Raw genomic sequence first — 68,608 nt, forward strand, 5'->3', positions numbered from 1 at the left:
CAATGATTTGTGGAAAAAAAAAAAACAGTAAAACAGTGTGACAGCAACCAACCAGATGGCAAGAGCTCCCAGGCAGGGAGCTCTGCTGGGCACAGCTTTATTTCTCCTTCAAGGAGAGCGCATTTCCCTCTTCTCTGGGACTGACAACCAGATCAAGGCAATACCTTGCCTACATGGCTGGCAGCTTCTCCCACACAAACACCACTGCAGCATGACACAGAGGGGAGAGACTCAGCGGCCCAATTCCCAGGCTATTGCAGACCTCCCTCCTGGGCAGAAGTGGTCAGGACCCAGAATATCAAAGATTACTTACGCCAGTGAGAGAAAAATCAGGGCTGAACACAAGAAAGCCAGGGGCTCCCATGTCAGCACTGGGAGAACTCGGTTCTTGATCTTGTAGTGTCTTTTCCTAAGCAGAGGAATGGCAGTAACAGCAACAGTGCAAACTCCCTCCATCCTCTCCTGCTTCTGGCGAAAAGGCAGAAGGCAATAGCATCTGCTTTTTGGTTGCTTAATTGTTACTGCAGACACAAGTCTATGGGATGCCTTACCCTACAGACATCTTAATATGCAGCAAACATCTACAAGCAGGGGAGCATGCGGGTGGTGAAGGGGCACCTGGCACATCCCTTGGCTAACCTGAGCTCTGGGCACACCACCAGATGCCAGTTGCATCAGTGTTGTAGAAGAAGCTCCCAAGTCTTTGCTGAGCCTGTTAACATCAACAAGCATCGTGGCAACACAAGGTTTTATGTTCCAACACCTGTCTCACAGCGGAGGAGGCTGCCTGCTCACCCATCACAGAGCAGCCTACAGGCAAATAGTTTCACCTTTTCCCAGACTACAGCATACCTCAGCTAAGAAGCCAGGTGGCCATCAAGTCACCCAGCCCTTCTCCTTGAAACACGCACAGGCAACACGGCCTCTCGGGGACCACGAGCTCTGTTTGGGGCTCCCCTGTCAACACTTGTATTACTGCCTGTTTCGACAGTGGCCAATTGCCTCTGGAAAGCAAGCAAACAAACAAACAACAACAACAAGCAGTAGGGCGATGGGGAGGATGTTGGACACAGGAGCTGGCAACCAGTCTGTGAGAACAGAGGACTTCCACACCCCTGTATCTCTGTGGAAATGTCCTTCCTTTGCAGTGGAAGTGCAGGAGTCCACGACTGGTGAGATGTGACAGAGAGCACAGAACCGGCTTCCAGGCTGGGTGCTGGGCAATCTCCTACCCCCTCCAGCACAGCCTCACCAATGTGTGCTCCAGAAATGGGATACTCACTGCCGGCAGCTAGGAGGGTGTGAGGTGGCTAAAGCACAAAGGTGAACTCTGCTCCTCTCTGCCCTGAGCCAGAAAGCACCTCTTGGAGAATGGCTTGTGCTCAGAGGTGAATCACAGTCTCTGGAAAGCTATTTACTGTGCGTGCCCCATGCTGTGAGTGCTGGTGTAGTGAGGAGATGCTCTCTGTGATCACGTGGAGACTGCAAATTCCATTTGTCAGAGCTTTACACTGAAGTTGCTGCCGCGCTTTCTGGAGGAGTTTCAAAGGGCAGAGCTCTGGTCTGAACTTCAGCAAAAGTGGGTAAAGAGAGTGGGTCTTAATCTGCCCCTCCTTCATCCTTTTGCCTAAAAAGTTGGTCTTGGGGCTTATTAGGGGAAGGAGTTATGGCATTTCTTGCACTTGTTGTAAATATTTTTCCACCTCAGCAAACAAACACATCCATACATAAGAGACCTCAGGAACATTTGCGAGAGGCAAAGGCATTTGAGCACGCAGGAGGTGTGTTTTGTATGCTGGCGCCAGCCCGTGCAGGCGGAGCAGAGATGCAAAGCAAGGCACTGCAGTCAACTCGAGCCACGATGGCATTTTTAGTCCCCTTTCTCAGGAGACAGACTGAAGGATGGGGGATGGCATCCTCCTTGCCAGCTCGTACTTAACAGTACTTAACTTACTGCATGCGTGCTAACCAGGAGCACATAGGCAAGATTTCTGCCCAGTCTAGTTTAGAAAATAACCAGTATAAGATCTTTGCCATGTTTCAGCTGACCCTGATACAGAAAGCCTGGAATTAGCCCTATGAAGATGTTATGACTATGGCTCTGGGGCTAGTGGGGCAGTAGCATTCTGATTTGGATTGGTGCAGCACTTGGTTCGTTTGAGATCAGGCTCTGTTTCATGCACGGTGACCTCTTCCCTGAGCTTGTCCAGCCAGAGCGGGAGGGATGCACAGACACTCTGTCATCAGGCTGCCCCAGGGACGAGCTTATAGCTGAGAGATGTCAGGAGTTTTGGAAACCCAGTCTGCCATCCTTCTATCTATAATTCTGTATTTGTAGAAAAGAAGGACTGCAAACAAGCCCACCCAGCTTTTCTTTGCTTTGTCTCCTTCCAGAGGGAAGCTTTGGCGCTGGGACCAATCTCGGCACTTCACTCTGGATTCCTGCCAAGCTGGACCTTATGCCACTACATTTCAGGTGAGAGCTGGCAGTTAAACAAGACCTTGTGCTGGATGGCTGCATCAAAAATCTTCTTCCCTGGTCAGTTCAAAGATAAAGGCAGAAATGTAGTGCAGAATACAAGATGGACTTTTCTTTAAGCGATGGCTGCATAATAGGCTGTAACAGGAGATTGGAGACTTTCGAGGTTGCAGCATCCCTCCCTCTTCACTGTGAAAGGATAAATATATCTAGGCCAGCTTTTATGGCTCCTTGTTCAACCTGTTCTTCTGCCTCCTGCAGATAATAGGCTCCGCAAAGCCTTTTGTAGCTGAGATACAGAAGCTATTTCAAGCCTGCAGTAGTGCCCAAGGGTTATAAGCTGGGTGCTGCATGCCTGGAGCTGGATGCACATGGGCACATCCCTCTGCAATCCCCATAATTTAGCACCAACAGGTAGCGTGGTGCTGACAGGCTGAGGCAAATTGCTCTTGCATATGGGATCCCTGCTTTTCAGGGCTCCAAAACAGGGCCTGCAGCAAGACGAAGGCAAGCAGCTAGTGGATCATTTATCCAGACATAGTCAGGTATGGTGTCAGAGAGAAGATTTGCTTACTGCCTGTCTCCCAAAGGCCCTGCTCTTTCTGCATGCACTAAGTTAGTTCTAAAACCACCATGCTTTAAGAGGAGCTGTGGCAGTTGCTGAGCAACAAGCACCTGAACGCGCTGCAACAGCTGATGGTCCTCGCACGGAGCTGTGCAGTTTATTGTCCTTCCATGCCCTGGTCCCGCCCAATTCCTCCCTGTGCTCCTCTGCTTGTGGCGAGAACAAATCCCCTTTACTGCATCCCATACAGACTTGGAAGCAGCACACACTGAAGCCACTGCAGTGTGCTGCACCTTGGTTTATTTTGTTTGTATATGCCTCTTAGTATTATAGATTTGGCCTTTGTTATTTGTGTTTCCGACTCTTCTCCTACAGAGCACATTAGTTACTATGGAAACAATTATTTCATTGCTATGAGTAATCTTCATGACAACCACAAAAGCAGCAAAAAGTCAGTTCATATACTGCACCTTCTACTTAATTCAGTCAGCTGCTAATTAGATATTCCCTTGAAAGTGATCAAAAACTCTTCCACCTATAATCTGCAGGGAAAAAAAGGGAAAAAATATTTTTGCCTTTTTTTGAGTCACTGCTTTGATCATTTTGTGCTAACTTGGCATGAACCAGGAAAAAAAAAAGGCAGATGCTGGAGCTCTCACTTCCTTATACAGGGAGGAGCAGAGGACATTCAGTTGGATGTAGGAAGCACCGTCAGACTTGCAGCATCAGAGCCTGAACTGCTGAGCAATTGAAAACCTTCCGATGTGCCAAAGTACTAGATGTTCCTTTCATGAGAGAACCAGAGGCAAAAGGGGCATCAGTCATCATCTACCTGCTGGGTACCACATCTGGCTCAGCTGCTGCCTGCAAAAATTATATGAATGAGATATGATGAAATTGCCAAATCAGTTCAGGTTTAGATGCAAGTACGTCCTCACGTCTTTGCCTGGCAGGAAGTGGCAGATCTGAGGAGGCTCCCAGCTGGCAAATTCACTGTTTTTTCAAGTTCTGCTAAATGTGAGATGTCAGACAGGCACTGCTAGGTCCCTGGTAAGAGCTGATCACACAAAGCCAGGCTAGGGTTAGCAACCATATGAGCTCTTTGGTATGGAAAAGGGCAGGGGCAAAAAGCAGACAAAAAAAAAATCCTCTCATTTTCCAGTGATCTGTCAGGGAAAAATAAACCCAGGGAATTCCCTGGATTGTGATAGTCACCCCTCCTGGATGTTGTCTCTAAGCATGTGGAGGATAACAGGGTGATCAGGAGTGGTCAGCATGGTTTCACCTAAGGGAAATCATGCTGAATCAATCTGACAGCCTTCTGTGATGGAATGACTGGCTGGATAAATGAGGAGAGAGCAGTGGCTGTTGTCTACCTGGACTCCAGTGAGGCTTTGACACCATCTCCTATTGTCATGGGCAAGCTCAGGAAATGTGGGCTAGATGAGCGGACAGTGAGGTGGATTGAGAACCGGCTGCATGGCAGAGCTCAGGGGCTGTCATCACTGATGCAGTCTAGATGAAGGCTTGTAGCTAGTGGTGTCCCCTAGGGGACAGTACTGAGTCCAATCCTGATCCGTTTATTTATTAATGACCTGGATGAAGGCACAGAGTGCCCCCTCAGCACATTTGCTGATGGTACCAAGCTGGAGGAGTGGCCGATACCCCAGGGGGCTGCACTGCCATTCAGAGGGACCTGGCGAGGCTGGGGAGCTGGGCAGAGAGGAACCTCATGGAGCTCAACAAGGGCAAGTGCAGGGCCCTGCACCTGGGGAGGAAGAACCCCCGGCACCCGGACAGGCTGGGGACTGACCTGCTGGAGAGCAGCTCTGCAGAGAAGGTCCTGAGGTCCTGGTGGACAAGTTGGTCTTGAGCCAGGAGTGTGTCCTTGTGGCCAAGAAGGCCAGTGGTACCTGGGCTGCATTAGGAAGAGTGTTGCCAGCAGGTTGACGGAGGTGATGATCATCCTGCTCTCCTCAGTCCTGCTGAAGCCGTATTTGAAGCCTTGTGTCCAGTTCTAGGCTCTCCAATACAAGCGGGACATGGAGGTACTGGAAGGAGTGCAGTGCAGGGCTACTAAGGTGGTCAGGAGACTTGAGCCTCTCTGAGATGTGGAGATGCTGAGAGAGCTTGGCCTGTTTAGTCTAAAGAAGAGAAGGCTGAGAGGGGATCTTATCAGTGTGAGCAAATATCTCAAGAGAGAGTGTCAACAGGATGGGGCCAGACTCTCTTCAGTGGTGGCCACCAGTAGGAGAAGAGGCAGCGGCCACAATCTGAAACACAGGAAGTTCCACCTGAATTTGAGGGAAAAACTCTTGACTGGGAGGGTGACACTGGGGCACTGCCAGAGAGGCTGTGGAGCCTCCTTCTCTGGAGATATTCAAATCCTGCCTGGACACAATTCTGTGCAATGGGTGACCCTGCTTGTATGTGGGGGTGGACTGGATGATCTCCAAAGGGCCCTTAGTCATTCTGTCACTCTGTGATTGGATTTATCTACATTCCAGCAAGTCCTGGGAGCCTCTCTCTCTTTCCCCACATTTGAAGGTCTCTGGCTGCCAGCTGGCATGGGGAAGTGTGCTGGGAGCATGCCAAGGACCTTGGTCAATGAACTAGGACTGGAGCCACTTGGGAGAGCAGGAAGGCTTCCTTCCCCTCTGCGGGGGAGCTGCTCCTAAACCAGCCCCAGGAGCGGTGACTGCCCCTGCAAACGACTCCGCACAAGGCATTAGAGTGCAGGGACACGTCCCCCGCTCTCTGCCAAGCTTTAAGCCCCATCCCAAGGGTTTCCTCCTGGGGAGGTTGGGGTACACCCTGGACAACAAGGGCTCTCTGGCCACTTCTGCAGAGCAGCAAGAGCGCTAATGTGCACATGCAGGAGCCAGGCTGCCCATGGTGCCAAGGATCTTGGGTGACCTCTCTGCTCCTGTGGGCAGGCCTCATGAACAAGCTTGTTGGCAAGAAGTATGAAAGGGGGTAAAATAAAGCAGTAATGAAAATCGTTTCCTTTTTTTTTTCCTTTGAAAATCTGGAATGCTATCAAAATGAAAAAACAAACAAACAAACAAACGAAGGAAACACCCACTCAGTAAATCAGTGGAAAGGCATATTAATGAACTATTCCTCAAAAAGCCTTTCTTAAAAACTCGGAAATGTTATCATTCACAAACATGCTGCTGTCCTATTTTACGTTATTGAAAAGACACCAAAATATTCTCTTTCCGGTAGCACCTGCCAGTTCCAGCTCTATAAGCTCAGCACAAAAGAATGTCCAATCCTGAAGCAGTTACCTGCACCAGAGTCCTTCTCCTGCTTAGTTGTGTGTGGCGTTAAATCCCTCTCTCTCTCACAATGCACAGCCCAGGGATGTTTTCCTAGATTTGCCAGGTTAATTTTGAAGTCAGATCACATAAAGCTGTGGCAGAGAAAAATAAACTCAAGATATCTTAATTCAAAGCCCAAAGATATAACCATAAGATCCTTGGTGGAAAGTAGTCTGCACTGCTGAAAATAAATCTCTATTTCTGCTTGCGTTTAACATCTAAGAATATATACATATATATTTTATAATAATTATCCTTGCAACAAGTGTGAAAGTCTTATATCTTTCGTGAGATGTTTAGATTTTAGGAGAAGCAGGTATTATGGATGAGCACTGCCTGCTAGCCTCCAGGCTTGATAGAAATGTTAAGAGATCTTGTTGGGCAAACAATTTACTCTTGCACTCCTTAGACAGAACAGAGCTCTTGTCCAGAGTCACCCCTGAGCCCAGCTGACACTGGCTGTCCTGTGCTGGGCACCTCTGACCACCCGCCGGCCCTGTCCCCGTGGGGTACATGACATGATCCACCTGGCATCCACCTCTTTTCCCACTCTGGAGACTGGGGATTTTTCCATGCTTTCCATGCTTTTCCATGCATGTCAAGCTTCTAAAAGGGCCTCGCTTTGCTACATGGCCTTTTAACAACGCTCCAGCTGGAAGACCTGCCCGCATCCCAAGAAAAGGCTCCCATCAGCGCGGCCGCAGCTCAGCCCAGCCCAAAGCAGTGGCAGAGCAAAGAGCACGTGTCCCACACGAGCTGCACCAATAGTTCAGGTCAGGCAAAAACGTGTGAGATCTTTCCCTTCCTCTTCCTTCCAGAAACATTTCAATTCATCCCTACCTGCCTGCCAACTCAGTTCCTTCCCTGTGCTTTTTACAAGACCTCTGGCAGGTTGCTCCTCCTAGGGAGATGGTCTCTGAATTTCCAGCCCAGAAGGGTTTAGATTTTGTTAATACCATATGGAGTGGACTTTTTTAAAGCTAGATTAGTTTTAGCCTGAGCCAAGGAGGCCCAGTATCATGAGCAGCATAGAGAAGGATTCAGAGGAAGGATTCACAGAAGTTAAGGAGACTTAAAAGGAAAAGAGCTGTGATTAATCTCCTTAATGCAAAGAGCATTTTCTGTGACGTCAGTTTAATGAGTCAACACTTCTTCCACAGCGCTGCAAAGTCCTCTGCATGCTCCAGCTCCTGCGGTCTTGAGAATTTCTGCCTTTTATTCAGAATAAAAGGTGCCGAACCCCCTGGGGCAAGGAGAACAGCTGGAAAATAGAAGTCTCCCAGGAGTGGCCAGGAAAGCATGCAGCTCAGTGGTCTTAAACCAGGCGTGTGGTTTGGGAGTCTGGTGTCTGCCTCCAAGCAGGCTGCCACTGCCACCAGGACCCACCTACCCTTCACCCCAAAACCCCGCAGCGCCAGAGACCGGGACTCTTATCTCTGCTGCGCACACGAGTTGCTGAGGCAGTGGGATAAAGGCAGCGCTGTGCTGCCCGCACTGCAATACCGGCTGCGGGGACACAGAGGGCCTGCATGGAAGCTGCCTGCGGGGACAAGCAGGGTTGGGGCAGCCAGTCCAGCTCAACACAAGCCACCACTTGGTATGAAGGTGGCAGGTGGTAGCGATGCTGTTGCGGGCACTGGGGCGGTTGGAGCATTTATTGGGGCATCCCAATGGGCTGCCTTCACCTGCGTCTCCAAAGAGCCATCCCTTGGTAGCACATTTTAGCCAGCGTAGACGGGAACAGAGAGCAGATGGGCTGAGGCTGCAAAGCAGACAGAGGAAAGGAAATTTGGACATAATGGGAAGGCCCCTAAGTGTCTCGTTAGGAAAACACACACGACAGGCAGCTGTCTGAAAGGTGGACCAGCCTACATTCAAGCACAAAGCCAGGAAGGAAAGGATGCAAGAGGAGGACAAAGCACAGCTGCCATTCACGGGCAGATCATCAAAACAACCCAAAACACCTGGCCGCTGCAAAGAGAGCCCGAGCTCCTAAGAGAGACCCATGAACTCAGGGCCTCATGTTTGCTGACCGCACTGTTGTGGATGGAGACCTCCATCCCAGACCTCTCGTCAGCCCTTGGAGATAATCAGACAATAATAGATAATCCTTAGGAAAGAGCTGGGCCTTACCCTGGGGTGTACCCAGGCGGGAAAGGCAGGGACAGCTTGTTCTTCTACCCATCACTTGGTACCTGTCATCTCCCCCAGCTCTTGCTGGGACAGCAGGCCCAGCCCCTGCACAATGGCCAAGCCAAAACACTCGGAGAGGTCCTGCGTGGTCCTCATGCATCCCGGGAAATGACTTGGGAAGCTGCCTGCCAAAGGGGGCAGGGCGGGTGGAAACGGGGAAGTGGGACCGTGTTTGCTGGCTGTGTCTTGGTTTCTGCACCCCTCTGCTGGACAGTCAGTAAAATTGCTAAAAACAAAGCAAAACATGGAGAAGGATAGACGTGATGATAATGACCTGGCAGGAAAAAAAAGGAAAATAAAGATAACATTTTTCATGAAAATGCCAGTGAAAGAGAAAACATGTCACCAGAATTTCAAAATGTGTGGAATATCTCCAACGTCTCATGGCTAGCCAGGTTGGAATCAACATTAAAAGAAAGAAACATAAGTCAAGAATTCTTGACATACTCTTGTAGCAGTATCAATACTGAATGGGAAGAATTTACAAAAAAAAAAAATCACTCCTAATGCACTGAGCACTCACCTTTTAAAAACATAAGGTAGCACAGATCTGTGACCTGGGCTTGAAGACATCCCCAATTTGGGTGTTTTTGATCAAAGTTCAGCCAAAAGTTATTACCTCTATGTGTTGCATGCACATTGTGACATGTTAAAACAGCACTATTAAAACAGCACTGTGGCAGCTACACACGAACTCCATATAGAGAGGCAGAAAGATAGATGTGTCTTATACCTCCATATACACACATATGACATACATACTATATATATAACGCATATTTAAGCCCTTAAATATGTTTCCCACATCAAATAATAGAGGAAATTTGGCCTCAGAGTCTGATTAGTGCTTTATTTGGACACAGACAGGATGACATTCCTCCTGTGACCCTCATTAGGGGGGAGAGCCTTTATATAAATTGGAGGGGAGATTTTTGCTCGAGTCTATGATCACGTACAAGATGATGACAGCCATCACATTGAGCAGTGCAGCTGGGGAGAAGAAAGAACACGTTAACAGTCCCGGAACATCCATCTCTGTCTGCATGTGTAATTCCAAGCTGCATCAACACCTATTAAGACCCTTACTGGGTTCCTCTGCTTAGACAGAAGGTCCATGGCGGGATGAAAGCTGTATGCAGAGGAAGGAGCAAGAGACTGAAATGAGTTTGCAACCACACTTGGCTGCTTTTCTGAGTCGGGCACTTTGAAGGCTGCACCCCAGGGGTGCTCACAAGACACTCAGGGATACTCACACACATCTTGCAAAAAGGTAGCAGAAAAGGCCGTACTCCAGCAAGCAACGCACAAAATCCACCTCATCAGTAACTTCGCTCATGTATGTGAGGAGGTCAAGCTCTGGCTCGAAGCCCAGGCTGACACTTTTCAGTCAGTAGCTGGTCCAACATACCATGATTTCAGGCTTTCAGGCTTTTCAGGATGCTGAGGCACAACAGATGAACGAGTTGCTTCAACAGCAGCCCCCTAGGAGCTGTTATCATCTCTTGTGCTTCAGCTCTTTCAGAGACATTGTTTAGTTTGTGCTGTGACTCAGTGATGGTGGCTTTTGGAGCTCTTATGTTTTAACACGCTGATGCAGCTGCTGAACTAAAAAACAGCTGGCAATCGTCCATTTAAAGCATGCTGACTTGTAATGACCTGTTTCTAAAACAGTATTTTGTCAGTTTGCTTGCTTCCCCACCCGCATCCTGAGGAAGTAAACTTTATCCCTTGCTATCCTTGCCTCTGGAGCTGTGTGAAAGAAGATGGTCTCATTGATAGGGCCCTTGGCAGCTCGAGGCTTCATCTCTAGGGCTGCCAAGCTCCCCCTGAAAGACCTCGTGTCTTCTTTGTCTCCCAAAGACTCAGGTGTCCATGTACAAAATGAAAATGCTGGTACATCTACAGGGAAATACTTTATCGATGATGAGGTATTTGGCCTCAGCAACCACAGTACCTGGACACAGTCGCCAATGGCCTCAACCGAATTTACCCCTATTTTGCCTATAAATTCAAACGTGACCTCCAGTACCAGTGATCGTGAGATTCACTCAAAGACTGGCTGTGAAAACCTGACAAGAGAGCCAGCCCAGACAGGTGGACACCACAGTCAACCACCTGCGCTGCATCCTGGATCCAGGACCGGGTTCTCTGTCAGACAGCAGCACGACAGTTGATGGGAGAGGGAGGTGTAACGGAAACACTGTCAGACCCTTAACAGCAGCGTCCTCAAGGGTCAGTCTTGCAACGAACAGCTGGTGCATAATAAATGCACAATATGCATATTTTATACTGTTTTCATGAGACACTCACATATGGCTGAACCTGCTCCTGGAAACATTGGAGAAAGATCATCCATTTCACACTGAGGGCTCCTTTGACAACAGATTGTAAGAAATGATCACTAGCCAAATATCAGTACTCAGCAAGACAGACAAATCTCATATGTTTTTTTTTATTTGAACTAACAATAAAGGACCCTTAAAAGGTTACCAGAGCTCTGCTTTGCATCTCAGAGGTCATGATTAAATACAAATTTTGAGCCTTCGTACCAAGAGATTAGAGCTTCCTACCTTTAGTGTAATTTCCTCTTATGACTCCCCTCTCAACTTTTACTGTGGAAGTAGCAGGAAAAAAATATGTAACATTTATCTTTCTCCATTTCCCTGCCTCCTGCTTTCTCTTGAATACCCAGCAAAAATCATGAAAGGTTTGAACTTCCAACTTGCAATTTATAATTTTGCAGGCATGAAACACCAGCCAGCCAGCTCTGGTGTATCAATATCCTATAGAATAGGGGACTTCATATGTTCCCAGAACTACAGAAGGGCTGAGGTTGGAAGGGACCTCTAGGGATCATCCAGTCCAACCCTCTGCTCCAGCAGGGACACTCAGAGCACAGGGCACAGGGTGGCATCCAGGTGGGTTTGAAGATCTCCGGAGAAGGAGCCTCCACAGCCTCTCTGGGTAGCCTGTGCCAGGGCTCTAGCACCCACCCAGCAAAGAAGTTTTTCCTCACATGGAGATGGAACTTCTTGTGTTTCAACTTGTACCCATTACCCTTTGTCCTGTCACTGGCCACCACTGAGAAGAGTTTGGCCCCATCCTCCCTACATCCTCTCCTCAGGTGCTTGTACATGTTGATCAGATCCCTCTCACTCTTCTCTTCTCCAGACTAAACAGGCCCCGCTCGCTCAGTCTTTCCTCACACAATGGCTGCTCCAGGCCCTTCATCACCTTCATGGTTCTGCGCTGGCCCCTCTCTAGCAGCTCCACGTCCCTCTTGTGCTGGGGAGCCCAGAACTGCCCCCAGTGCTCCAGGTGCCTCCCCAGAGCTGAGCAGAGGGGCAGGATCCCTCCCTCACCCACTGGCAACGCTCCTCCTGGTGCAGCCAGGAGCCCATTGGCCTTCTTGGCCACCAGGGCACATTGCTGCCTCATGGGTCACTTGGTGTCAACCAGGACTCCCAGATCCCAGGTTGCCTCTTCTTTATTCTTAGAATAAGTATCAGCAGTGACACTTCTCTGGAGAAACGGTGCCTGTGCCTGTGGAAATAACTGTGCAACTGCACTGCTGTTTGCAGTCACCCACCACACATATGAGCTGTTCTGCACGAAGGCCTCAGTGTTACCAAACTGCAGACGTGTCAGTGCCCTGGCTTTGGGCACCTCTGTTCTCATCAGCAAGGCGCATTTCAAGCAATGATCCAGAACAACTGCAGATGTGTTTAGGCAATTGCTTCTCTTTTCCCTTCTTACACAGTCCCTTGACTTAGTAAACGTATCCCTAGGGCTACTCTGCTCCTTTCCTCACTCCTCTCCCTTCTTCGTTTCTTTGCTGCTTGTTCATTTGGGCATTTTTCCAATTTGCTGTTGCTTTTTGGAGATGAGGTTGTTTGACCAGGCAGTCTCATTGCAGGAAGACTGACTTTTACTGCTTTGCTGTTGTTTGCTACCGTTTGTCATTAACATGCTCAAGGTAGGGAGGTCACAAGGGCAATTCTTTACACACATTAAAAAACAAAACAAAACAAAAGGCTGTAAAGTGGTGGGGCTGCCTCCATCACTCATGTTACATACAGTCTGTTTTTTTTGCCATTTCTAGAGCATTCTCTGGGGACATTCCCACCCCAATATCTATACGCCATGAAACGAATACCGATGGAGATGACAGAGCGCACGGGACACAAGGGCACGGCCGATGTCATGAAGAATTTATTTTCCTGTCAGAGGGGCAAAGGAAATTCTCCACACCAAGCAACGATACAAGGGCAGAGATGTTGAAATAAGAGCCATCAGCTACCAAAAAGCAGCTCCACTGGCTGTGAGGAAGGCAAAGAACTGCCGGCCTGTCAGGAGAGGCAGTTCTTGAAGGTTCTGATCCTGCAGAGCATCTGCTTATAGGGAAGCCCTTAAGGACAGGCTTGGCCTCCTTCTCATCCTGGAACTATAGCGCAGGCTTACACGTTATCTTGAACCACGCACAGGAAATTTTAGCAAAAGCTATCTAATTGGGTTGTTTCTGCTGAATCTTACATAACTCTTCTATTCTGTGGGTGCCAGCACAATTTCAGAGGAATGCTCTTACTCAAGGTTTTTTTTCTTTTTCTCTTTTTTTTTTTTTTAGTGGGTCAGAGAATCATTTTCTTACAAGAACAGCTAGTGGAAAATAATGGACTACAGCTATGCAGGGAAGAACATCTTCATGATTGGACACTATAACCTGCAGCTATCACAGAGAAGACAAAAATGACATGTAAGAATGGATTTTTTTTTTAATTGTAAGTTTTTGGGGGAGTCATTCTTAAGTTCTTGGCAGGAGAAGCCATTCCTCAGTTCTATGTATGCAACACTCAGCACAACGGCATTGCTGTCCACGGAAGAGATTTGTGGATGTTACCACATTTTAGCAATAAAGAGCTGTAACACTTTTCTCACTTACCTTATTCTGAGCAAATGCTGGTGCTTCAGAGCTTTTTCTCCAGAAGAGAAGATGAAGACTAATATTGTGGAACCTCATGTCCTCTCGGAGGGTGTGAACTGCCTGCTGGAGATAAACCTGTGATCGCAGTAAGGAGTGAACTTGAGTTACAGGACCAGGTTGGACTGAAGCCCTTGCTATCATTATAGTTGTTTTTGATTCGATGGTATCAGAAACTCCACAGATGCTTCCAGAGTTCAATGCTAAGCAGGGCTTCATGTTTAGCTAAACTCCAGGGCAAATGCTGTTTGTTATCAGCAATCCCATGCAGGCAGTATCCCAACTCTGGGTTTGTTTGCGTCAACTCTGTTTCCCCTGTTAAAGACTCCATTATTACCAAAGAGTCGTATCTGCTCCTGTGCTGTGTAATGGGGGTTAGAAAGATGCGTGACCATCTCCCTCCTCACTCACGTACTGCTGAGCTCGGGGTTCCTTCCTGAGCCATCAGTACAACCTGACCGGGCATCTTCCTTATCTCCATCTAACTCCATAAAAAGAGCAGGGTATTAGACAAGGAGCCCAGCCTGCAGATCCAGGAACTTTGTGGCATCTCCACTTCAGAAACGTGCCAGGCAAACGCTGGTGGCTGCTTTAGTTCACCACCCTCTGGAAAATGGTCCCACTATTCCCGTTAGAGGGAAATTGATGCCCACAGTTCGGAATTTCCTTGGTAATCAGTCCTCCCCTTGGTGCCTGCCCTTCCCTTCAGTCCTTCCCCTTTAAAAGCCATGACAGATCTAGACTAACTAGCAGTTCATGAGGTCTTTCTTTTGCCTGCTGGCACAATTCCAAAGCTGTGCTGCACGGAAACTTACCCTGGTTATCAGGAGACATTTCACAACAGAAAAATTATGGAGGACTCTCCAGAAAGGGTGAATTTCGGCACTTTTTTTCTGATGACCATGATAGTCTGGGCTACTAGCTAAACTAGCCTTCAAGTCAGAATTTTTCCTGGTGATAATACATGAAAAAAATACAGCAGACCTGTAAATGAGTGAATAATCTCCATCAGTCTTTCAGAAACAGACAGAAACCATTCAGGGTGTTCATGAAATCTGCTGTGCAATGTTCACTATGGTGGTGGAGAAAGCGGTCACTGTTCTCTCACCTGCTAGGAATGAAGCTTTTAACGAATGAGAAAAGGTGAAACTCAGAAATTTCCACTTCTTTATCATGAGCTCGGCACCTGCTTTGCTCCAGACAGAGGGAGGGACCGCAGGAGCAACATGAAAACCTCAAAGCAACTTGGTGTCTTTGCTAGTGCTGTGCGTTGACAGTGATGCTTCCAGGAGACCCCTGCAGAACTGCTAGGGAGACACAAGCTGGCTTGTATTTGTGTCATTTGTAAGATTTATATTATTCAATAGTACAGTATACAAGCTTTTTAATACAATTGTAATATTTTATGCATATTTCTGTATTAGCATATTATAATGTATTATGTTATGCTGTATTACGTAAAATACAGAAATATACACTATGAGCAACGCTGCTGCATAAAGCTTTGTACACTAAAATAGATTTATTAGCATCCAAGGAGAAATATCTTTTGTTACTTAGGGCAGATACAGGAAGGAAGGCAGTATCTGGGGCACGGGTCTGTATCTGCAAGGCCTCCAGGAAGGTGGATACGCTGGGGCGTCCCAGCCTGCAGGATCCACGACGGATCCGACAAAAGTGACACAATCACAGCAGGGTTGAGGCTGGAAGGGAGCTCTAGGGATCATCGAACTCAACCCCCTGCTCAAGCGGGGACACACGGGACAGAGACTCCCGGACACCCCGGGATTGCGGCCGCCGCCGCCTTCCGGCCACGCTGCCCTCACACAGGGCGAGCACCGCCCCCGCCCCCGCCCCCGCCCCCGCCCCCGCGCGGCCGCGCCCCGCCCCGCGCGCATGCGCAGCAGCCCAGCGCCAACGCGCCAACGCTCCCCGCGCGCGCGCACCGCCCTCGAGCGCGGCGCATGCGCTGCCTCCCCTCCCCCGCCCGCTACGGGGAGCGTGATGACGCGCGGGCCCGCGTCGCCCGGCCCCCGGCCCCCCGCCCCTTCGCCTTGACGTCTTCGCCCTGGGCCCGCCCCCGCTATAAAAGGCGGCGCGGGCGGCGGGCGCCATTGTGCTGCGGAGCAGGCCGCGGCTCGCACCCTCTGTGGCTCTTGCGGTACCGGCCTCTGCGCCCCTCCGCCTCTCTCTTCCTCCTTCTCTTCCTCCTCTCTCTCCCCTTCTCCTCCTCTCTCTTTCTCTTCCTTTCCCTCCTCTCTCCCTTCCCCCCCTTCCCTCTTCGGACATGCCGCGCGTCTACATCGGCCGCCTGAGCTACCACGTCCGGGAGAAGGACATCCAGCGCTTCTTCAGCGGCTATGGCCGCCTGCTCGAAGTCGACCTCAAAAACGGGTGAGCGCCCGCGTGGGGCCCGCGCGCGCAGCGCCGCGGCCGTCCCGTCCCTCCCCTCCCCCCGCACCCCCATGTTGTCGGCGGCTCCTGCCGCGTGGCGGCCGCTCAAAATGGCGGCGGCGCGGAGGGAGCGGGGGCGCTGCGGCGGGGCCGGCCCTATTGTCCCGGCGCGGGCGGCGCTGCCCGCTCCTGCCCCCGGGGAGCGGGAGGAGCCGCGCGGGGCCGCCGTCCCCGTCCTGCGGCGGCGCCTCAGCGGCCCCCTCGCCTCGCAGTTACGGCTTCGTGGAGTTCGAGGACTCCCGAGACGCCGATGATGCCGTTTACGAGCTGAACGGCAAGGATCTCTGTGGGGAGCGGGTGATCGTGGAGCACGCCCGCGGCCCGCGCCGCGACAGGGACGGCTACAGCTACAGTAGTCGCAGTGAGTACGGCTCCGTCCTCCTGCTTGGCTACAGGGCTGCTTCGGGGCGGAGGGGCGAGGGGAGGCGGCTCGGCTGTGCTGGCAGGGCAGGGTGATGGAGCGCAAGGGGTCGAGTCCTGCGGAGCTGTGGGGCGGGAGCGCTGTCTCGGCTAGCGAGGGCTTAGAGGATACCTAGCGCACCGTTGGGAGCAGCTGGTCTGCCGAGTTGGCCTTACAGACGCTTTCCAGGCACCAACGGTGCACCCAGGTATCCTCTAAGAAATCTGAGTGCGAAAATGAAGCAATTCTAGCTGCAAAACTGGGGCCTTGCTCGAGAAGGGTTTTTCTTGTCAATTAGAAGATGCTCTACTATGTTTAATGACTTCAGAGTTCTTAAGAGCATTTGGATGAAACAGTGGTGTTGCATCACTAAAGCTAATTAATAGCTACAAATACATAATTGGGGTAAAAGCACTCAGTTGTGAAATTACATATGAAAGATTATTTCAGGTGAATATACAGAATTAGGCAGTGGGTGGGGGAGGACTTCAAGCAGGAGTCTGTACTAAGTGGGGGATATTGTAAGCATTACTGTGTATTCAGTTTATTTGCATAGTTACTGGAGGAGCTGAGCTATGTAGAACTTAACTGACCTAGTACTGTAGCTTAAGTACTAAGGTTTGTCTTTGAGTAATCTTTAGAATCTTGGTTGTGGGTGGCGGGGGGGATTTTTTTTTTTTTCATCAAATGTATGTTGTTTAAAATTGTTGCATGTTCAATTCCAACTTTTTAACAAGTCCTTGATGTTTCAATTTAAAAGTGACCAGTGGGGCTGAGGCTGTGTCCACTGAGGCTAAGATGACTGCCTTTCCTGATTGGCCATGGCTTTTCCATACATTGTGTGACCCTTGCCCTATGACCCTTTGGCTGACCTTACCGGAAGCCATGACGACAGCAGCCTTTTGCCATTAGACGCAGGGTGATGGTGAGGATTCCAAGGGTTAGACAAAACTGTTTAAACTGAACTAGGTGACTGTTACCTTGCGTGTTTTGTGGCCAAACCACCACCAAAAACCTCATACTGTGATGTAAGTACTTAGTGTAACTAGTAAACGTTTTTGTAAAATGTAGAAATGCATGTAATCAGTTAAGTTTTATATTTTACAATGTTCTGTAAAATAAAACTTAGCAAGGTGAATCTAATAAGGAGCAGTCACTCTCTAACAGATCTTAGGAGCACAGACTTGTAGGATATTAGTCTGTATAACTTGCCATTAATATAGATTATGGCAAAATTGCAAGTTTATTGGAGGCTTAGAGAAATAAAGTCCTACTCCAGTAAATATAACTGTTTAACTAACTTTTTCAGAACATTTGATTTCCTTCTTGCTAGGAGACAATCTAACTTTATTTCTTTGTACAATAAAGGTGGGGGTGGTGGCGGATATAGCAGTCGGCGACAATCTGGAAGAGATAAATATGGACCACCTGTTCGTACAGAGTACAGACTGATTGTTGAAAACCTTTCCAGTCGCTGTAGTTGGCAGGATTTAAAAGTATGTATTGATGTTCTATGGTGGAGCCTGTTGTGACTAGCAAAGAAAAATACCTATTCTGTTTTAGGTAGAAATGTTGGAAATATATTTGCATGTGACTTTATGCAGCTTGTTTCTTACCTTTGTTCAAACTTGTCTTAATCTTACAGGCATAAATGTGAGATAACTATGTAACTCTTCATGTACTCTCTCTAAAGGATTTCATGAGACAAGCTGGTGAGGTAACCTATGCAGACGCTCACAAAGAGCGTACAAATGAAGGAGTAATTGAGTTCCGCTCCTACTCGGACATGAAGCGGGCCCTGGACAAGCTGGATGGCACAGAGATAAATGGAAGAAAGATCAGGCTGGTTGAAGACAAACCAAGGTCAAGCCATCGGCGATCTTACTCTGGCAGCAGGTCCAGGTAACTCCTCTTGGGATGTTACTCTACTCATCAAGACATCTTACAGTGAGAGGAGTACTTAATACTTTAAAGTTACCATTAGTGACTGTCTGGTGAATAGGGTGGTCTCTGAGAATGTGGAAGGAATTACTTTATGTAATACTGTAAACATGTCTAACTTTCTGAAATGTCAGATTCCATTTACTGAGACACTGCATTGAGTTCAAGTGAATCAATGGTGTCTTGATGTAGCTATTACACCTGTTCCTGCAGTTTACGAACACCTTCTCTGATGGAAGGTCTAGCAGGTTATACGAGAAAAGGGGCTAAATCCATTTGAAATATTTCTAGGTCTCGATCTAGAAGGCGCTCCAGAAGCAGAAGTCGTAGGAGTCGGAGCAGCCGTAGCAGGTCCCGTAGTGTTTCCAAAAGCCGTTCACGGTGAGTGGTGATTGTTTCCTGATGGTGCAGGAATTCCTGCTTATTAATAGCTATTTACAGCTACTGCAAGTATACTTCAGTTCATGCAGAATTAAACACTATTTTTTTTTTCTTGAAAGTTCTAAATCCAGGTCACGAAGTAAAGACCGCTCACGTTCCAGATCTAAAAGCAGAAAGTCTAGATCAAAGAGCAAGTCAAAGCCCAAGTCTGACAGGGGTTCACGCTCCCACAGCAGATCCAAGGAGAAATCTGAGAAGTCTCGGTCCAGATCCAGGTCCAGGTCTCGCTCTCCCAAAGAAAATGGTAAAGGAGATGCTAAATCTAAATCCAGGTCAAGGAGCAGGTCTCGTTCCAATTCTCCGCAGCAGCAGCCATCTGCCAAGGCTCGTTCAGAGTCGCCACCCAAAAGAGCTGCATCGAGGTCCCGCTCCAGATCTCGTTCAAAATCTCGCTCACGATCAAGATCTAGTTCAAGAGATTAAGACTAGAACTCTCCTCTTACGTTGCACACTATTATGGAACATTTTCCTACTTGTCAGGCCATTAGTGTTATGTTAGTACTTCAGAAGTTGGTTTCTTCTCTTGCAGGAGTGAATGGCCTAAGAACTAAGTGATGAGGCATAAAGGTTTGATTTGTATCCCAAATTCGAACAGGTTAGGTTGTATGGAAATGGTGGTACAAAGCAGGAAAAGCCCCTTTTGTAGAAATACAGCCAAGTTTGATTTTATAGCATTTCAGCAGGAGTAACTTACCTACTCTTCAGTGCAAAGTGGTTTTTATATTAAAAATAAACAATATAGGAGGCTTAAATCTGGGCTTTTTGGAAGTATCATTTTTCCTATTTTTTCATGGTTTTAGAACTATGGGTATTGTTACCTTAGTAGGTTTCAGCTTGCTACCAAAGGCAGAATTGCCTTGCTGGACAGGTCATGTACTTTTCTCGTTTATCTTAATTTGTGATAGCAGGTGACAAACTATATAAATGTGTAACAAAACTAGGCAAATTTTAGACCAGCAATAAACTCCAGTTGGAGCACTTGTGCTGTATCTTAACTCAACTTGCCAAAAGAACATTTCCCCGTACTGTGACTGTATTAAAGGTAATAAAGGTACTCTGTAGGCTGGGTCAAGCAGTATTGTTGAAAATCATAGGTTTCAAAGTTGAAAGAATGAAAGCTTTGTAACATTTTTGCTTGAGTATCAAGTGACACTCTGTCAGGCACTAATGTGTCTCTTGAATGTGCTCCAAGTCACTAGTATCTTATATGGTTTGTCAGCCTCTAAATATCTATTGGATATGAAAACTAAGTAAAACTCTCTTCCCTCCTTAAATCATTTATGTTAACATCATTTTGCTTCAGAATAGGAGAATTACAGTCCTATTGTGTGTGAATCTGAACTTTATTGGAAATGTAATCTATTGGAGCTAGAGTTCTAGTCTTAACAAAGGCTTTGCTAAACCACAATTGCCAATTCACTTAAATTGTGGAATAGTTCATCCCCAGAATTCCCCTTTATAGCTAAATTGATTTTTGTAACATGCAATAGCAAACAGTAGAACTGCCTTGTACTCTTTATACAATGTGTAGTTGGACTTGTATAAAATTAAATCAGTGACTCGAACTCTTGTGTTTATTGCAGTGTAATGAAATTTCCTTTGCCTCATGCTGGGGATTCACAGTTGGTTCATGAGTTAAAACACCTAGAAAAGAGGATCTTCCTTTCTCTTAACCATCTCTTGATCACATTCAGAAAACTATAGATTTTGGCCATTTTATCCTAGGAACCATGCTTCTATAGGAATCAATATAAAGATAGTATTTATTTTGCCAAACTTGCAAGCATTTTTGATGAAAAATGAAAATGAATGATTTTGACTTGATACGTTGGCAAAGAGATAAGATATTGTACATTCTCCATGTTGTATTTATCCTCCAAAATGAAAAATTTGAATTGAAAAACTTTCACTATATTTGAGCTGCTCAGTTTTAAGTTCCATGTGACTATTCCTAGAGCCATAGTCTGCTGCATTATCCTAGCGTCATGAATTCCACACTTTGGCAAGTGCATTTAGTACTGAAGTTAGGTTCTGCATATAGGATGACAGGCGACTCATCTCTTCAGTTAATTTGTGATAAACTAATGTTAAAAAGACTGAAGCTTTGTCTTTCAAGTTAAGGTATATTTTAACATAAAACTGTTAAATGCTATGTTTCTGATCCCTCTAGGTAATATTTTTGGTGCAAAGGACATCAAAAATGGAGTATGGGGGCATTTGACAGGAGTAAGATTGTGCAAGGAGAATTGTTTAATGCATATGTCAGTTAACTAACACAGGGAAGTGTTAAACCTATACACATTAAAATATTTTTACTTCCCTTTGAACTTTGGACCCTAAGCCATTGTTACCTTTTTATCTTTAACATATGGGGTGTGCTCGGGGATATTCCCATAGCTAATGGGGAACTGCTTTTTGTTTATCCACTGTAGTTTTCACTAAAATGTGTTGTGCTCTTGAAAACAAGAGTTGTAATCTTGGAACTCAGTATTTTAAGAGGTGTATATGCACCTACATTTTTATTTGCTGCATGTTCTGCCTTGGTGATAATAAAACAAAATATTAACAATTATTTTTACATGCCTGTAGGTAGTAATAATTTGTCTCTACAGCTGGTTTTCAGTGCCAGTCTTGGCATTGTCATGGAATTTAGAATTCTAACATCAATTAGCTATGCATGTGTTAAGGCTTTTAATACGTTCTTAAACATTTTTGTAACACTCTAATTTCAGAAAGCTATGTTTGAAATCATCTTTGTTCACAAATATTTATAGACAAATATTTATAGGGTCTGTAGTTTTAGCGGTACTTAACCAAAGTGTTATAGGATGCACAAAATTGCTCCCAATTGGAGTGACTTGAATATGGATTTAACCATCTTGCTTGTAGCTGTCGTAAATAGTGAAGACTTCTTTTCTTGTCAAGGAACCATGGATGATACTTTCCTTAAGCACACACAGCCCACTGTGTAGCCATCTTTTAAAGGATGTGGTTTTGTAATAAACATTCTGACTTTTGTTTTTTTTGTTTTCAATGTTGGCCAGTGACAGAAGAGGTAATGGATATAAATTGAAACACAGGAGGTTTCATCTGCATACGAGGAACTTCTTTCCTCTTAGGGTGACAGTGCATTGGAACAGGCTTGGGGAGGTTGTGGAGTCTCCCTTGGAAATACTCAAAATGCCACCTGGATTGGGGTCCTGTGCAACATGCTCTAAGTGTCCCTAGACCTAGAGGTCCCTTTCAACCTTAACCATTCTGTGATTATGTGAAAAGAATCAATATATATTTTTAAGGCATTCTTGTAGAATGTGGAGTGCTGCAGGATTGGTTTAGAGTGCTGGTAAGTTTTGAAAGGGAAATAAACATAGTACTTAAAATTATAATCTGGCAACATTCGAAGCCTGTATCTAGTCTTCATGGGCTTGGGAATCTAACTGTTTTTGTGTTTTAACAATAATGCAAATTCAGTGCTTGAGTCATTAGCAATTTGTGATGTAAATTGGCAGCTTCAGAGTTCGGTGGTGAAAATCTCCCTGCTTTGCGTATCTCACTTATCATAGGAAAATGTTTCTGCTTCATGTAGGTGGTGAAAAACAGAACTAGTAAAGCCATTTGAGCTCAGGAATTGAATTGAAACCTTGCTATGTAGCAACTGCACACTGAGTTTGCTGGGAGTTGTTTTACTCGATACCAAGTCAGTGGGTGGTTTGGTTGGTTTTGTTTGCTTGCTTTTTTGAGATAAAGCACAGCAGCAAGTAGATTAGCCCAAGTAGTGACAAGTTTCCCAGATCTTCTGGGTGGACCTACAAATAGGGAAACCTGTTACTGAGCAAGACTCAAGAGTTTGTTGGGAAACTTGATTGGAATTGGCTGCCTATATCAGTGTGTCCTAGAAGTGTGTGTTTTCATTTTTATTTATTTTTCCCCCCACCTCAGTGTGCCTTGCTCTCAACATGCTTTAATAAGCAGGCAGCCCTGAGTCGTGGTTGTTTTCCAGAGTAAGTTTTTTGCCTCTAGATCGGGGGCTGTGGTATGGTACAGGTTTTTGTAAGGCATTACTTACAAGAAAAAAAAATCTTTTGAATGATTTTTTTGATTTGGTATACATCAAAATGCATAATTAATCTAGCAATATGAATATGCTTTGAGAGGCGTGGCACTTCCTGCTGTTTAATTTCTACCTCTTAAGTTTTGTATTTTTAATTTGTTTGACAAGGGGCCGGTGGTGATGTTCCAAGCAATATTCTAGCTGTGTTAGCATGAGGAATGGGGAGTAGCATTTAATAAATACTTTCTGAAATTATTATTTTGCAGATGGAATAACTTGAAATTTTGGCAGTTCCTTTCCAAATCTCCCTGTGGTGGGTTGTAGGGAAGGTTTTGGTAAAATGATAATATACTGAAGTCAGCGAAAGCAGGAAAAGTGGGAATTGGACTCAGGAACCTAGAAATACCAAAAATGTAGCTGAGCAGACATTCAGTGTGTCTTTCAGAAATGGTGCAGAAAGTTTAGTTTGAGAGGTGCTAACTGGAGTCTTGTTCAGCAGGAGCTGAAGTCCCACACACAGCAAATTTTATTGCATTATGTCTAATATGAGTAGGAAACCATTGTCTTATGCAGGTAAGAAGCACAAATAATATTAGTACTGCTTTCTGTAGGGGCAGATGTTAACAGTCTAAGAATTCTAACTTTGGGGGATCCTAATGGTCTCCAGTACATTGTTCCAACAGTTTTCCCCTGTGTTTTCTGGTTAGGTGAGTTGGCTCTCAACTCTCACGCCCTTTTCACACATTGGTTTTGCTAAGTATGTATGGAGATGTTGGGAAGTTTTGGTGAGTTTGTTTTGCATGATTTAGTGGGATTTGAACTTAATCCAATAAAAATCTGAAATAAAAAACCTGTTCTTAAGCTTCAGCCCTTTTAGCAATGTTTGTCAGTGACACGTTACTGGTTATATGTTCATTAGATTCTTAGGTGTGCTGGCAAAACAAAAAATCACAGCAATGGGTATGATGTCCACTCCTTAAAAAGGAGTAGCAAGAAGCTGTCTACATCTAAACTCTGCTTTTGGATGTACTTCACAAACGTTTATTAACACTTAGTATTTGGATATACGTTTCTACATGATTTTCTGACTTGAGAGATACATTCTCTTCCTCTTGTTCACAGAAAGTGGGTGTTTCGGGCATGTTTAGTTAAATGTAAAATACCTCAAATGCTTATTCAAAACTAATGTGGGGAAAGTGTTTTCTCTGTGCGCAGGAACTGAGTAATTTCAGTTCTAAATATATACCAGTAAGGAGGAGAAATCTCTGCAGTTGAAGCCAGGTAGGTTTATTAATGTTGTGGGCAGCTCTTGGAACAAGATTATCCTGTATATATGAATAATACATACTAGCACCATTAGGTATGAAAGACTCATCGACTTCACATACCGCATAATGCACAATTACACCTGATGCATCTGCTACTCAAAGAGTAATGTTGCCCTTGGAAATGGCTGTTTAAAAGTACAAAAAGCTTTACCCTTTGTAGCATTGGTTCTTGGTTGTCAGCGTCATTGCTCAACACCAAAAAGAGGAAAATAGCGCAGCAAAGGCTCTCATTGTGTGGGTATGGCAGTGAAATTGTGCCATTAACACAAGGGGGAGTGACGGGATGGAGGGCAATGTGCAGCAGCCGCCCTGTGCTCACAACTTCTCTTTTGCTGGACTTCCCTGCTGTGGCTCATGCCACTGGCTGTGGAGAACAGTGGCAGGAACTCAGAAGAAGGGGGAAAGCTCTTGAAGCAGCCTCTTAAGCCATCTCATCTGGGTCTGTTTGCTGCTCATTAAAAACTGCAGTAAATTGGAATTATAGTCTACCATGTGCTGTAATTTGGGTGGCTGATAATCATAAGTCATTTCTGTACCTTTCTGTGTGTAAAAGCCACTTAGAGACAGGGAAACCAAGGAAAAGCATTGATGTGCCTTGCACAGTGAATGAGTTGCAGGAATAAAACAAAGACATTTTGGTTTGCATTGCAGTGGCTTCCTGCTTTGCAAGGTCTTCATCAGACTATTGGGTCAAACAAGTGTAAGTTAGGAATGTAGGTGAGTGTAACGCTGGTAGGGACAATGGCACACAGAGCATCGCTGTCAAGAAAATAGCAGAACATATTGGAATTAATAGTGGCCTAGTATATGCCAGGGTAGTGCTTGTTAAGCAGAGCTCTACTGCAGCCAGCACCACTTAGGTGTAATGGCGTAAGTGGCACTGTGGAGTCTGCTAAGTCCATTACTAAGACATAAGGTTTAATCAATAAAAGTGAAGTTGCTATGCAACACGAGACAGAAATGAAAAGTAAGGCATGTGAGGGTGAAATGGTCTTGTTCTACGTCAGCCAGGGAGCCCATGGTGAAATCAGGAATACCCTCCTTTTTTTCTTTTTTTTTTTTTTTCTTTCTTTTTTTTTTTTCTTCCCCTAAAGTAGTTGTTTTGTAGGAATTCAATACTCTGAAGTCATGAGTTTTTATGATAAGGAAATGAAAGCCTGTTACATACTCAGGTCAGAGCCAAAGAGTTTGAACCTTGAAGTGAGCAAGAATATTAATTGCCACCCAATTCAGCATGGCAGGACTTTGCCTGCAGTGTGAGAGTTTCCTTTCCCTGCCCTATCAAGATTATGCATTACTCTCTCCAGTTTATGGCCTTTTGTGTGCTTTGGTCCTTGTGTTCTTGGTTTCTTCCAAATGCAACTCCTGTTCCTAAGTAGGACAAACATTGTGTAAGTGTGTAAAAGGCATTTTTGTGTGGTGAGTAGCCAGCCACTGAGGGCTGGAGGATGGGCATTCTGGAGCACAGTCTGCCAGCCATCTACCATGAGACTTCTACCCAGAAGTCAGCAAGGGCAAGAGCAAGACCTACAATTTCTCCACAGAGTTAGTTACAGCAATCCTTTCTGCTTTCTAGTGACCTTGGGGGGACTTTATCTTAATGCTTTACGGCTTTTTGTGTCTGTCTGCGTGTTTGCAGTGTGAGTGCTAAACAGGCAATCCTTACCCTTCTGCACCGGGAAAGCAGGTGCCTCTTATCTGTCCCCTTCAGCTGAGACCTGGTACCATCAGGCATAGATTTTGGCTGCTCCCCAAGAGGATTAGGTGATTAGATTAATACTAGTGTCTTGGAGAGGAAGCAGCTTCCATCTTTCCCCACATAAACCACCTTGGAGCCTACATTTTAAGCTGGAGAAACATTGGAAGATTGTGTTTGAGCCATCCCAAGGCCTTTGTGCACGAAAAGGATGCAAGATGCAGGGATACCAGCCCTCAGCATCTACTTCAATTCCCCAGACCTTGCTGTAGAGTGGGCAGAACAGCTTCAGTCCTCTGCTTCAGCATGGCCTTTCCCACGGGGGGAAGCTGTGGGTGAAAGATGAGGTGCTGCAGCCAGATCTACTCTTCCTGCCCCAGTTAAGCACATCACAAGGATGAACGGCTCAGAACACACTGCCAAATGGGGCTGTTGCCTCCAAGGGTTGCCAAAGCTTCCCTGGTTTGGCCATCCTGGCTCTCTGGGGCTTGGGCCGATGCTGGCGGCACCGGAGGGCTCTGTGAGGGCTGAGCAGCCCTGCCGCTTGCCCGGCCAGACACCGGGACACTCGGCAGCTGCAGTGGGGTGGGAAGCAGGTCCCAGCGGCCCAGCGCTTGGGTCGAGGCTGCCCCAACCTCCGCGGGACGATGCGGGGGCGCCTCCCGGCAGGGTCCCGCGCAGGCCGGGCCGGGCGAGCCGTCGCCATGGCGACAGGGCTGCCAGCGCCGGGCAGCTCCCCTCCAAAATCCTGCGGCGGGATTAAAAATCGACACTGCAGCGTGGCGGAAAACGCGCGTTTCCATGGCGACGGCGCTCGTTAAGGACACGCATCCCGAGGCCGCTCCCCCTCCCCGCGCACGGCGCGCCCGCACCCGCCACGGCCGGCCCTGCCGGTGCGGCCGCCCCGGCGCGGGGCTCCTCCGCCCGCCCGCGGGCCCCGCACGTGCGCAGCGCGAGCCCGGGCCGCCCCGCGCCCGCAGCGGCCCGCGGCCGCCGCCCGGCACCCGCCGCGCAGCTCTAGGTAAGGCCCGCGGCCGACAGGCGCTCCCGGCGGCGCGGGGGGAACGGCAGCGAGCCGGCGGCGCGGCCTCTTCCCTTTTGTTTTATTTTTGCTTTATATATCCACATATACGTAAAAGCAGAGGGCGGCAATAAAGCAGTTTTGCACTTTGGCCTTCTGAAGGGGGAGGTGAGAGTGCGCGGGGCGTCTCTGGGGGCTGCGCCCGGCGGCGGCCCCCGCTGTCCCCTCTACCCCGGGGCGGCAGGCAGGGTTGGTCCGGGAAACTTTCTGCTCCGCGCAGCGAACACGCACACACACACACGCATACCCGTTCTCGCGTACAGCAGGGTCTTATTTATTTATTTTTAAGAAAGCGGGAAAAAACACGCCGCCATTTTGACGCTTATTTAAAAGCCGCCGCTCGGGGGGCGGCCGCTCCGCGCCCCTCTGCGGAGCCGCCGCCGGGAGCTGCCGCCGCTCTCCGCGAGCGCCCCAGGGGCCTCGCGCCGTCGCGCTAGGGGACAGAGGTGTCGCTGCTCCCCCTCCTCTCCAGGGTAATTTTTGCGGCTCGTTCGGAGCAAGTTCTGCCCCCCCCCCCCCCCCGGGCTGCCCCGCGGCCTTTGCCCCTTCCCTGCCCACGTTCATTGCGCACTGGCTCGGTGGTGGGAGCAGCGTCTGCGGCCAGCGGTGCCCCCGCCGGCTCCTCAGTGTCATGGGGAGCTTTGCCTGCCCTGTGCAGGGGCTCCTCCCAGGGTGGAGGCTTTTACTGTTTCCCGAATGCCACGTGGAAATGTCCCAGGGCTTCAGGATGGCAGCCACTGAAATCCATAGGCTGGAGGACATTAGTCCGGCTTTGCGTTCCCGGGGACAGGCCGAACAGCCCAGGCCAGCTGAAGGCGATGCGTGTTCTAGGACAGGCTCTGTGTTTATTTGCCTACTAGTTAAGGCAAAAAGATGGTTCCCAAAATATTTAAAATGTCCAACCTTTAAATTTCCTTTGAATACTTCTGCCTACTACTAAGTGTAACTTGTGTGCAAAAAAAAAATTACCCTGCGTTATACCCTATATCCATGCCGGGCTCGATCCCACATCCAGCTTGGCACAGACCAGGTGGGCAGTGGCCTTTGGCACGCGACGTGTACGGTGGTACCAGGCAGCCCTGGTGCTCATCCCCCTGCAGCGGCCCAGGGCCCGCATCTACGCAGAGCTCCATGGGCTTCGGGGCTCTTGCTGGCCTCAGCCGCAGCCCGGATAGCGTCACCTGGAACCATTTGGGGAGGGTTTTGGTGCTTTGGGGACGCTTGAAGTTTGCTCGGAGGTGAGTTCCACATGTCTCTGCTCATTAGCTGTGTCACAACCTGAAGCTAGGGTAGCTTGTTGCTTTCTTGCTCTTCTCCTGCCCATCTCTGTGCTCACCACATCTATCTGTATCTTAAAATTGCCCAGTGCAAACAGCCTCTCGGTGCACTAAGGGGCATTTCCCTCTCTTTTGCAATGTTGATAAATATCATGGCCGAGAGAACAGCAAAAAAAGTGAACGGCTTCAGTCCACTCTAAACCTCAGCCCTCACTGGGCAAAACTATGCAAGAAGAAAAAGGGGTTTTGCTATTACAGAAATCTCTGTTAGTGACCTGTATCTCATTGTCAAAACTGCATAAAGTAGGTGGGCAGGTACAGAACTGGCTGCAGATGGATGGCTGTAGACATGTACGTACTTGCACGCTGAGGAAGGGCTTGCAAAACCTGCTTTTCTGGAGGCAACGTGGGGGAAAAAAAAAAAGCATTTCCCAATTAAAGGAGTTTGAGAAATTCCTCCTTCCAGACTGCATGTTGTGGGGTCTCTGGAGAGACCACAGCTCATTCCCATCTATGGGCTTTCCTAGGATGGTTTGCGGCTTTCTTAGGATGTTTTTTTCTGCTTTCTTGCTCCTCGGTTGGACTCCAGAGCAGTGTTGCAGGATTCTTTGCTGTCCTCCAGCAACAGTGAGGGAGAGGGAGTGGGTGTACGGAGTTTTAGCTATCTGTAAAATAATCCCAGGAAAGACTAAATTGCATTTATTGGAGAGTCAAGTCTGGGTATGCTCTCCGCAAGACATAAAGCATTAGGGTTAATACCATGAAAAATGGAGAACTCGGCAGCCTGCTAACATGTCAAAAATAGTTTACACCTCTAAAATTGAGTGATATTTTTAATTCTGGGTGGTGGGATTTTTGAAAAGTGATAAACATTGGCCTAACCCCGATCCTGTCAAGGGCCAGACTTCACTGGGCACATGCAGGCCGACAGCTTTTGAAGACCTCAACTAAATAAAAAAGTTGGAAAATAAACATGTTTCTGGTTCATCATCTAGCAGTGGTTGAGGTTAGAACCGTTGTTTTGAAAACGGTCATGTCAGTCTTTATATCCTCAAGGTACTTGGCCCCCTGAGCTGGGAGACACCTATGGAGAGTAGAAGAAGCCCCCCGTAATCCAGGAGGAAACAGTCAGGGACCTGCTACTCCACTTGGACACCCACAAGTCCATGGGGCCACGTGGGATCCCCCCGAGGGTTCTGAAGGAGCTGGCAGAAGTGCTCGCCAAGCCGCTCTCCGTCATCCATCAATGGCCTTGGTCATTAGGGGAGGTCCCAGGGGACTGGGGAGTGGCCAGTGTGACCCCTCATCTACAAGAAGGGCTGGATGGAGGATCCGAGGAACTACAGGGCTGTCAGCCTGACATTGGTATCAGAGAAAGTTCTGGAGCGGATAGATCGTCTTGAGGGCGATCACACAGCATGCGTGTAACAACCAGGGGTTCATGAACACGGGTTCATGAAATGCAGGTCCTGCCTCACAATCCTGATGTCCTTCTATGACCAGGTGACCGGTCTAGTGAATGAGGGAAAGGCCATGGATACAGTCCCCTCTGCCTTCTGGAGAAGCCAGCAGCTCCTGGCTTTGACAGGTGCCCTTTTCAATGGGTGAAGAACCATCTGGATGGCCGAGCCCTGAGAGAGGTTGTGAATGGAGCTAAATCCAGTTGCCGGTCACAAGCGTTGTTCCCCAGGGATCAGTGTTGGGGCCGGGCCTCTTTAATGTCTTTATCAATGGTCTGGATGAGGGGATTGAGGGCACCCACAGCAAATTTGCAGATGACACCAAGCTGGGAGGAAGAGTCGACCTGCTTGAGGGTAGGAAGGCTCTGCAGAGGGGTCTGGACAGGCTGGATCCATGGGCTGAGACCAACTGTGTGAGGTGACACAAGGCCAAGTGGCAGGTCCCGCACTTGGATCACAACAGCCCCAAGCAGCGCTACAGGCTGGGGCAGAGCAGCTGGAGAGCGGAGGGCAGAGGAGGACCTGGGAGTGCTGGTCGAGAGCGGCTGAGCAGGAGCCAGCAGTGAGCCCAGGTGGCCAAGAAGGCCAGCGGCCTCCTGTTGGTGTCAGGAACAGGGCAGCCAGCAGGAGCAGGACAGGGATTGCCCCCTGTGTTCGGTGCTGCTGAGGCCGCTCCTTGAACTCTGTGTTCAGGTTGGGGTCCCTCACTGCAAGAAGGACATGGAGGCCCTGGAGCATGTCCAGAGAAGGGTAGTGAAGCTGGTGCCGGGCTGGAGCACAGAGCTGACCAGGAGCGGCTGAGGGAGATGGGTTATTCCGTGTGGAGAAGAGGAGGCTCCAGGGAGACCCTATCACTCCCTACAACTACCCAAAAGGAGGCTGTAGTGAGGGGGAGATCGATCTCTTCTCCAGAATAACTACCCATAGGACAAGAGGAAATGGCCTCAAGTTGCGCCAGGTTAGATAGTAGGTTCAGGTTAGATAGTAGGAAAAAATTATCCACAGAAAGAGTAGTCAAGCACTGGAACAGGCTGCCGAAGGATGTGGTGGAGTCGCTGTCTCTGGTCGTTTTCAAGAAAGGAGTAGATGAGGCACTTAGGGACATAGTTTAACAGGCGTGGTGTTGAGGGGCTTATGGTTAGACTCAGTGATCTTGAAGGTCTTTTCCAACCATAATGGTTCTATGATTCTATTTTATGATCTACAAACACCGTCTCCAACTGAAATTCTCGCCCCTACCACATGGGGAAGGAGCTGTCCTTCGGTGTTCTTTGCCAATCTCTGCTTGGCAAGTGCAGCTACTGAGGCTTGCAGCATCGTGGTCCAGGGTGATCCACTGGGATTTGAGATGGTTTGTGCTGAGGAAATCTAAGAAATCCTGAATTACAGGCTTCGTTCAACACTGGGAACATCGATGGTGAATTGTCCTCCAGCACCACAGCAGGCAGTGAGGAGAGCTGGGGGTCACTGAGTTTCAGCCATGGCAGCCATGTACTTCCATGTTCGCCCCAATGGTGTCCTCATTACTTGTATTTGGCTGGACAACCATGTGGCAGCAAAGGATCTGGGGGTGCTGGTCCACAGCTGGATGAACAGGAGCCAGCAGTGAGCCCAGGTGGCCACAAAAGCCAGCAGCCTTGCAATAGTGTTGGGCTCATCTCACCCTCTTGATCTTAAAAAGAGAAAAATGTGGCTTGAAATGTGTGTAACCTCAAGGTTTGGTGGTGTCCTGAGCCTCAAAGTCTTCATTCCCTTGGGTGATGGAGCAGGACACATGCCGGGAAGACTGCTTGCTGGGTTTGTGCTCCACCTGTGCCCAGAACTTGGGCATAGCACTGGGAGGAGGTTGCTCCCAATAAGGGCTGTGCTGCACTGGCCAGAGGTGCATGGGGAAACACAGAGCCTTTCCACTGAGAAGCGGAGAGAACTGTGTGAGAGAGCAAGGCTGCGGGCTGGACGGGTTCCCCATCTCCCCCGAGCTCCGTGCAGCTGGTTCCTGACCTTGGCAAGCTTGTGTGCCATGGCTGGAGTGGGGAAACGTAGGGACTGTCTGTATGAGAGTCCTAAATCTCATTTATTAAGTTATTACAGCTTCAGGAGTCATGGTGGTGCAGTCTTACAAGCCAAAATCATGCTGTTTACTCAGGTTTTAAGGCAAAAGAGAACCTGTCTGAACATGATCAGCAGGCAGCTCTCCAAGAATTTGGATCAAGGCTACAACCCGTGTGTACATGGTTAGAAACGCTGTTTGGTGCCTGGTGTGTGTGTTGGGGAGCATCCCAACAGATGGGCTTCCCGTTTCATTGGGGCTTTAAGTTAGAGTTGGGTGTCTTGCATCTCAGCTTCCCTCACTTCCCTCAGTCCTCTTGCTACTTCACTCTGCCTTTTTGATGTTGCCTCCAGAGCATGTTAAAGGACTTTATCAGCTGAAGGTAAAATATTTCTAATCACAAATCTGGCAGCATTCTGCAAAAGAGGAGGAAGAACATTTGGTCCTCAAAGTAAATCTTCCCTGTACATGAGTTCACTGAGTCTTCCATTGCACACTTCAGTCTGATTATTAAAAAACAAAACAAAACAAAAAAACTTTCATTTTATTGTTGTCTCAGGGTTCAAAAGACCAAATCTGGGACTTTGTGGCCTAGCATATTTGCATTTAGAAGACCATAAATGCAGTGTTCCCCATTTCTGTAGGTCTTCCTTCTCTTTCAAAGTCAGGCTGCAGTGTTGTGTTCAGCCAGCTCGTCCAAAGGGCACCCTCGCCATGATCCCGTCTTCAAGGGCGACTGGTAGGAGAGAGCACAGGAGACAGGGCTACTGTGAAACCCTTCCCTATGTCCTCAGTTTCTGGAAACAGCAGCAGTGAGGTGATATTTAGGTTGTCAAGATCTGTAGGCCTTAAAGATATATGTATATATAGAGAGAGATTTTTCTTCCTTGAATGGATCCGATGACTTTGCTGTCTTTAATATTGTAAGTATGTGTTTACATTGCATTTTTTTTTTTTTGTTGGGGCAGGAGCAATGTTAAAAATCTTCCCTTGCTTATGCTCTGTGAACACCAGGAAATAACGTTGTTCATGTCTCCTCTTTGCAAAAGAGCCTTATTCTGGAGCTCCCCTTCTGTTGACACTGTTCTCTCTGTCAGGGCTGCCCCCTCGGGGATGGGGAGCCACGGGAAATCGTGGAGCCGGCAGAACCAGAGCCTTGTCAGACAGGGATCAGTCCTGCAGTTCCCAAGTGAGGCAGGCCAGGGATGGCAGACAGGTGCAACCAAGAGTCCAGGTCACCGGGCAAGCTCACGGTGATGAGGAAGGTCCAAGATCAAGTCAAGAAGTCAGCTCGCAGCTCAGGGTCAGGTCCAGTAATTGCCAGGCAGATCCAGGATCAAGCTGGGAAGGTGGTATCTGGATCAGCGTCCATGACGAGGCACAACTGAACTGAGAACTATTATTATTCCAGGACTGCTCAAGCAGAGACTGAAGGCAGGAGGATGAGCTTAAATAGAGCTCCTGGCCCTATGGACAGTGTGGATGCACAACCCCGGTGAGGCTGGTCAGAGCCAGTACGGCCTGCTAAGTCCTCTGCAGATCATACATGCTTCCTCTGACCTGCTCATTCCTTGCTAAACAAGTTAAACATTGCTGAGAGTGTGGGAAAAAAAATGGTTATATATGATGAACTTCATGCCCTCCCCATGCTTAACACGTTGCTTGTGAAATGCAGTCCTATAACCAGTTAAAAGGAAATCGTGGAAATCATAAGTAACTGTCCAGATGGGCAACTGAAAAGGAGAGGTCAGGGACCTCTGTCTTCTCCTGGTTAAGGGTTCCCGAACTAACAGTTACAAGTCCATCACAGTGGTAGAAGCCCCAGAGAGAGACAGGAACTGTTGTTGTTTGTGGTGGGACCTGCCAAGCTCATTCCTTCTTTGGTGATGCCATGTTAAAAAAAAAAAAAAAAAGGTGTTTGCAGGCTCTGAGCTGGCTTCTCACCGAAAAGGCTTTCCTAGGATCATGTTGGTACCAGCAGTGATTGTCATGCTGTTCTCTTTTGGGTTCAGTGGCACTAAGCTATGCTTTAATGTGTCTTAAAGGGTATCCTGCTATGAGCTGGTGAAAAAGGACCCTCCTCCACAGTCTCTTTCTCACTCCTTTGTCACGTTTGTACTACCCAACCTGATTTCTTCCTTACTTGCAGTTTTGTGCTCTGTGCCTGGGCGAAGTGATGGACGGCAGAGCAGAGATGGAAGTTGTGAGAAGCACAAAGGGGAATCCTGCTGGAGAGGTCAGTGTCCACGTGGTCACCACTGAGAGCACTGTGCAGAGCACTCACCTGCCAACAACTGCCTTCATCATACCAGGTAGGTGGGATTGTCCCCTGGATCTGCTGCCTTCACAGCCTGCTCACCGTGGATTGCTTCCCTCCTATGTGTGTGTGTCTGTGCTCCTTATAAGCCCTAGGAAGCAAAGCTGTGAGGCTGTCCCCATCTCTGTGACAGATCAAAATCTCCTAAGTCTTAAACCGAAGCCCTAATCTTTGAGGGCTGCTGCTCCCTTGCAGCGCAGTGTGCGGAGGTTGGATGCCTGCTTTGTGGGCCATGTGGGTGCTTGAGCTGCTGTATTGGGCCTGGTCTGGCCCAGCGCACCGGTGTCTTTCCGGACATGTGCAGACAAAGCCCATACGCGCCTGGATGTGCCTACGTTAGCATTTAGGTGAGATCTCTCCCAATTTTTTCCCGCTCCCTGAGTCTTAGTTCCCTCTGTAGAGAGGCCCCAGCCTGCATACTGCTGCCTCTGGCTGCAGACCCCATTGAGTTCCATTCCCTGCTCATTTACGTTAGCCTGCAACACTGAGGCCCTGGCTGAGAGACTGTCTCCTCTTCATCACTTCGTGCTGTTTGGGGCTGAATCTATGAAGAGTTTTCTGGATGGCTCTGTTTCTTTCTTTTTTTTCTCACCTCAAGCAAATGCCACTACTATCAACCTTCCTGCCAGCGCCTTAGAAATCCAGCGATTCCCCCGGGAGCCGCAGAGGAACACAGGGGCTGAGAGGCCAGAGAGAGGAGCAGGGAATGAGCCCATTACAGCCACTGTCATCCCCCAGATCAGTGGGGTGCAGACCTGCAACACAGTCCGTGTGCTGGAGTGGAAAGATGGGGTGGCTACTCTGCCCGGGAGCAACCTACGGGTAAGTGTGACCATGGGCCCCCTGCTTCGTCCCCCTCAACTGCTTGCCTTTGGCAGTGGAAACTCCTGTGCTAACCAGGAAACACTTAGCTGTGACGTGGCCACCCTGGCAGGACTTGCACCCTCAGCAGTACCTGCATCCCCCAGCTGTTCCTGCTCTCTCTTTTCATGCTCTATCGCAGCAAGCGCAGAGTGTGCGCAAGGCACTGACAGGATGTGGCAGCTCTGTCCTGCACAGGCAGCAGAGGAGGGTGCTTGCAGGGCAGGGTGTCTTGCCTTTCCCAGCTTTGCTGTGGAGTTGCCCAGACTCCTGCATTCCCATTGGAAACAGTGGCCTTGCACTACTCGGGCACTGGGTGCCTTTAGGTCTGCTGTGGCTAGGGAGCGCGGTGGCCTGGTATCATGAAGCAGCTTGCACAAAGTGCACTCTGTTTCCTCCAGTTTCTGAACTGCTCTCAGATCCAGAGCGCTGTATCCTCCCCACTTGATGCTACCAGCGGGTGCTGGTCTCACCTAAGTGCAAGCAGGAAGCAGGGGAGGGTTGGACACTGTGTCTTGTGTTTCGTCCATCTCCTTGAGCCATGTGTCTCCCTACTAGTAGAGCAGCCTGGCAGGCTTGACAGCCAGCAGAGACTGCACGTTAGGACAGCATAGCACGAGACTTCATTGCAATTGCTTTGTGCTTCTTGGAGAGCTGTCCCCTTGTTGGACACCATGTCCCTCATTTTGAGAGCTCGCCCGTACTCACTCCCTGTTGTGTTAAATTTCTATTCCCCGTGTTAATTTTTTGCCTTCTGTTTTTTTTTTTTTTTTTTTTTTTTTTCTCTGGGTCTGTGACATAGTTTCGGATAAATGAGTATGGGACGCTGAAGGTGGTGAGCGCTGATAAGATGCCTCCGGTGGAACCTATAAAGGAGAGTCACCCAGAGAAAGACGGGGACTTGGAGGTGCCACCCAGCAGCAGGGACAATCCTACCGTTGCTCAGGGTAAGGGCACTGCTGTGGCACTTCTGGGGTTGGTACCATCATGCAGCAGGTCCTATCTGGCTTAGACCCCAAGTGAGGCAAATATTTACTGCTTCCTGCTCTCCTTCCTTCACTGATCTTTGGGCCTCCCTGCTTCTCTTCTCTCTCTCCTAAATCAGATGTTCCAGAGCAGACCAAGCTGCCCACAGCAGAGAGCATGTGTCACTGTGATACCTGCGGCCGCAGGCATGTCTTGGATGGGACCAGGGAACGCAGGGGGTTCTGCAGTGAACACTGTCACCAGCAGTTCAAAGAAAGGTAAAGCAGAGGGAGTCTGTGCCACACACAGTTTGTCTGTCTGCTTGCGATTCCTGCTGGGTGTTCTCCAGGAAGGGATGCAAATGCTGGTCTCTCTGGGGGATGCTGGGAACTCCATCTGTTTCCCTCTTTCCTTTAGGTAGATTGCCCTGGCTGCAGTGTAGGGGTATGAAGACCTGTCCCCAGGTCAGAAAGAGTCACAGGGAGCCAGATTTTCTGCTTTCTAGTTTGTGGCCTCATAAATGTGCAGCTACTGGCGCAGGACTCCTGTGGGAGGTGCTGCAAGATCACCAGGCTGAACCACACATGGAACTGTGGGTCAGGAGGGCATTTCTGACCTGCCACCCTACAGACGCTGTTCTCTGAGGTGTCACCAAGGACAAAGTGAGGCTCCCAGGAGTGGATTTTCATGATCTTGAGTGATTCTGTTGCAACTTAGAGGAGTGCTACAAAACTAGACTTCTTTTGCTTCATCCCCAAGTCTAGGTTTCTCATACTAGATTATGTGAGCTTGGTTCAGACCTGTCCCTTGGTTCTAACCTCTTGGCATTTTTTTCCTCTAAGAGCAGTGTACGCATTAGGAGGAATGAGAATGTATATGTCTGTAAGAAACGGGGTGATAGTCATTGTTCAGCAGTCACTCTTGCAGTTGTGTTGACTGCTACCCAAGCCATTGCTCTGCTGCAGTGATTTATTCTCCCTTCCTCCGTGCAGGTCTGTCATTGTGGAAAACTCTGCCAACAGCACCAATGTCAATGAAATCCTCAAGCCTGTGAAGAAACGAAAGAGGAAGGATTACCAAAGCCCTTCGGAAGAAGAATATGAATCTGAGCAAATGGTAGGAAGATGGAAGGTGCATGTGTGTATGCACGGCTATGTGACAATGTGGGGGTGGGCCAGTGACCACGCATGTGTTAGCTGCAGCTGTGTACAGTTCTCACTGGTGCTTCTTAAGACCATATCAGCTACGTGTCCAAGTGGTAACCAGAGCTGTTAATGCCAAAAAGACTTGAATGCATGGATTGTCCTGGCTCCCAGGGACTTTGCCTGCTGTTCAGTGTGCTGAATGTGCTGGATTATACAGCGCTGGGCACACTCTGCTTGGGTTATAGGTGTTGGACTCTCCCAACTGGTCTGTTGAATTGGACCATTGAACATAGTGTTGAAGTAAGAGGGCATCTTTTCACTGTATAATGTATATCCTGGGGAAGGGAGAGGGACTTTGACCAGCCAAAGAAGGGCTGTGCTTACTATCCTTATCTCAAATATATTTGCACCAGGTGTGATTGCTATGGTTGCTATCATTCAGCAGCAAATGCTCCCTCATGTTCCCATCTTCAGATCCTCTTGGACCCCCATTTCTGGCCTAGGCATCATCCAAATTATGAATATTGTGGATGTCCCTTATGGCACTTGCAGGAGCATACATTATGCAATGCAAATCTCTGTATGGGAATCTGTAATTTCCAACCTGATAGGCTTCTCTTTTGTCTGCTGTCATGCAGGAGGAAAAGCAGGAAGAGAGAAAAAGCTCTGCAGGAGACTCAGCCATCAGCAATCCAGACACGGAAGCGTGGAACGGAAGTCAGCACGGTATGGAGGGGCTGGGGTGCCGGGAGGGTGAGCTCTGCCATCGCAGCCCCTTCTTACGAGGGCAGCAGTAAGCGGAGCTGGTGGAGCTGCAGGTCCTCTGCAGTGCTGAGGAGCTGGGCTGGGGTTACGGTGCTCCAGGTGTGAGCTGAGGACACAGACCTGCGAGCTGCTGCCTGCTCCTGAAAGCTTGTAAGCTTCTCTGCTTGCTTGGTCCTGCTCTCCCTGTCTCTTTCCCTTTCTCTCCTTCCTCTCTTTCTCTCCATGGGTGTGCCCATACGAGTGTCCAGGAGTTCAGCTGTACTGTTCAGTGCTTTTGGCCCCTTCCCACTGGGAGCTGATTTTATTGCTTGTTTTTGAATATGCTGTTTGTGATGATCCCATTTCGCTCTGAGAGGTGCTCTTATGAGTGGCAGTGGGACTGTGCTACAGCTGTCTTTGCCCTGCTTTGGACAGTCTCAGAGGGAACATCCTGCCCAGGATCCAGGGACCATGAGTCTGGGAGCTGTTCCTGTAGGTCTGGTGCAGCTGCTGAAGCCTGAGGATTTGCCTTGGTCTCGTCTCCCAGCGTGGGCTGTACCACAGCAGAGCAGATCTCAGACAGCCAGGGGCATTGAGGGAAAAGAGGCAGGCTGAGGGATGCACTATTTGCTTTGTTTATTTTTCCCTTGTGTGATAGTGAGAAAATATTGAACATAAAGACTTATGGTGAATATTTTCCCTTTGAATAGGAAAAGGCCACTTTTAAAGTCATTTTAAAATTGAATTGTTCCTGCTGCAGTTTGGAAGCCCCTTCATAGCCAAGTGTAGACTCTAGCAGGGAGCAGGTTATTGGAAAGAGTTGATCCTTGCTGTTACACCGAGTTAACCTCTTAAATAGGGAGCTCATGTTCACTTGCCAGGTCCTTTGCTCTACAAGCGGCAGAGCAGGCTTCTGCTCACCTTGTTTCTGAGCCCTGAACATGTAACCTTCCTTGTTGCTTACAAGTAAACATCACTGAACCTTGTAATTTTCAGCATTTTATTTTCTCCTATTTTAGAGATATGTCAGTGGACAGAATACACACTTGGCTACTTCAGCGCATCAGAGTTCTGTGTCTAAACGTGTTTGTTCCGAACCGCAATATTTTTACTTACCCAAATATGTCTTCCATTTTTTTTCCATGTGCTAAATAATAACAGAGGTATTTGCCACCCTTGAGCATTAAATAAAGTATCTTAGTTAGTAGTCTTGCCCACCGAATCTCAGCTTCAGCTACTTTCACAAGTTTCCATTTTTATCTTCTCTGCATCCTCTAATGCTGAGGGAAGAAAGGGAGAAAGGAGTTGATGTGTTTTTTCCCCACGCGTTCCTGGACAGCCCTGCAGAAAGCTGCCTTCCACGGCTGTTCTGCAGCTGCAAATTATTTTGTGCTGTGTTAGAGACCACACTCCCTTCAGATGCTGTGGAGCCAGGGAGAGGGTGGCTAGAGAGCAAGAGGATTGGGCTGTGTGTGCTGTGCTCTGGGCAAGGCCTCTGTGGCCTTGGCAAAGGGACCGAGTGCACGAAGGGACACCACCTGTCTTTAAAGGGAGGGTGCTATCCTCTTCCATGAGTGTGCTAAGAGTAAATGCATCCTGAGGGCATCGGGGTGGCCTGGCCTGCTGAGAGGGGCTTGTGTGGGTTCTCCGAGTAGAGCACAGCAGAGCTGGTGCTTCCAGAGCAGTTCTGCCCCAGCAGTGGTGGGAGATGAGCCAGGAGCCCCTCTGCAGCTGGGGGTAGCCTCCTTTTCGATGCTGGGGCCATTCCATGTGTCCCAGCTAGAGCAGGAGCGGTTGGGGCCATTCTGTGTGTCCCAGCTAGAGCAGGAGTGGTTGTAGAGGTCTCCCTACAGACTATAGGCTTTGCACAGGCTGCTTTCTTTCCCAGAGGCCTCTCAGACCCCTTGCCAGAGCAGCTGTGTAGTGACAGAGGACATTGGCGGTCACGGGGACCTGTGTGAAATGGGGCCTCTCGGCTCTGTCCCTTGTCAGCCGGCCAGCCAGGTTTGCTCTGGTAGTGTGGTGCTGAGCTCCAGGGGGACGCTGGCCTGGCTGCGAGAGCAGCACGTGGCCCCGGAGGGACCCACGGCCTCACCTGCCTTCTGCACCGCCCTGGGGCGAGCAGGGCCAGGTGGGAGCTGACCCTCAGCAGCACCTCTTGTGTGTGCGTTTGTGCTGCGCTCAGGTGCCAGCGAGGAGAAGAAAGAAGGCTGGTCTTGGGCGTCCTACCTGGAGGAGCAGAAAGCTGTCGCTGCCCCTTTAGATCTCTTCCAGGATGTGAGTTTTCCTGTCTTTTTCCTCTCTTCCATCTTCGCTTTTCTTTCCTTTATTTTTTTCCCCAGCCCTCCTCTTTTTTCTCTCTTCCTTGCTTCCCTGTTTGGTGGGGCTCTGTGCAATAAGCCAGCTCCTTTCTTCATTCACAAGTGACCGGTTAGTCCCACGGCTTTCCGGTTGTCCTTTGTCCCCGCTCCTGCTCCCTGGTGGGGTCCTGTCCCCCAGCCCTGCACCTTATGTGTGCCTAGGAGACCCTGGTGCCTCTGGAAGGCTGCTGGAGCCCTTCCAGGCCTTCCCTGAGCCAGCATGCGAGTGTCCTGGGAAGCTGTGTGCTGTGATGACCTCTGCTTCTGGCTGGGGGCTCAGCAGGGCATGAGAAGGGCCCAGATGCCCGTGCCCCGCGCTCCCACAGCCCCTGTGCTGTGCAGCTCTCATGTGGGCTAGTGACCCCGGGACACCCTGCCCTGCCAGCAGCCAGAGAAGCAAACCTGCAGGTAGCTGCAAGAACGTATCTTTCTACAGAGAAAGGATTAAAGTTTGGCCGACAACATAACCTGTTGCCCGCCATCTCCAGGGCCCAGAAGCTCCCATTATCTGATGGTTGCTCCATGGGATTGTTCTAGACTCTTTTAGCTGTGTTGCTTTTTACATCTTAGTTTAATTTTTGTTTCCAGTACCAAGTAGCTTCCCAGCACAAGAATGGCTTTAAAGTGGGGATGAAGCTGGAAGGAATCGACCCACAGCACCCATCTATGTACTTTATCCTTACCGTGGCTGAGGTAAGGTGCTTCCAGCTTTCCAAGTGCATTTCCAGCTGTTTTTCCCCTCTCCTCCTCTCCAGGCAGCAGGAGGCCTGGGAGGAGAGGAGGTGGTGCAGGGAGGCTGGTGCAGGACTTTTGGCCCTCACATCGCTGTGCCATGGGGCTTTCTTTCTAGTTTGTAGAGGACAGGAGATAATGCTGCGAAGCAGATGCCATGTCCAAGTGTAGTTAGTCTCTGCATCACACTGACACTGAGTGTCAGGGTGATACCATGGCTTCACCATGGGGTGGAAAGATTATAGCAATGGCAACTGTTTCTTGCCTGAGATGCTGCCTCTCAGACAGGCTTGGCCCCTGCAGATGGTCTGGAGGTATCCCTTTTCCTCCCTCAGTGGAGGCAGTGTTTCTGGCACTCTCAGCTCAGCCATGTGTCATGCCCCCAAACCAGCCTTGCCTTGCAATGCTCTCAGGGCCCAAAGGAGCCAGGAAAAATCACCATACAGCAGTGGCTACTGGAGAGATTTCACGCAGGCAGCATGGCATTCAGCCAAAACCCTGGGCTGGAACCTCCCAGAGGCACAGAAAAGAGAACCTTTGGCCTTACCAGATCTGACAAAATGCCTCACCGTTTCACAAAACCATCGAGTCCAAACTCACTGCTCACGCAAGGTCATGAACGCCTGGAGCAGGTTGCCCAAGACCATGTCAGACAGCTTTTGCATATCTGTGAGAATAGTGACTCTACAGGCGCAACCTGTGCTAGTGCACAGTCACCCTCACAGTCAAAAAGATTTTCCTTAGATTCAGGTGGAGCTTCCTGCTTTTCAGTTTGGGCCCCTCGCCTCATGTCCTGTTTCCACTTCATCTTACGCCAGGATATGTGGCTGGGTTTGTGATGGCCAACACTTAATCTTGCTTTCATGCCAAACACATCCTGGGATTGGCTTGTGCTTCCCAATTCAGGGTGCTGACATATTTATTAACCTGACTTTTTGTTTCCCTTTTGGATTGTACGTGGGAAGGGGTGTGTGTGCAGTGTCCTGTGGGGCAGCCAGAACTTTTCATGGTCCGTCCTTTCTCCTGCCCTCCCTGCCGGTAGGTGTGTGGTTACCGCATGCGGCTCCACTTCGACGGCTACTCCGAATGCCATGACTTCTGGCTCAATGCCGACTCCCCCAACATCCACCCTGCGGGCTGGTTTGAGGAGACAGGGCACAAACTCCAGCCCCCGAAAGGTAAGGAGCTGGAGAGTCTGGGTCCGCAGGCCCTGTGGAACAGGGGGAATGAGGAGAGACACCCAAACTGCTCGTGGGAACCAAGGCGGGGATGGGTGACAGGGGATGCTGCTGTGTTGGGGTTGTTGCATGACAGCCCTGCAGGTACCTGTTGTCACTAGAGCTTGGCCTGCCTCCATTCTGGAGGGCAAAGCCCCGTTGCTCAGGATGACACTGTGCTACTGGAGCCAGCAAAGTGGCTGCAAGACCCTGCTCAGCACCCCGTGCACTGCCAGGCATCGGGGATCAGCACTCTCCAGGAAGGAACCGAGCGCTGAATTTCCATTCCAAAGCTAAAGTGTCTCAACATCCCTCTGGAACAAGCCACTGGCCTGTACTGGATGTGCCTAGACAGTGGGATTCCCTAGGGTGCCCTAAGGCCCATTTGTCCCCCGTGAAGCCACTGGGCAGGGTGAGGGCTGGTCCGACTGGGGTGGCTGGGCTCAGCCATGTGGCCTCTTCTGTGCTGTCTGCTGTCTATGAACTGGCTGCTCTCCTTTCCCTTCCTGAGGGGTTGTAGGTTATAAGGAGGAAGAATTCAGCTGGACAAACTACCTGAAGATAACAAAGGCTCAGGCAGCTCCAAAGCACCTCTTTGTGATCCGAAACAGTGTGAGTAGCAGCTTCTCCTCCCTGCCAGGGCCTACAGGTTCATGTGCATCTCCCTCCCATCCATCCCAGCCCAATCACTCCCCCACACTGAAGCTTTTCAACATCCACCTCATGCCTCAGAATCCTGCAGTGCAAAGGGCCAAGTGAATGCACTGCTGGAGTTACTTAACGACACATGCGATGATTTATTGCTGAGGATCTGCAACTTGGACGCTAACCTGGTCTGTTCAAAACTGAGGTGGGTCTGGTACACTGGATCCATCTCACGTACAGTTACAGCTCTCCCAGATCTACTGCTGGGGAAATAAAATAGCCTTTTTTTCTTTTTTTTTTTTTTTATAAAAAAAATCAGTAAATGTTTCACCAGTATAATTTTGTTGTTTTCTTTTGACCTTTATTTTTCACACACAACTTGGGTAAGGAAGAGGAGAATACCATGGAGTGCTAAACGCTGACAGTTTCTTTGCTGATTGCAGAGGAAACTCAACCTACTGATAAATCAGCCTCTCAAAGTTTTATTTTTAAGTTTAAATCATCCTCCTTGAAAAGATGCTTCTTTGCATGATGGCTGCAGTGATCCTGCTACTGTGTGTGATGCAGTGTTTTGTACAGATTTGGTATCCAAGCAGTAAAGACAAGGTAGGGTGCAGGGCCCTGTCCTAGATCCTCCTGCCTAGAGGATTTAGTAGCTGCACACAGTGGAGGAGCATGATGACAAATAAATCTTTTGTCATAGAACCTGAACCAATATAAGCTGGAGACTGCTGCTGTCTTGGAGCTTACTGCTTGTATAAGATCCTGAGGACCTGAAGGTGTTTCATGTCTACTTTCTTTGTGTGGCCCAGTTACCTGTGCCCGTTTTCCTGTGTGCAGAGCAGGGTGCTGGGGCACCTCCGTGGTCATAGACCTTGGCTAGGAGCCAGGGTTGAGGCCTATTTGGGCGGGTTTAGGGGTGCGCCACAGTCAAACGAGGTGCCGAGGAGGGTGTGTGGCACCACAGGCACAAGCAAAACCCATCCTCTCCTTGCAGCACGAGGCTCCCCAGGGCTTTGAGGTGGGCATGAAGCTGGAGGCCGTGGACCGCATGAACCCGTCCCTCATCTGTGTCGCCACAGTGACCGACGTGGTAGACAATCGCTTTTTGGTGCACTTTGACAACTGGGATGATACTTATGACTACTGGTAAGCACGCAGCTGCTCCTGGACACCATGGACAAGGAGCCTTGCTGCTGTTTCAGCAAAAGTGATGGGTGCTCTGGGATGCTCCCAAAATGTCCTTTCAGGCAGGCTAGCAGTGGCCTGGTAGGTCAAAGGGTTGCCTAGCTGTGCAGGAGGAAAGAACTTTTCCAGTCCCATGCCACTTTGTTACTTTCTGTGATGTAGGTAGGTCTCTCCCATTAACATGAGGTTAAAAGAGGCTTGATTATAAGCCTTGACTTGGCTCTGAAACTTGCCTCAGTGTCAGGCAGGGCTACCTACAATGTCACCAAGGCAAAGACTGAAGGCCTGACCTTAAAAGGAGTCTGTGGGGCCATGGGCAGAGGGTGTGTGTCTGTGTGGGAAGGGAGGGCACAGAGAGGGTTGGCCAAGGCTCGTTAAAGCAAATTAGTGCAGTCAAGGCCCTGAAATGAAGTCTGCATCCATCCTCCTTCATAGCCTGCAGACCTCCCTCTTTTTGTCTGCTTCAGACCCTTGCCTGAAGGGCTGGTTCTGTAGCAGTTGCTGCATCAGTCGTTTAAAACGCCTGACCCTGCTGCTTGCTCCTTGCTAGGTGATGCTGGTCACAAGAAATGGCTCCTCTGTGCGGTGCCCCATGGCAGACCCATGAAGCAGAAGCATCTGAGTAACCATCATCTGCTTGGGGTCCCCAGGCAGTACCTGAGCTCCCCAGTTGCTCAGCTCTGCCTGCTCTCAGTGCTGGGAAATGTGCAGCTGGTCTCCCCTTCCACGGCAAAGTGGTGCTTCTCCATGGGTAGCTCCACTGTGGAGCTTGAACCCAGGGCATATTCACGGAATCATCCAGCCCCTGCAGCAGCTTCGTTGCCCTTCTCTGGACACGCTGCAGAGCCTCCACGTCTTTCTTGTAGTGAAGGTCCCAAAGCTGAACACACTATTCAAGATGTGGCCTCACCAGCACCGAGTGCAGGGGCGCAATCACTTCCCCAGTCCTGCTGGCTACGTATTGTCTGCGTTCATGCCCTGCTCCTATGAGCTGGAGCCCCTTTCCTCTAGCTTTTGACTCCACAGTCTCCTGGATTATTCAGAAATGAGGGTGCTGTAAAAGAGGCTCGTGCAAGGCATTCGCAGCTGCCATAGGCCAGGGCCGTGCTTCCAGGCAGTCTGTCCTGGTTCCTGACGGTCTGCACTGTCCAGCAGTGACGAGCTGGGTGTCTCTGCCACATAAGTGAACACGTGTATTTTGCAGGTGTGATCCCAGCAGTCCATATATTCACCCAGTCGGATGGTGTCAGGAACATGGCAAACCTCTCACACCTCCTCAAGGTGAGTAGGTGGCCGGGGAGCAGAGCCTGCACTAGTGTGTCCTCTTGGAGGCCTGGGAGCTTTCCATGAGCAAGGCCACAGCCAAAGAGACTGCATGCACTGCTCAGGGGTCTTGTACCTGTGTTCAAGTGCAGCACTGCTTTTATCAGGCCACGTGGACAGATCAGGAGGCCCGAGTGCTGGTCCAGATGTTTTTTCTTCCTCTGCGCTCTGTATGTCATGGTCCATTAGAAAAAGCGTCACGTTTTGATGTCTCTCGTGTTCTTGTGTGCCTCGTGCAGGCTTGGTTGGTCCTGCAGGACAGTAGGACATTGTGGGATACCTGCTGTCCTCTTGCAAGCCTGTGTGTCTCACCCTGTACATCCTTCTCCCTTCTAGACTATCCTGATCCTGACAACTTCAGCTGGGAAAAGTACCTAAAGGAAACTGGAGCGTCTGCTGTCCCAGCTTGGGCTTTTAAAGTGGTAAGAGCCCCATCCTCAACTCTGCTGTGCCTTGGCAGACCTTCAGGTGTTCCCCATTGTCACATCCGTGCTTTTGTGAAGGGTGATGCATAGTGTGCTCCTGCTACAGCCTGGGGCTCAAATCTACATTCAGGGTGCAGAAATCAGGGCTCTATTGGGCAAATAGATGCAAACTAGGAAAAATGAAAAGTATGACAACTTCCTTAGCTAGATAGGAGGCACATGATGGAAAATCATTTCAGCTTACTTGATGGTTTGTCTCCTATTGCAATAATGGCAGCTGTGTCCAGTCAACTGCAGCCCCAATGTAATTCCTCAAAATGGGTCTCTGTGAGGCCTTTTCTCATTGGCAGAGATACCTTATGTCAACACAGCTCAAAATCTGTCCCTACTCTCTCCTGGTTATAATTCCGAACTTGGAAGGACTCCAACCCCGATGAGCTGGAGGTGGGAGCTAGGCTTTGGAGCACGTTTTGGTGGAAAATGGGGAAGGAGTGCAGGATCCCAGAGCACACTGTGATCCTCAGTGACCTGGCGTGCTTCTGACCCTCAGCGCCCACCCCATGGCTTTCTGGTCAACATGAAGCTGGAAGCTGTGGACAGAAGGACTCCTTCCTTCATCCGAGTGGCCACCGTGGAGGATGTGGAAGATCACAGAATAAAGGTGGGTCCTAGAGTCTTGGTGCTGAACTTGCATGCAGAGACTGTCCTGCCTTCCCCTGATCTTCCTATTTTGCTGTGCCAGTTGCAATGGCAAAGTACGTGGAGGTCTGTGGAAGCATTAAGTCAGAAGGATGGCAGATCTCATGGCCTGGCTCCAAGAGTGGAGCAGAGCCTTCTACTGCAGTTCAGCTCTACCCTGCTGCTTGCCATCAGCTTGGAGGGTTGCAGTGGTTTAAAGATGACCTTTTCACTTGTTTCCCCAGATCCATTTTGATGGCTGGAGTCACGTCTATGATTTCTGGATCGATGCAGATCATCCAGACATCCACCCCATAGGCTGGTGCTCAAAAACTGGGCACCCACTGCAGCCTCCTCTCAGTAAGTCCTTGAGACAGAGCCTCACACGGGTGCCAAGGGTGCCAGATCCCTGCTGTCACTGGCCCCGGCCAGGAACAGAAATGTGCACTGGCTGAGGATAAGCAGGGAATAAAGGCCTTTCTCACAGAGCTGGCAGGTGGGAATGTCCTACAGTTTGGAGCAGACAGGGAACACAGATTTCTCACTCTGCCTGTGGCCCTGGTTATTACTGTATCTCTCCTGTTTCTTGTACAGGGCCAAAGGAACCAGCCTCCTCTACCCATGGTGGCTGCCCAACTCTGGGCTGCAAGAACATCCCTCACACCAAGGGCTCCAAGTACAACTTTCACCACAGGTGAGCGCCCCAGCATGGCTTGGAGGGACAAGGGTTTGCTGTGGGCTCAGCCCTGCGGCCTTCCTCCTCTCCTTTGCCACCCATACAACTTCTTGACACTCTTCTTTGCTCTATTCTGCCATTCTACCACCCCAGTTCTGGCTGTCCCTGTAGCATAGGGGCAGCCCTGCACTACCTGTGTCAGGGCTGCTTAGAGCCTGGGGGGTTCATTCCTAGAATAATACCTTAGGAGGTGGTGTCTGTGCTCTGTGTCTGCTCTGCGTAACTCAGAAACCCCCAAGGGCACCCTGGACACCCATTTGCCTGTGGGACATATGGGCTATACAGGGGACAGCCTTAGTTACCTTTTTGACATTGCTTATTGATACCAGCTTCCAGGATGGTGTTCTTCCAGTCCCTTGTGGATGCTTTTTCCCTGTGAGTTTTTGAGCTGGAAAGTGCTGAGACAGGACTTTGTTGATTTTGGGGCCTGTGGATAGTTTAGATGTCTGTGGGTGGAAGAAAGAGATGATGAAGACTCTGTGAAACGTACTGACCTTGTTAATCAGGACTGTGGATACTTCTTCAGGCCAGCAATTGCAGCTGTGGGGAAGGTGGGACTGGGATTTGTGCTTAGAGGGGCTGGACTTGTCCTGCCTGTGAACTCACATTCGCAATGCCCTGGACCCAGGGCGTTTGTTCAGCAAGTCTGTGGCATTGCTCTGCGTGGCGAGAGCGGTGGCTTCCTGCGGTCTGAAGTGAAGGAGCAGCCCTGCTGCCAAATGCACAGGACCTGGCTGGTGCTGCTGTGCTGCCCTGTGCTGGGTCCAACACTCGCCTACCCTCTGTTCTCTAGGAAGTGCCCCACACCGGGTTGTGACGGGTCAGGACACGTGACCGGGAGATTCACAGCCCATTACTGCCTCTCAGGGTGTCCACTGGCAGAGAAGAACCAGAGCAGGCTTAAAGCAGACTTATCTGACACTGAAGCCTCAGCTCGAAAGAGGAACCTGATCAGCTTCTCTCAGCGAAAGAAATCTCGGCACCACGGGAGGTAGGGGCGAGCGTGGCGAGGCCGGTTCAGGCAGAGCTGTACCTGCACTGTGCTGGGTGAATTTGGAAGGGACGACCAAGCCAGAAGAGGCACCTTACCCTGGGGATGCATGCTCACTGGCAGCTGCTGTTTGTCCTTCCAGCTCTGTTGGGTCACCTTGGGCAGCACTTGTGCTTTTTTTTTCCATTTTGTGTGAGCTTAACTGTTACCTGTTTGGGTTAGGGTCTGAGAGGTAATGCTCCCTCCCAGTGCTAAGGGACAGCTCTGTGCTATGCAGAGAAGAGTCCTCAGACTGGTCCCAGCTGAATTTGAAATCCATCATCTTGTCTCTTCAGAGGGCGACCTCCAAAGTACCGAAAGATCCAACAAGAAGACTTCCAGAGTAAGTGGAATAAGCTGTCTTCTTCCGTGTGTCACTGCAAATCAGAGGCATGGCTTGAAGACTTGGCATGGTGATGGGAGAGAAAGGTCTCCTCTTGGTCTGTATGGTCAGACCTAGGGCAGGTTAGCACCTCCTGGAGGTCTGTGCTGGGTCCATGCACAGCTCATGGCCTGACTGTCAAAGCTCCGTGACAGGAAATGTTCTTGCCTCTTATCAGAGCTGTGCTTGCTCCCTCATTATGTCTCTTGACTTACATTCATGCTTCCTTTGAGTGCATTAGGGCAGGGAATTACCATCCTCTTTCCATGGCAGTGAATTTTCCAAAGCCCTCTGTCCACTGCAGACAAAGATGTCATGTCTTCATCCCGTGGGTGCCATGTGAGCCCCGAAACATCAGTGGAATTGTGAAATGCCATGTTATTGCCACAGTACAGAAAGTTAATGCCGAACAATTTGCTTTGCATTTAGTTCTTATGACTGAAATAAAACATAGAATGTCTGCAAGTGGCAAAGACATTACTTCCAGCAGTTACCAGTTCTACCATGGTCTGGTGCCTATCCCAGCACTAGGAACAAATGAAAAGGATCACTTCCTTGACTCCTTGGGGCACAGAATAAGATGAAAGCGTTGAAAAACTAAAATTAACTAAATGATTAAGGATGCCATTCTGATGTGAAAAATGATGTTAGTGTTCAATTTAGTTCAGAAAATGAATGATGGGAGGTGGTAAGAACAAGGAGGGCCCAAGCCTGTTGGCTCAAAAATTCTTCTCCACCATTGTCAATACCATCTACCCGGACTCTTTGATACACTGATAACCTGTTAATGCAAGGGAAAACTTGGCTCTTGATAGTCTGGATCTAGGAGAACATCTGATCCCAGGTCCTTGGCTGACAGGGCTTGTAGGACGGGATAGGCTGTTCCTGTTTCTCTCCTTTCTATCGTGCCTTGTCTGTTTATTGCCAGGTATTTCCTCAGACAACATGCACCAGTCACTCTTCATGTCCGCCCTGTCTGCCCACCCTGACCGCTCGCTGTCCCTCTGCTGGGAGCAGCACTGCAAGCTCCTGCCGGGGGTGGCTGGCATCACAGCAACCACAGTGGCCAAGTGGACCATTGATGAGGTAAGGCAGCTCTCGGGAGAGCTTGCTGGCTCCTAACCCCATGTTGTGGCTATGCAGTGCTGTTGGCACGTGTGCCAGGTGCTGAGGGGTCTCGAGAGCCAGTTCTGTGGGCTGCTAAGGAGATGGCCAGCTTGATGCCCCTGTGTTTAGCAGTGGAAGGTGGGGACACCTGCCCTAAGGGCGGCTGCTGGGAAGGACATGTGCAGGGTAGGCTGCCAGAACTACCAGTTTGTGGCTTTGCTTGAATGTGACGCCAACTCAGGGCAGGGAAATGAAGGCAATCAGCAGTTTCTTCATTTAGCATCTTACAATTTTCAAACAAACCAGTTTAATCTTTTTAATTAAAAAAAAAACAGACCATTGACTCAGCAGATAAGGAATCACTTATTTTTCTGTTTTTCTTTTGAAGAAGTCTTTGTCTTGGGCTCTCCCTCATCATCTCTCATTCCCTTTCTCTGGCATCCACAGTAGCCCCTTCTGAGGCCAGGGGAGCTGGACCTCTGGAGCCAGAGGGTCAGCCCTGGCTGCCAGGCTTGCCTGATACCTCCCTTACACTTTGGTGTGTCTTTCTCCTGACCCGGACCCTCAGTTGGAATCATCTCACCATGCAGAATACTGCTTACTGGAGATGAAGCTGCTGTGACATTTGCTGCTGTGAGGCTGGAGAAGACTAGCAGCCTTTCCCTGTTCTGACAGTGGTCTCCCTTAGTCATAGGCGAGTGCCACAACTGCAGTACTTTATCCTGTCTAAAAAGTGCTCTAAAGTGTTACCCTATACCACTGTTAAAGGCAAAATACCACTGTTGAAGTAAGAGTGTGGGCTCAGGGTGTTCCCACTCAGGGAAGTCACTTCAGGGAAGCCTTAACATTGCTCTCCCTGTCTCTTTGAAGGTCTTCAGCTTCGTCCAGACTCTGACAGGTTGTGAGGACCAAGCCAAACTCTTCAAGGATGAGGTGAGATTCGCCAGAGGACAGGCACTGGTGGTCCAGGACAGCAACGCAGGAGGGAGGGATCAGCCAGCAGCCTTTGGCCCATAGCACATCCCTTGACTGTGGGGAGCGTTGATGCCTCACAGCAGTCTCGCCCTACTTTTTTCTCACCCATTCGTTTTCCCCATCCTTGTGTCCTCTCACTAGAGCATCAGTCCAGCATTATTCCTGTCCATCAACCATGTTCAGAGTTTTTAGACTCTTCCGCAGACAAAACCATGGAGGAGCTGCTCTCTAACATACACAGTATGTCTGGGGCAAGCTGATCCTGGGCATTCTGGGTGCAGTGTGGTCCTAGGCCATTGAGGCTGTGCTTTACTGGTGCTCAGGCAATCAGAGCCAACCTGGGGCAGCCTTCATGCAGGCAGAGGGCTAGAGCCAGGAATAGATTGTGGTCCAGAGAAAAACACCTGCTGCCTGTGTCCTGTGCCTGTCGTGGTCTGGCCTGTAAGTCAGCTGGAAGGGACGTTTCCCCTGTTCCTGGTTGTGCAAATTTACCCATTCTGGTTTACGTGACACAGTGGGTTGGGACATGGTGAGAACACTGTGCATGGCTTGTTCCCTACTCTGTATGAATGGGAGTGGCCTGAAGCAGGGAAGAGGCTGTGGCATAACACTCCAAATGTCTTGGAAAGGAACAGGTTGAGCTATCTGCTCCTGGCAGCAGATGGGAAGGTGAGTGACAATGTGCACGTCTCCAGGGAGAGCCTGTGGTTGGCCCTGGGAAGTGTCAGCCCGGCTTTCTGATGAACGCCCTTGTCCCTGCTTTCCTCTCCAGATGATCGACGGCGAGGCTTTCCTCTTGCTGACGCAGGCTGACATTGTCAAAATCATGAGCGTCAAGCTGGGTCCAGCACTCAAGATCTACAATGCCATCCTCATGTTCAAAAATGCCGATGACACCTTAAAGTGACTTTTCTTGGCCCAACTGAGACCTTCTCTCAGCAGTGGAGCTGGCAAACTGTCTGGCCAGGACAGAGGCCTCCCACAACAACCCACAGCTTGTCATGTCCTGCCCATGCTCTCTTGGATGCCTCATGTCTGTTCTCACACCAAGTCCATCTCCCTGACCCTCTTCCTCTCTCCATGCTGTCCCTCTCCTCCAGTGTTGGTAGAGGCTGATGAGGCAGAGGGTGGATGCAGGACTTGCCTGCCTTAGCATGGAAGCCACCCTTGATTTGCTCCAAGCGTGGTGACTGCGCTAGCTCAGGGGTGTGCTCATAGACAGTGGGGCTGCACAGAGAGTGCAGGGGACCAAGGGCTGACACCACTCACTGCTCAAGTGACCAGGGAAAGAACTGACTACCCACATTCACACTCGCACCTATTTTGAGGCTTATCTTTTCTCTATTCTGAAACTGAGAGATGATTTTTCCCCTCCATGTGTTCCTCTGGGAGGAGGTTTCTGTGAACAACATATGGGGGACACTCTCAAGGAGCTTCAACTCGCTTTACATTTTTTTCTCTTGGCTTCTTGTGACTCCCCCTTTTAAAGCCAGATGATAACTTTGCTTTGCCTCTTCATTGCACTGGGCATCAGTGGCCAATCTCTTGCCCCTTTGATGGAGCAGTGTGCCCTGGTCGTGGCCCTGCCTGTGACCAGCACCAGGGTTTGTTGCTCTTTAGTGCAAGGCCGCAGCCCTGGGGCCCCATGTGGCCAGGGCTGTAGGGATGCAGAACGATGCTTACACTGGCACAATGTGACAACTCTTACATTTCAGGCTGCCTGTGCCAACACATCCCTGGGAGAAAGGCAATTTGGTTAACTGGTGTGTCTCGCAGCAATTAAAATCCTCCACAAAGGAGAGGCAGAGAAAGGCCTTTATAGTGTTGAGGCAGCTGCAAAGGGGAAAAAAAAAAAAGCCTTTATTTCTCCATAGGCAGATCTGGAGTTTGGTTCCTAAGGAATTCCTAAGTTAGTTGACTCCGTCCTGCCACGTCACCTTATGGCCCTCATTTTGCCCTCCTGAGCCCCCATATTTTGTTATTGGAAAGGTAGGATTATTTGCTTTTGTTCTCTGGTTTCCTTCCCTACAGAGCTAGAATATTTAGCAGCGGACAGGTTTTTCTGTCCCTCTAGCAACACAGCATTTTTTTTTTTTTTTTTACAAACAGGGTGCATGCAATTTGCAAATGTTTGTCCCCCCCATAGTGGAGGGAAGACCAAGTAGACTAGGATATTCTAACCTAGAAAGCTGACATGACTGAGGGTATACAAACAGTCCTAGGCAGCTTTGGATAGTGCTGACGTTACCACCTGCCAAAACGGGAGGACATACACTGCCCATGTGATGCTTGTTGGGGTCTTTTATCCCTCCCTGCCTGTCTTCTGTGGGTGACTACTGAAGCAAGGACCCCAGCTGGAGGGACCAGAACTATGGTGCTGGTGGTTCTGCTCTGTCACACCAGAAGGAGGTCAGCACAGGCTTGGGCTCTGTGTGACTGGAGGAGGGTTCCTGGGTCCCTGAGAGCTTTCCACAGTCTGAAGTGGTGTGATCTGGGTCTGGATGTTTCTTCTTTGCATTCCCATGAGTGACACAGCAGTAATGAAATGAATCTTTTCTCCTTTCCCAGTGCTCAGAGAGAGGGGTGAGAGATCTTAGCATGTGCACCAGCAACATGTCTTGGAGCAACACTGCCTTGGAAGCCACTGTCACACTTGAGTCGATTTGTGCTAGGCTTCCCATGGAAATGTAGCATTTTGACTCTTTCTTATTGAATATTTGAGGTCCTGTTTGACCTGCTCTTGAAATGTCTGCTGTTTGCTGTTCATGCGGAACTTGTAACTAGTCTATGTATTTATTTTGTCAGTGCTTGGGTTTGATTTAGGCAATTCTCCCTTTCCTCTCCCTTTTCATTTTCTTTCATCTTTTCAAGTATTGCAGTGTGGCTAGCTGTGCAGAGAGGGTGAGTGGGAAGGAGCAGGCATGTTCTTGAATCCCACCATTGCTCCCAGAGTCACCCTCAATCCACAGTAAATGGTGTCAAACTTGGTCTTGTCAGCTTTGGAAAATCTCCTCCTGAGCCACTCTGTGTTGGGGAAGAGGAAGAGGAGCTCTGGAACCTTCAGCTGTGAGATTCTGTGTGTAAACCATGCTCTGAAACCCCTCCAGTTGTGATCTGGAATAACACATCTCCTACTTGACTCCTGGTACCTGTGCACAGGTCCTGGTCTGGGGGTATAAGGAAACCTGAATCCCATTCTTGTCTGCTTTACTCCCTCATGCAAAGCCATTCCTCCTCCTTTTTGGGAAGGGCCTTGGGTGTGCAGGAAGAAATTGCTACCAGGGTATTGGATCTAAAAACAGCATGAAGGATGGAGAGACAGTCTTGTCCTTCGCAGGACTGCTGCAGCGGTCAGAGATGGTGAGGAATTCCCAGGATGCCTGTTGAAGGGTAAAAGGAGCTGTAAAGCCAACCATGGCTGGTCCGCAGGACCATGCTGCCCACACTGACAGCTCTTGCTCTGCTGTTGTGGTGACCAAGCCGCACTCTGGGCCCTGACAAGGTGGGCAGAGGTGGGTGCTCCAGCCTGTGCTGGCCTTGGACACCAGGAGGTGCAGCTGGAAGCTGCTCCCATTGGATACTACCTTCCTAAGCTCTCGTAATCTCTCTGTAAGAGCAGATGCAGACGGACTGAGCCTGCTATGAACGTCCCCCGGCTGCACCCAGAGTCTCTGGTGGGGATGTTGCTGGTCCAAACTCTGCGCAGGGAACAGCTTGCCAGGGAAAACAAGCTCATGGGAAGTGTGAAGTGAGCCATGAGGAATTCTGTCACACTCTTGTCTGCTGTCTTGAGCATCAGTCCACCTGCCTCTTGGGCTGGCTCCTTTCAGGCCTTTGGGTTCAAAGCTTCTGAATTTGGTCTGGGTGAGAGAGTTACAGTTTGTAGATGGTCAAGGGCTATTTACTGTTAAAGCTTATAACCTTTTTTTTTTTTCCAAAAAAAAAAAAGAGAGAAAAAGAAAGAAACTAAAACATACAAACCCAAAGCATTGTGTGTATGTGTGAACGGGTGTTTATGGTGTTTATGGGTGCTAGTATAGAAAAATAACAATGCCATTTCCTCTTCCGGTGGTCTGGTGCTGTTTTATTATGGCAGTTTCTGCGGTAGCGGCCACGGGTGCTGCGGAGCCGGCAGCCTGCCGGGGAGCAGTAGTTGCCCGTGGTCCCGGCAGGGAAGCTGGGAGAAGGGGAGAGTGGCTGCCCCCTCTGCGTGGCAGGTCCTCCAGCTCCATAAGAGTCCCCGTGAGGAGCTCCAGGCCAGGCAGTGTCGAGGCAGCTGTGGCCGTGGCAGAAGCACCCAAGTTTTTCATTCTTTCCCTCTTGGCCAGCCAGGGTCCTTCTGGACACCTCTTCTGCCATGTCACCAAGGAGCTGGAGCTGCTGCTAGGGTTGAACTTGCTCAGACCTTCTGAAGATTCTTTCCAACATAGGTGACAGCAGCCTAATTTTTTCAGCTCATGGAGGATCTTTAAATGTATTACTAAGGCCCCTGGAGCCCACAGTACTGCCTGTGCTGCCGAGGGTGGCCTTGGCTCAGCTGGAGCCGTGGGATATCTGCCACCCTGTGGTGGGTGCTGCGGCGCTGCTGCCCTCCAGCCCCAGTCTCAGGTGTCTGAGGTGGCCCTGGGTGCATGCCGGAGCCTCCCAGGAATTGTTCATCCCTTTAGCGAGAGCCTGAAGTCTCGGATTGCAAAGAAAAGGGCAGGCCTGAGGCTCACCAAGGGACTGGACCTTCTCCAGCCAGACCGTGCTTGGCTGCCTCTCTCTTGTTCCAGGAGGCCTGAGCATTTTTATTTTTCATCAATTGCAAACAGTGTTTAAGAAAAAAAAATCCAAAAATCCAAATTCTCTGGGAGGGTTGATGGCTCACATGAAGTCCCTTCCTTCAGAAGCCGATCTGTGGACTTGAGTGCAATCCCGGGAGTGCCAGAGAGGCTCCTTGGCAGCTTCTCTGCCCTTCTCCCTCCTCCTCCAGCCCTGGGGTAGAGCAGCCATCCCCAGTGCAAAGGGAGCAATCACTGGGCCGCAGCCCAGCCCTGACCCCGTGTCCCGCCGGTGCCCACGGCTGCCACTACCTGCAGAGGTGAAAGGGGAGCTGCACTTTGGGAGGAGCGTGTTTGTGATTACAAAAAGCTTTTTTGCACTTTCATTCATTTTGCACTTCTTTGTAATTTCTTTTTTTTTTTTTTAATATATATACGTTTGCACCTTCTCTTTGTGTTTCCCTAACGGAAATACTCATTGTACCCCGTGCAGCTCTTCCAGAATGTTGCATCCTGACTATACAGAGGTTTTAAGATCTTCTATATATAAATTTATGTTTGCGCAAACCAAATTTATATATAGAGAGATCGGTACGTGGTGTGTTTTGTCAGTGTTTCAAGGTAACGATAAATAAACATGAGTAATGGCACCGTTCCCAGCCGCACGCTACTGACCGGAAGCAGCAACCGCCTCCGCCCGCGAAATGGCGGCTGGGGGTGGAGCTTCTGCGTGGCCAACCTCCTGTGTGGTTGCACCCTATTGCTGTGGCCGGGCCCCGCCCCCTGGCTGCCGCTGGCCAATCCGCAGCGTCTCTAGAAGAAAGTGGGAGGGGCCTGGGGGGGCCGGGCGGGAGCGCTGCTGCGCGGGCAGGACCGTGGGGCCGGGTGGCCCCGTGCGCGTGGCGTGGCGTGTGCGGGCTTGCCGGGGGTTGCAGCGGACCCTGCGGCGGCGGCTGCAACTGGGGCTGGCCTGGAGTTGGGCCTCGCTCTCTCCTTCGGCGACACCACGCTGCCCTGCACTGGCTTGGAATGGGGGCACTTGGGCCGTAGGGCGCCCGACATCCACCCCCAAGGTGGCCTGTCCCACAAAGGCAGCTGCTGGAAGCAACGAGTGGGGAAGGCTGCTTTATTTTACTGCAAGGGAGTGGGAGAGGAGAGCAGCCGCTGCTTCACCAGTCGCAGCTCCAATGGTTTCATGGAGTTCCTCATGCCCAGAGCCTGCAGTCTGCCGCCAGCGCACAGGGTCCTGGCAGCACCGTCTCCTCTCCTGGTGGTTTGGGGATGAGTTCTGCTCTGTTCTAGAGGGGGCCCAGGTGACTGGCCGTGGATCGGTGGCTGTGCAGGGCCTCGGCCACAATCAGCCCCAGCAGCACGAGGATCGCAGCCCCCACGGCCAGGCGCACGGTGTTGCCCCGGGTGTAATCTGCTGAGTGTAGGAAGCGGCAATCATTAGGGTCCCAGCAAAGAAGGGGAGACCCTGGAGAGCTCCCAGCACAAAGAGAGCCTAAGGAGGCTGCAGGCAGGGGGCCTCAGGGGACAAACCAGGGACACATAGGGTCCCAGACAAACAGACTCATGGGAGCAATGGGATACCACTGGGGTCCCCTGGGCTAAATGTTGTTAGAGGAAAGTTCATAGGGAGCAAAGGGGACTGCCAAGATCTCCCAACTGCCTCTTGTCTCCCCTTCCCCAATCCCTGTCCCGTTGTGGCTCCCCCTACTTCCCAACCCTGATGTGTCCTGGTGTTGAGGCCACAAGGACGCCAGGAACATGGAACCTGCCTTCACCTGCCACCACCAGCCAGACAGTGCTGGTGAGTTCAGGCATAAATGCCCCCATGGTGTCCCATCATGTGCGGCAAATGCCATTGCCCTTCGCGCCTGACCCCATGCCCTTTCCCTGTCTCCATCGCCGCTCATGTCTCGGGAGCACCATGTCTGTAGGGTCTGTGAGGGGCTGGCAAGCCTCACACACATCTGGAGGAAGTTGCTAACCTCTGCCTGGGACCTTTTACCAGCTGCTTTCTTTCCCTCACCTCCTCTTTTCTAACTCCCCCCACGATGTGGCAAAGGCTAATGAAGAAAAAGAGGGTAGGATGAGATGGGGCAGTGTCTCACCTCTCACGACCAGTTCCAAGAATTCACTGGGGATGAACCATATTGGTGGGGTCTGTTTGATGAAGCACTGGCAGGTGTAGCGGCCCCCATTGCCCGGCTCCACCTGGGAGAGCTGCAAAGTAGCCTCCGTAGAGGGGAATTCATAACGTGTCCCAGCCCGGCCTTCCAGGTACAGGAAACAGGTAGCACTGTCGTTCCAGAAGGTGCAACGGAGGAGCACGGCAGACCCTGCAGTCACCTCATGCTCGGGCAGGATGGAAAGGACAGGTCTGGGGCCCTGGAGCTCTGTGGGGAGAGATCACAGAATCACAGAATGGTTGAGATTGGAAGGGACCTCTAGAGATCATCCAGTCCAGCCCGCTGCTCCAGCAGGGACACGCAGAGCACGGGGCACAGGGTGGCATCCAGGCAGGTTGGAAGATCTCCAGAGAAGGAGCCTCCACAGCCTCTCTGGGCAGCCTGTGCCAGGACTTTGGCACCCTCACAGTAAAGAAGTTCTTCCTCATATGGAGATTAAACTTCCTATGTTTCAATTTACACCCGTTACCCCTTGTCCTGTCACCGGCCACCATGGAGAAGAGCCTGACCCCATCCTCCCTACAGTCACCCCTCAGGTACTTGAACATGTTGATAAGTCTCCTCTCACTCTTCTCTTCTCCAGACTAAACAGATACGGCGCTGGGAGCCTTGTGGGGTAGCTGTGATGCCACCGTCTCACTAAGGCCAAGGCAGAGATGGTCACCACCTCTCCAAGGTAGGGACGAAGGGAAAAACCCTTCCTGTCATGCAGATAGGGAAGCCAAAATGCCCAGTGCTTCCCCCATCTCAGGGGGTGTTGGAGTGGCCGCAACACATCTCTTACCTTCCACCAGGACCTCCAAGGTGTTACTGCGCGCCAGTATAGTCCCATTATCTCCATGCACGTAATGGCAGGTGTAGGGACCTGCGAAACTTCGGGTGACGTTGGAGATGAGGAACTCGGCCCTTCCACCATGAGGCTTCAGAGTGAGTATTTTTTTCCCACTCCTGTAGAGCACAAAGGTCCCACCATAGTGCTGGTACTCACAGTGGATGATGGCAGAGCCTCCCAGAGGGGTCACCCCAGGGGGCTGCAAGTAGATGATTACGTTGGAGTCACCTGCAGTGAGAGAGATGATGCCAGACAGACATGGAGTGCTCTGGAGCGAGCAGGGAGCTGCTTCTAGGCCCCATCTCCACATGAGGATGCGTTTGGTGCAGTGGGGCTGGCCCCAGCAGGTAGACAGATGCTTTGAGGTGTGTCCCAGCTCCCCATCTCCCTCCTCATGATACTCACTTGTGGCTGTCATGCTCTGCACCACTAGCCAAGCAGCTGCAAGAGAAATTACCTGCCCTGTAACATCTCTGTTGGGGGCCCAAGGCACTTCGTGTCCCCTCTGAGAGCCCATACAGCCTCTGGCACTCACCAAAGCTTAGGACGTGGGTCATGGGCACCATCGTAGTCCCTCTTATCTCCTTGTGACTCTGGCTCAAGCAGGACTTCCTCAGGAAGGAGGGTTGATGGGGAAATGCTGAGTCTGTTCTCTTGTAGCTGCATCTCTTCTTGCTGTGTCCTGGCAGGTCCTGATTGTCACAAGCTACTTCCTGTGCCACAGCTCATGTTTCTGCAGGCTCAGTGTAGGGCTTGGATGGTTGAACTCGTCCCAGAGTAATCCCATCACCCTCTCAGGACTGTGCATCTGCAATGACCTGGTCTTAGGCTCCTATGGAGCTGAGAAGTTGAAGTGTTAGGGACTTTTGGTTTCTCTTTCAATGGGTCATTTGCTGGCGAAATGGCTTCCTCTTGGCCCTTGCGAAATGTAGTGGTGCAAGGGGGTGGGAGATGACACTGAGTCCAGCCTTGGGGAAGTGTCCGTGCTGCTCCTTCCTCATGGTTGTGAGGGAGGTTTGGTGGCCTCATGAAATGGAACATCAGGGAACTAACTTGGCTTTCCTGTTCTTTTTGCCCCTTCAGGGACTATTTCCTCCTTGGCCTCATCTTCTGGTAACCCCAAACCCCAATGACCCTTGTTTGTTGTCTGCCACCTGACACTAGTCTGCTGTCTTCTCACTTAAAAGATCTCCCAAAAGCTGGGTCATCCATTATTTTTTTTCATTCGCGCAGGGACTGGAACTAGTTGCAGAGAAATGGATCAGTCAAAGCCCTAAGATAGGGCAACATCTCCCTCACGGGTAGGTCTGAAGCTACTCTATGTTTTACAGAGTCTGGCCCATTCCTTGGCCTGTACTGGGGCAATGGTATGGTCCTTACCCCAAATAACTGCCCCTGCCTCCACACACTGAACCTCACCTTCGGCCTCCCCAGTTGTTCTTCCCTCTTGGATTGGCTAATGGTATTGGCAGAGCTCCCTTTGGCAATAACAAAAGGTTGATTAAGCCGTGGAAGGCCTATATGTCCCTTTGGGTGACGTAAGAGTGAGGTGAGGAGGGAAGAGAGGGGATGGGGGACTGCAGCTGGGTAGGGCAGCTTGGCCCTGGGCTGGGGCAGGACAGGAGCTATCATCCTTTGAGTGTGTTGAGATGTGTGCAGAAGTGCTGCCCAACCCCACTTTGTCTCCACTCACAGGGCCCATCTTTTGTGTTATGGGACAGAGCAATGGGACATGGAGAGTAGAGTGCTGACACTGGAGTCCTCTGTTAGGTGGATTTAAATCCACCTGACAAAGGGGGCCCAAAGCCCACCTTGCTGGGTCCTCACCATCAGGGTGTAGTGGACCACTGCAGAAGGTTATGAGGGTATAGTGACTTTGAGTAGAGCCTGTGCAAGCCATGGCTATGCAGATACCCGTATGTTAGCGTAAGTGACTGCTGTTAAGAGCATAGCAGCAATATGCACATGAGACTCTTCGCTAACTAACAGTGCAAGTATGTGTTGAACGGATGTATGCATACACTGTCAAACACATATACTATCACTGCAATACATAGGTGCACAGGAGATAGATACGTGCATAACACCTCTCAACAGAACATGGTTAATGATTGAAGTGAAGCTCTGATATGAATGATCGGACCTCCCAATGTATTTTGAACCTTGTCACAGTGTACCATGCAGCTGTTTAGATTCATGGCACAGTTCCATTGCTTGTCCTCCAAGAGGCAGTAGGGGGTCTTGCTCCCATGGGTCCATGTTACTGTAGGCTGTGACATCTCCACTTGCCTGTACTCCCCCAGCTATGCCCAGCCTCGATCACGACCGGCCCCAGCATGAGCAAGAGCCTTGTGCCCAAGCACCAGGCACGTGCTGTGGCTGTGTTCTAGGACAGATGGGAGAAACAGTTGTTGGACTCCCCTGAGGCCCTCAGCAGTCCTGGGTATGTAGTTGTTCACAGACCTTCTCCGCACTTTGTCTTTCTTCCGTTTGTTTTCAACACTTTTGTTCTCCCTTGGAGACATTATGGGGTAGAAGAGATTTTGCAGCAGGGTGCTGAATGGCCTTGCCTTTTCAGGGCACCTCTTCTGGCCCTTTCTCCCTGCTAACCATCCTTTGCCCCCTCCAAGCTGCACCAACTCTTGGCATTCTATTTAATATTCTGTCTCCAGGCACACATATCTCGGTGGCCTCTGCTAACCCCTTTGTACTGGGAGGCCCCAAACTGGACCTAATATCCTGCTCTGGTGTCATCAGCATCCAGTGGAGGACAAACCGCCTTTCTTGCCTTGCTAGGTACAATCTGGCTAGGTCCATGATAGAGGTGGTAGCGTTGCAATGAGGTCCAGTAATGGGCATATAGGACTCCCGATTTCTGCAGAACCTTTTCTCATGTCCCCTAACTTGGAGACCTACCTCTGTGTCCAGGTCCAGAGAGCTGGCTCAGCCCTCCATCTCCATTGCTTAATCTTGTGCTCCGGTAGAGACAAGGCTGTCCCAGCTCCATGTCCTCAGGACAGCAGAGCAGCTGGGCATGTGTTGCTAGCAAGCAAACACACAAACTGAGGTACATGTCTAGCCACACAGAAGGTCACAGTGAGAAACACCGAGCACTCGTGAAATTAACAGCATCACCACCAGCACCACCACCAATGGCTGGTCAAGATGAAGGTCCATTAGTGGGTAACATATATATACACATACGCTTGTACCCTCAGACACACACATGCACACACGGCTCCCAGGCCACTTCACCTACTAGGCCACTAGTTCTGCTTGATACTGCGAGTGATGGCGTGCTCCTTGCACAGCCTCTCTGTCTTGCACGCCGAGACCTGCACCCAGACCCGCGCTCCCCTTCCCTCTGCTGGCGCTCTGATCTCCTCACACATGTGCACACAGGAGTCCCTCATCCAGAGGGGGAAAAAAAAAAAGTTAGAAAGGGGTTTGAGAAGACTGGACTGATTAACAAAGCTCCCTAGTCAGGCATAGGATGTGGGTGGTAAGTGCTGCTTACATCTCATTTGCTTTTCTTTTGTTCTTTTTATTTCTCTCCATGCTTCTTTCTCCCCAAATCACCTGGATCCCTCTCTTTCCCCACCTTTGGTTCCTCTCCTAAACCTTACCTAATAAGTTTAGTGTTATCTCCAAATGTTCTTCTCTGCATCCCACAACATATCCCATGCTCCAAGGCATTAACTATCCTCAGTCGGAAAACTGCCCTGGAGAGCTGCTTTCCTTGACTCCCAGCTATGGGTGTCCCATGGGGTGATGCTCCCCTCAGATGGCCTGGTAGGGCTGAGGCTGGCGGCAGGGTTCTCTTACTTGTTCTCATATGGTCCCAGAGGTGGCTTTCTAATGGCCCTGGACATGGCCCTCTGATGATTGTGGTCATGCGCTCAGCTGGCTCCAGTTATGGGTTTTGGAGGTTCAGTTCTTTGCTTGGCTAAGTCTACATATCTGTCCTCCCTGATCCTGTGCCCCGCTGGACTCTCTCTCTAGCTGTTTTCCAGGCATAGAGACTCTGCAGGGCAAGGAGAGCAAATTTTCTTTGTCCCTCAGTGCCCATGACCCTGGGTTTGCTTTTTTAAGTGCCCACCATGTGCCTGTGTCCTCTCCACTCTGTCCCCAACCAGTCCCTGTGCCTGGGGGACTGTTCTTGGAGCCTCCAGCCCCATGCCACTAGGGATGTGCCCTAGAGGACCCGTCAGGTCCCCCCAGTTGGGACATCTCTCCCTTTTGGAGGAGCCAGGGGAGTGCACTGGGCCTCCTGTCACCTATGGCTACCAGCTGAGCAGTCAAGCAGGGAGATGAGACTGGAGACCTGCCGAGGCTTCCACCCCCACACCAATCCCATACCATGGCCATGTCTCCCACATCCCTTCAACCCGCAGTGATATCCCCGTGTCACCCCCACCACACAGCAATTCCACCTCACAGTCATGTCCCAAAGTCTCCTCCCCTCACAACTATGACCCACACATTCCCATCACCCCATATCCATGTTCCCATATCCTTCCTACCCCACTTCTACATCCCCATGTTCATTTCAGTCCTCTGCCATATCTTCTGTACTCCCCTGCCATACCCACATCACAGTGTCCCACTGTCCCATAGTAATTCCACCCCACAGCCATGTTTCCACACTCCCAAACCCCACAGCCATGTGTCCCTGCCCACTGCAATCCCACCCCATAGCCATGTCCCACATAGCTCCACTCCATAGCCATAGCCTCAATGTCTCTCCAATCCCACAGGAACACCCTCATGTCCACTCTGCCCTATTGCTGTTAGCTCATGTCCCCTGCATCCCTCGAGCAATCATATCCCTCAGCTGTATCCTCCATATAGCCCTGCTCCGTACTGCTGTTATACATTCCCCATAGTCCCCGTTGAGGAGTGCATCCCCAGCTCCCCACTGTGGCTGTAACCCTCTTCACCCCCATCATTCCCATGGCTGCGGCTCCCGTGGTGGCCCCAGGGCCCTCCTCAGTCCCAGCACTGCAGTTTTGGGTTTAGGAAACTGACGCAGCACAGCCGCTGCCTGGAGGAAACGAAACTGCCGAAGGGGGAGGATCCCTGCAAATAGATCTCCCAGGCGCTGCAGCCACAGACACGGAGCAGGAGGAGCTAACAGGACAGAGTCCTGGGCCTCCCGGCACGGACTGAAAGCAGCTAAGGGGACCTGGGCATCCGGGAGCACTACCCTGCACCCTGCGGAGCTTTTGTCATGGCCCTCAGACAGCCGAAAGCGTGAGTGCGGCTGGGGGAGTATTGCCACGGAACTGTGTTTTGTGAGGGGATATGCGGATTACTGAGGGCTCGGGGGTCACTGGGGAGAAGCCCGGGTTGTTGGAGTCCATGGGAATTGTGTGAGGGGCCAAGGAGGTCGTTAGTTTCTGTGTGGGAAACAGGACTGGAGCTTCTAGGGGGTCCCATTAGGACATGGTGGGACTGGGGGGCATTCGGGGGTGGGGGGCGGGGCGTGGAGGCATGTCCCACAAGGACAGAGGGATCCCAAGAGGCTCTTGAGGGTCCTAGGGACCCATGTGGACTGCTCCCCACTGATCCCCCATCTCCTTGCTTTGCAGAGAAGCCTTCTGCCAGCAAGCACCCATCTTCCTTGACTACTTACACAGCATCCTGGAGAAGTACCCTGATGGCGGGCAGATCCTCAAGGTGAGTCCCTGGACCCCAGGCACCTCAGCATTCCCACTCAGCTGCCAAACTCCCTGATGGGCCGGGAACTCAGGAGCCTAAGGCGGGTGGGTGGCTCTTGCCCAGCACTAATTCCTAGACCCTGCTGCCCACCTGGGGCAAACAGAGGTCTCAGGGGTCTGGGCAGGGTTGGTGCTTTCTCTGGGGATTAGGGAGGATGTCAAGGTGCTGATCCCCGATTCCAGGAGCTGGTGCAGAATGCAGATGATGCAGGCGCTACTGAGGTCGTATTTGTGTCCGACGAGCGGGAGTTCGATGTCGTCGCTGGAGGGGGCTTGGAGGGGACCCAGGGTGAGGGGCACTGTAGAACATTGGGACTGGGAGACTGGGGGGAACTGAGTGGTAATGGGGGAGAATTTCAGGGATCAAAGGGAATGGGAGGCTTTGGGAGGGACTGGGGAGGATAGGGGTGCACTGAGAGGTACTGGGGGGTACTGAGTGGGATTGGGGAATACTGGAGTGAAATCAAGAGGTATCAGAGGAAATTGTGAGACCTGGAAGGAATAAAAGTCTGGGTGTACTGGAGGCACTGGGAGGACTTGGTGATCCTGGGGGCCCTGAGATGGGCTGAGTGGAACTAGGGGATGGGGAGGAATTGGAACCTACAAGACACTGAGTGTGGGTCTAAACCCTCCCTCCCCAGCCCTCCTACATATCCCCAGTCTCCCCCTAATCCTGATACCCTGGCTCCCTAGGCCCGGCTCTCCTCGCCTACAACAATGCTCTGTTGTCCTCCCGGGACTGGACTGGACTCATGCGCCCAGGGGTGTCCCATAAGCGAGGGGACCCCAGCAAAGTGGGACGCTTCGGTCTGGGCTTCACCTCCGTCTACCACCTTACTGGTGAGTAGTGCTGGGGGTCTGAGCTGGGGGCCTGAGGTTGCACTGAAGGCAGGAGGGATATGAGGTTGCCCCAGGGGCACAGGGAGCTGGTGATCTCTTCGGAATCATCGGGTAACTCTGGGTGGGTAAAATGTTTTAAATGGGTGAACCGGGCAGGGTTCATGAGGGGCTGGGAGGGCTGGGCAGCCTGGAGGACTGAGCAAAGGAAGAACTAGCGCACAGGGGTTAACACAGGTGTCATGGGAGGCATGGTGGGGTTGAATTGTTGGTTCTGGGGTGGGCGTTGAGGGCATTGGTGGGCTAGGAGGTGCTAAAGGGACTGTGGGGACCGTGCTGGCCCCGTGACCTGATAATGCCCATGTCCCCAGACCTGCCGGGAGTGCTGAGCCCCCCATCCCTGGGGGTGCTGGACCCTGAATGCCAAGTGCTGCCAGGTGCTGGCGCCCGCTGGGACATCTCTGCAGCCCAGGACCTGCCTGGCCTCTTTGAACCCTTCTGGGCTGGGCTGGAGGCTGTGGGGCAGTGCCGGGACTCTGCCCAGGGCACTCTCTTCCGCTTCCCTCTCCGACGGCAACCCTCGGGCATTGCTGTGGGTGTCTGCAACCCCGGCTCCCTCCACAGACTGCTCCAGACCTTCCTTGCTGAAGCACCCCTTGCCCTTCTCTTCCTTCGCCATGTCCGACATGTAGCCCTGCACCATGTGTCCCCTGATGGGGCCCATACCCTCATCGGTGCCCTGGCAGCATCCTCACAGCCTCTCCCTGTCCTAGGACCAGCAGAAGCCACAGGGCTGAGCCTGACGTGGCGCCAGGTGGCCCTGTGCAGGGATGGGGTTGGGGACGGGCCCGAGTGGCTAGTGGCCACTGGCAGAGCCACGTCAGGGGTGGCCGTGGAGCTGGGCCAGCGGATGGGGTGCAGCCCCGAGCTGAGCCTGGCACATCCCCTCCGCGGCCCCTGCCAAGGGCGGCTCTGCTGCTTCCTGCCACTGCCAGCCACAGAGGAGATGGCCGCAGGGCTACCTGCCCATGTCAGTGCCCCCTTTGCCCTCTCCGATGATCGCCGCCATCTCCGCTGGCCTTCTGAGGACGGGGAAAGTGAGGAAGATGCCACCTGGAATGCTCTGCTGCTTCTCGACCTCCTGCCGCAGGTCTATGGCCACATGGCGGCTGTGGCTGCGGCCCTGCCTGGTGCTGACCCCTATAGCATCTGGCCAGATCCCAAGGGCACTCCAGGCCATGGCCGTATCCATGGAGTGCTGGTCAACGTCTGCCGGGAGCTGGCAGCTGCCTGTGCCTTGGTGCCGGCCGCTGAGGAGGCCCCAGGGCGGCTGAAGGCCACAGAGGCTGTTCTGCTGACTGAGGAGACAGAGGACATGGACACACAGCGGGTTGTCCAGGCCTTCCTAGTAGCAGCTGGGGAGCCAGTGGCCATCGTCCCAGACCGTGTCCAGAGGGTGCTGACACTGGGACTGACCAAGGGCCCGCAGGAGGCCTCAGCAGACCATGTGCGAGAGGTGCTGAGGAGTCGTGGGGATATGGAGCTCCTGGCCTCAGACCGCCTGTGCCTGCTGCGCTATGTGACTGGAGACAGAAACTACGCCAAGCTTCAGGGTCTCCCGCTCCTGCCTCGTGCTGATGGTGCCTTCGTGGCTTTTGGCAGTGCAGCGGCCACTGTCTACGTGGACACATCGGACTGCCCCAGGTGAGCTATCAGGGGATCCAGGCATCCAGATGCTTGTCCTGCTCCCAGCCCTTTTGAAACAGGCAGGGAACCCAGGTGCTTGAAGGGGTTGGGACATAGCCTGACAGAAGAGATGGAGGAGGGTTGCGCCTAGACAACTGGGCACCTCATTGCCCCTTCTTTTTTCCCCCCAGTCTCATTGAGTGGAAGCTGAACCTGGCTGTCTGGGAAGTTCCCTGTCTCCTCTTACCTTTGTACCCCATCGACATCTTTCATTTGCTCCCACAGGATGCTCCTGCCTGGCCTGTCTGGGTCCTTCCTGCCCTCCAACCTGGAGCCGGCCCTGGACAACCTCCTGCGGAGCATTGCCAAGGCAGGTAAGAGAGCAAGAATTCCTGTGTTTGCCTAGGGTCTCCTGATCCCTGCCTGGGCCCCAAATCACCCATCACCCAATAGCCCCTTGAATCCCCCAATACGTCTGGGATCCTCCTCGCTCACCCTACAGCACTGCAGAGCTGGAGTCCCACTCTCCCCACAGTCTGGGATGTGTTCTCAGATGCCAGGTCCCCCTGTCCATCCCCAGATCCTGGGCCACTCTATCCCATCCCAGGTCTCCCTCTGTCTCCATCGGTGAGGGTCTTCTTGATGCCTCTCACACATTCTCCTTTCATCTCTGTCCCATGTCAGATTCAAAGTGTCCCTGTGTTTTCCCATCTGAGGACCGCCCTGCTCCCCAGTTCTGGGCACCCATTGACCCTCTTGCCCTCTTAGATCTCCTCTGTCCCTACCAATCTGGGGTCCCCCTGTTTCTGCTATCCAAGGTACCCCATGTCCCACCAGAGCTTGAGTCTCTTCAGTCCCTCTATGAGGTTCCCCCACCCTCTCCACATCTCAAATCCTTTCCTGCAGGTCTCATGTCTCCCTAATTCCAGGTCCCTTAATCCAGCCTCTGCTCTCTCCCCCCCACCACAGGTCTCTTCCCTAACCTGGTTCTGCTGGACCCTGCCATGACTGCCCGGACCCTGCGCTCGGCTCTGCCCGAAACCTGGACATTGCAGTCCTCAAGCCTCGTGTCCTGGTGCCCGGCCCAAGGTCCCCCCCAGCCCCCCGCTTCATGGCTTCCAGCCCTGTGGCTCTTCCTAGCCAACCACATGGAAGACCTGGGCCCTGTGGAAGGGCTTCCCCTGGTCCCCCTGTCCCCACTGGGTGCTCCCACCATCCGTCTGGCCCAGCTCATACCCCAGTCTGGTCTTATCTTCCAGTCGTGGGAGGATCAGTGTCTGCCATCCACTGTGGCCCCCATCCTGGAAGCCCTGGGTTGCTCTGTGGTGCCTCCAGGCATATGGCACCGCACTCTGTCCCGCTACATCCTACCTCCAACCCCCCTCAATGTGCTGCGAGCCCTGGGTAGCCGGGGGGCTGCAGATGTGGCCTCCCGCCTGGCTTCACTGACCACTGTCGCTGTGGACACTCTCCGACTCTACCTGGCAGATGTCCCATCCCTGGCAAAACCAGAGAGAGACTTGTTGGCCACTCTGCCTCTCTTCATCCCACTGCCCTGCCTGGCCATCCCACAGCCCATGGGGCTAGTACCTGCCAATGACACCCCAGTGCTACAGTCAGAGCTAGAGCTGCCCGGAGACGTGGTCCTGCCAAAGGCTGTGTTGCGGTGCCAGGACGAAGCTGACCGGCGGCTCCTGGGACAGCTCCAGAAGTCCTTTGTCAGCGCTGCCTGTGTGGCACTGGAGGGCATCCGAGCTGTGGCTCAGGGCACCTACGCAGGGCGGGCAGCTGAGACCCAGGCACTGCTGCTCTGGGTGCTGCGGCATGGAGACACCCTTTTTGCACAGAGCCCCATGCTCCTGCAGGCCTGCAGCAACCTGGCCTTCTTGGACACCCCCAGAGGCCCTATGCAGCCACGGGACCTTTACGACCCTTGTGAGAGTATCTTGCGGGTGCTGCTGCGTCCTGAACATTTCCCCCCTGCTGCCTTCTGCAGCCCACCCATCCTCCGTGCCTTGAGGGTCCTA

At 50.8% G+C, this 68,608-nt stretch overlaps 4 protein-coding genes across 5 annotated transcripts in view; 3 read left to right on the forward strand and 1 right to left on the reverse strand.

Moving 5' to 3' along the window:
- Positions 1-15,737: 15,737 nt before the first annotated feature.
- SRSF6 (serine and arginine rich splicing factor 6) lies at positions 15,738-20,179 on the forward strand. Its single transcript, XM_088536036.1, has 6 exons — positions 15,738-15,932; positions 16,205-16,353; positions 17,761-17,888; positions 18,086-18,294; positions 18,625-18,714; positions 18,834-20,179. Exons 1-6 carry the CDS (start codon positions 15,826-15,828, stop codon positions 19,195-19,197), a joined length of 1,047 nt encoding a protein of 348 aa, XP_088392162.1. The 5' UTR covers positions 15,738-15,825; the 3' UTR covers positions 19,198-20,179.
- Positions 20,180-33,788: 13,609 nt separating this feature from the next.
- Positions 33,789-51,730, forward strand: L3MBTL1 (L3MBTL histone methyl-lysine binding protein 1). 2 transcript variants are annotated; one of them, XM_010225807.2, is made up of 21 exons: positions 33,789-34,029; positions 34,633-34,856; positions 35,698-35,842; positions 36,001-36,139; positions 36,854-36,977; positions 37,645-37,732; positions 39,936-40,027; positions 40,699-40,803; positions 41,885-42,020; positions 42,571-42,671; positions 43,702-43,853; positions 45,097-45,173; positions 45,552-45,637; positions 46,191-46,301; positions 46,564-46,678; positions 46,913-47,012; positions 47,848-48,045; positions 48,381-48,427; positions 49,395-49,552; positions 50,444-50,506; positions 51,321-51,730. In XM_010225807.2, the coding sequence occupies exons 1-21, from the start codon at positions 33,894-33,896 to the stop codon at positions 51,453-51,455; spliced, it is 2,532 nt and encodes an 843-aa protein (XP_010224109.2). In that variant the 5' UTR covers positions 33,789-33,893; the 3' UTR covers positions 51,456-51,730. The 2 variants fall into 2 exon arrangements, with proteins under 2 accessions (XP_010224109.2, XP_010224110.2); XM_010225808.2 differs by having other exon boundaries at positions 42,580-42,671.
- A 4,879-nt stretch (positions 51,731-56,609) lies between these two features.
- LOC104578256 (leukocyte immunoglobulin-like receptor subfamily A member 4) lies at positions 56,610-59,104 on the reverse strand. Its single transcript, XM_088536021.1, has 5 exons — positions 58,874-59,104; positions 58,744-58,779; positions 58,291-58,566; positions 57,429-57,713; positions 56,610-56,737 (listed from the first exon to the last, which is right to left on the reverse strand). The coding sequence occupies exons 1-5, from the start codon at positions 58,902-58,904 to the stop codon at positions 56,610-56,612; spliced, it is 756 nt and encodes a 251-aa protein (XP_088392147.1). The 5' UTR covers positions 58,905-59,104.
- Positions 59,105-63,568: 4,464 nt separating this feature from the next.
- The window catches only part of LOC104578255 (sacsin-like), a 13,473-nt gene continuing 8,433 nt past the window's right edge, over positions 63,569-68,608 (forward strand). Inside the window, exons 1-7 of the mRNA XM_088536042.1 lie at positions 63,569-63,591; positions 63,930-64,017; positions 64,242-64,347; positions 64,752-64,898; positions 65,267-66,599; positions 66,867-66,955; positions 67,551-68,608. The exon at positions 67,551-68,608 is cut by the window's right edge and continues 8,433 nt beyond it. Coding sequence (XP_088392168.1) covers positions 63,569-63,591; positions 63,930-64,017; positions 64,242-64,347; positions 64,752-64,898; positions 65,267-66,599; positions 66,867-66,955; positions 67,551-68,608 — 2,844 coding nt within the window. The remainder of the gene's footprint in view (positions 63,592-63,929; positions 64,018-64,241; positions 64,348-64,751; positions 64,899-65,266; positions 66,600-66,866; positions 66,956-67,550) is intronic.

Source organism: Tinamus guttatus, unplaced genomic scaffold (assembly GCF_059628265.1).
Source record: "Tinamus guttatus ecotype Peru unplaced genomic scaffold, ASM5962826v1 Tinamus_guttatus_pri_ptg000650l, whole genome shotgun sequence".
In the NCBI taxonomy this organism is placed as follows: domain Eukaryota; kingdom Metazoa; phylum Chordata; class Aves; order Tinamiformes; family Tinamidae; genus Tinamus; species Tinamus guttatus.

Bases quoted from the DNA above. Each gene is read 5' to 3' on its own strand.
- SRSF6 (XM_088536036.1), top strand. From the start codon at position 15,826: ATGCCGCGCGTCTACATCGGCCGCCTGAGCTACCACGTCCGGGAGAAG. The intron at 16,354-17,760 runs GTGAGTACGGCT...TGTACAATAAAG, and splicing joins CTACAGCTACAGTAGTCGCA to GTGGGGGTGGTGGCGGATAT. The intron at 18,295-18,624 runs GTAACTCCTCTT...AAATATTTCTAG, and splicing joins TACTCTGGCAGCAGGTCCAG to GTCTCGATCTAGAAGGCGCT.
- L3MBTL1 (XM_010225807.2), top strand. From the start codon at position 33,894: ATGGACGGCAGAGCAGAGATGGAAGTTGTGAGAAGCACAAAGGGGAAT. The intron at 34,857-35,697 runs GTAAGTGTGACC...TCTGTGACATAG, and splicing joins TGCCCGGGAGCAACCTACGG to TTTCGGATAAATGAGTATGG. The intron at 46,302-46,563 runs GTGGGTCCTAGA...TTGTTTCCCCAG, and splicing joins TGGAAGATCACAGAATAAAG to ATCCATTTTGATGGCTGGAG.
- LOC104578256 (XM_088536021.1), bottom strand. From the start codon at position 58,904: ATGGTGCCCATGACCCACGTCCTAAGCTTTG. The intron at 58,780-58,873 runs GTGAGTGCCAGA...TTTCTCTTGCAG, and splicing joins GACCCACGTCCTAAGCTTTG to CTGCTTGGCTAGTGGTGCAG. The intron at 58,567-58,743 runs GTGAGTATCATG...CTCTCACTGCAG, and splicing joins GCAGAGCATGACAGCCACAA to GTGACTCCAACGTAATCATC.